This window comes from Pinus tabuliformis, chromosome Q (assembly GCF_031772625.1).
Source record: "Pinus tabuliformis cultivar Carrire ecotype Pingquan chromosome Q, CPIR1, whole genome shotgun sequence".
NCBI classification, from domain to species: Eukaryota; Viridiplantae; Streptophyta; class Pinopsida; order Pinales; family Pinaceae; genus Pinus; species Pinus tabuliformis.
The window spans coordinates 115,365,835-115,437,923 of NC_142296.1; the positions used below are offsets into that span (position 1 = coordinate 115,365,835).

Below are 72,089 nucleotides of genomic sequence, written 5' to 3' on the forward strand. Positions count from 1 at the left end.
TCGTACAATCCTTCAATTGTGTAGCTCCCTAACCTGGGTAGTGTAGTTCATAATCTCGTGCCTCCTTTCAGTTGCCTGGAGCACTAAGACTGTGCTACCTTCATTTAGTCACATAGTCGAACTGCCGATGTATGGCTTCAATCCACTGCCATTCACCTTTCCTGGGAAGGGATCTCCATTCAATTTGACTAGTTGTAATCTCCTTAATGACATAGGGCCCTAACTAGTGCATTCTGAATTTTCCTGGAAATTTATCAAACTTGCTGTCGTATAACAACACTAGGTCATTTACCTTAAATGTGTGTAGCTTAATGTGTTGATCATGCCTTTCTTTTTCGCGTTTCTTTTGGACTTGTTGGTGATAATTCATTCTCTTCTGGTGATATACCTGAAATTCCTCCGTCATCATGCTGATCATCTCATTCAGAAAGTGCGTACCATGATCACTCATCAAAATATTTGGACAACCAAATCACGTCAGTACATACTCAAAGAGAAACTTCACAGCAGTCACACATGTGCAATCCTTCACAGACTATGCCTCCGCCCATCGAGTCAAATACTTCGTCGCGGTGATAATGTACCTCACTCCCATCTTTCCTTGGGGTTGGATGGCTCCCACAAAATCTATCGTCCATTTCTCAAAGGGTTGTAATGTCATCTATGGATTTAGAGGCATCTCATCCCTCTGCGATGGCTTGCTAGTCCATTGACACACATCACATGCTTTGCAGTAAGATTTTGAATGGAGGGTTGGCCACCATAACACTACGTAGAATCTTCTGCGCGGTCGCTCTCCCTGCATAATGTCCTCCCGTGGTGCCCCCATCAGCACCCGCGAGGATACTTCTTCTTTCAAACTCTAGTACATATCATCACAATATCTCATCTGACCCCATTTTGTATAGATGCCCAACAATGATAGAATATGCCACGTGCACCACGAACTCCTTCTGCTAGATGGTGTATCCTTCCAGGGCAATTCCTATCATTAGGAAGTGTATGATATCCTCAAAATGACCATCCGAAACACGCACTAGAAATAGTTGCGTGTGAGGCAATCCTTCTTCCAAATTAGTGGGCTCTTCCCCTATCTCAATGCGCAACAGATGGTCTGGTCCCACGTTCAGTCGTCCAGGCTCCACAATAACTTCAAAATCATACTCCTGAAACAATAACCACCTGTAGATTCTCCCCCCAACACAAGCTTATTGACGAGGTATTTCACTGCGGAATGATTTGTATACATCTTAAAATGGCCACCCAGCAAATAGTGTCTAAACTTCTAGAGCACGTCTACCATGGCTAACCCTTCTTGCTCAGTGGTGGAATAGTGCTTCTTTGCCTTGGATAACCTTCTGCTTGTGAATGCTATACGATGGTCTAAGTCTCCTCCACCAGCCTATGTCAATACTCCTCCCAGCGCTATACATGACACGTCAACATGTACATGAAACTCCTTCTTCCAATCTGGGAAGACTAAAATCGATGCAATGACCATCTTTTCTTTCAATATGTCCAAGCTCTTCTTAGAGTCCTCGTTCCAGCAGAATGTGACATCCTTCTTCAACAACTTCTCCATAGGTGCGGTGATCTAGGCATAACCTCTGATAAACTTTCTCTAATATCCTATATGTCCTAGGGTAGCGCGCAGCTGTTTCACACTCCTCAGTACTTCCAAGTTTAGTATCACGATGATCTTCATGGGATCTACCATCAGTGCCTTTCTGTAAACTACATGACCCAGCCGGGTCCCAAAAGGAACACAAAATAGACACTTCTTCATATCGACCATGATCTGGTATCTACGACAAGTATCTAGCATTAGGCGTAAACTGGTGACATGATGTTTCACCAGCCCAAAGACAGTCCAGTCATCAAAGTATACTTTCAGGAACTTATGATTAAATTCCTTGAACACCGCAACGACTACGCACGAGAAAATCACAAGCGCATTCTTCAATCCAAAAGGCATTACAGTGTACTAAAAATACCCCTTTCAGTCACAAAGGTTGTCTTGCTCCTATCCTCCGGCACGATTTTGATTTGATGGTACCCAAAGAACCCATCAATGAAGGAATAAGCTTCTTGGCCACCTACATTGTCCAACACTTCATCAGTGAACGGATTCGGGAAAGGATCGTGTACACAAGCATCATTCAACTTTCTGAGATCTACACATATTCTTATTTCGTCCTTCTGCTTCTTTTCCTGTACCACCATTGGGCTTACCTAGTCAGATTCTTCCACAGGCTCAATGATGCCACTGCAAGCATCTTGTCTAGCTCTAAGCAGACCTTCTCCTTATACTTCGGATTGAGACGGTAAGGTCCTTGCTTAACCAGCTTCGAATCAGGCTTCAATGTGATCTTCATAACACCTAGGTCTCCTACTATCCCTTTTAGATCTGTAAATTTGGTAGGGAACAAATCTTGATATTCGCAAAGAAATTCAATGACCTTATCCACCGTTGCATCATCCTAGTAATCTCCAATCTTCACGAATTTAGGCTCTGCCTCTGTACCAATGTTTACCTACTTCATTTTCATTGGCACGGTTATATAAGGATTCTCAATCTGTGGTCCTTCAACCTCGTGGTGACCTTCTATTTCAGGGATGTTAACACGGATCCTCATCCTCTTCTTCAGTGGTTATGTTATAACATTCCAGTGCTTGACTCAGCTGAGTAGCCCAATCAAGCTGAATCACATCCAAAGGATCCCGCGATATCCTAAATATTTCTGCTTTCACCTCTTGTAGCACCTCGTTAATACATTCAAACCCATCTTCAAAGGTGAATGTCATTATGAATCCTTCACACAGAATATCCCATTCACCTATACCATGGCGAAGCTCTGTTTCTAAGTACCAGTTTATCGGAATGTCATTCAGGCTGTGACAGAACAAGTGCAACCATTTAGGTTGGGGCTTATCTCCATAAGCCTGAGCCAATTTGGCCAAGTGCACACGCAGATCATCCTACCCATCGTATTTATCTATTATTCGTACCTTCGGCTTCCCTAACCATGTTCTCATCATCCTCCTACATTCACTCCAATCATCAAAGCTACTCTTGTGTGTACCCCACCATCTTGCGGGCATAGCGCGTAGTGCCTAGTCCAACACCTAGAAGCTCTACTTCTCTAGTACCTCCCTCTCAAATGAATCGAAAAATATATCGACCTTATTCAAGCCATCATAAGTGGGAATATATCTTACCTCCAACGACGCACAGTGTAGCGACCAAGTCATCATGGTACAACTCAGTGTGGTTACTTCATGTAACCAATTCTTCCAGCGCTCTAATTATTCATCAGAGTCCGAGGTGCAGGAACTCTCGCGATCCCATGTAATTCATCCATCCACTGTTGGATTCACCCAATCTTGGTCTTGCACTAGTATTTTATAGATACAGTCCAGATCGTCATCACTCTCATAATCGCGGACTAGTTCAGTACAACACAATCCTTCAGTAGGATCTAGGGGTACTATTACGCAGAGTGATTTCTTCTCAAATATCTTCTTGCGCTTCTTTAGGTTGATTACCCCATTCATATCAGTAGCCAAATCAATTCCAAGGAGCGCAGGATAGGGGTTCCTATCATCCACAATTTCTATTACTTCCAAGTCAGCCAGCGCGCTCGCACCTTCAATATCTATAGTCACCTCCTACAGCCGCCCCATGGGGATGATATTCTGTTGATTCACCATCCTTAGCTAAATCGAAGACCATTGCAACGCGGGTCTTCCCATCCATTCCCAAGTCTGCTTTAGTAGGACATTCGCATTTGACCCCAGGTCCAAAATAACATGATCCATTTCATACTCTCTTATCTGCGTGGTCAGACTCATCTCTCGTCCCGTCCTTGTTTTATGCTTACCAATATTTCGTACTATGGGCGGCTCACCCGGAGTGTTTCCGATGCATCTATTTATGAGCTCCTATAACCCTTTCATAGCCTTGCTATCACGCAGTAACTTCGTGTAGGTCTCCAGGAAGGTTGTAAGCATAGAGGGGTCCATCACTTGATCAGGCTTATCCTTGCTCCCTGAGGTGGAGGCCTCAGCGAAGCTCTCTTTGCTTCCATGAATGTTTCATGTGCGTGCTACAAATCAAACTCAGCCTCCTTCGTTGGTGCTTTGCGAACCCATGCGTTATCTTCAGGCTATTTCCCCTTGTCATCTCATGTTGTGATTCCACTTTGGAGCACTATATTCATGTTCGGATCCTCTTCATGCAGCTCAGACCTCATCATTTTAAGGTTCTGAGTCGACTGAGGTGGTAGTGCCCCTTTTTCATGTATCCTTTCTATCAACATAGGATAGCCCTCCATTTCATGATCAAACAGAGTGCAATATTTGCACAACGGACATGTTGGGTTAGTGCAATCACGGGCTTAGTGTCCTGGTCCTCCGTAATTGTAATAGATGAGCTGTCCTCGACCTCTGCTAGGTCCTCCTCAGCCTTGGCCTTGTCCACGCCCCTAAAATCCTATCCATGCCATCCCCGCGCTTTGGTCAGGGGGGCATGTTTCTGCCTGTACCCTATAGGTGGGTTTTCTATCCATCATCAATTCATAGCTTCTGTAGTTGCACTCATCATGCCCTACTTGTAGAATATGTGTTGTAGTGTTTGTACAAACTTCTATAGCGAATGACAATTATCTATGGCATATTTTCTTGCTACCTGACATATAGCGCACCACAATGCAGGCCCCGCACTTTGTCCTACTTGAGCTTCCGACCTCAAAGGCATCGGTCCTTCTCCTACCATGTAGTTCACAAAGACCGGGAAATGGTCTTTGTCATGCCCCGTACCCTTTCATTTCAAGCACCATACCTCTTTGTGCACCTTTGGTCGAACTATTCTGTCCTCTGCTTCAAACTTTGCATCTCTAGGTAAATATTTTTTAACTGTGCATGGATCTGCTAAACCCCCATATTTGGATCTTGCATTAGTGTTTCATGCAGTCACATTGCAATATCCAAGGCCTCTGTCTAAGTCGTTATCTTCTGTTGTAATAGCCCAACCCTTAGGTGTGGCAGGAGCAAAGCCACGAACCATTTGTGGTGCTGTCCATCTGTTAAGTTCATATTAGCTTCACATATTTTACACTTCAACCTCTGATCTAGTTCCCAAGGGGTCTCGCCTGGTTGCATTGTGATTTCCTTAAACCCCACAACTGAGTGTGCCTAAAATTTATGCCTACTGAACTCTTTGTTCAACGCAGTTTGGATGTCTGCCACTCCAAGATTTGGGTTATCATTAAAGTACTTGATGTACTAGGTTAGCACGCAATCCTACAGAGCACTAACCAGTATTGCCTTCTTCATGTGATCATCTGTAACATCCTGAGCTTCCCACACAGCTTTCATGATGAACCAGAACTGGTCTGGGTCCTCATTTCCCAAGCCTTTGAACAAAGGCAACTTCACTAAAATTTCCATATTGGACTATGGTGGAGGTGGAGCTGGTATGGGTGAAGTCACAGGCAATGGTGGTGAAGTTGGAGGTGGTGTAGGTGGAGGTGGCAGTCGTAGGAATCCTTGTCTTATTAACTGAATAGCACTTCGTAGAGAAGTCTACACTATTCCCTCTTCGTCACTTTGTAGAGGTGAAATCAATGGACTATATTCATGACCCTTTCTTCTTTCGTTCCTGTAATGTTTTCCGCTTCGCGTAGGTCTAAACATCAAGGTAGCTGCATAACTTGTTTTTCACACAATAACATTTTAATCCAAGTATTCAAAGATTTCAAGTACTTACCTCGCAGACCTTTGAAAAAGCACTGCTACGCCTCGTTGTAGTTGACTGAGGTGTCGACCGCGAATTTCGTTACAAATCCTCCTATGACGCGATCGAACCAATGATCGTCAGCGCGGGCGATATTATCCTCACATGCTTCCAATCTCTATTTTAGATCCGGGGTCCAAACAATAGGACCCTCAAGTCTCCACCTTCCTTGGCTATCTGCTAGTTTCACGATCCACTTGTATAGCTCAACCGGAAAGGAACAAAAAAAGATCTCATGGATCTCTGTATACAAGTACCTGTCCAGCCACTGTTCCTTTATCAGTTGCAGGTTTCTGTTCTCCTACGCTGTGAATTCGTGGATCTTCCTATCCAACCAGTCTCCAATCTCTTTCTTAGTTGGATTCCAATGATACGGCATCACACATCTCTTACGCAGATTCTGGTCCTGACAATGGAACCATTTGTTGGCTTGGAGGGGCCTGACACAGGTTCAATGTTAGTTAGCCAAATAAATCCCTACACTACTGTCCCTTTCGGCATCAACCCGTGGAGCGTGGACCGAAGTCTCACCCGAAGTAGTATGGGGGGATGCTGGAACCAAGTTTCTGCACCCTGAGATGTTTGTGATGTCAGTTTATTCCTTCTATTCCTGCTTTCACGCAGGTCACATAGTTCTAGGGCTAGCTAGACTAGCCCTTTATTATACCCTTCAATACCTCTATGAAAATGTACGATTGAACTTCGTGTAGCCCTAACCTGTGGCTTAGGTATTTTCACGCTGCTAAGGTAGTGTACCGTGCAGATTCCCAAATTAGTTTAAGTGTCTTACTTATCTTATTAAACAATCATAGTTAGCACAACGTAAATATATGTTCTTACCTGCGTTCACTTAACCAACGTAATTACACACATTCGCGCATCATATAAGCATTATAATTGAAATTCATACATGGCATGTCAAGATGCATTTACAAGAAACAAAGACACAGATCTTGTATAATTATTCTCTTTATTGATATCTTCAAATGATTACAAACTCTATCCGCTTTGCGCACACAGCGGCAGGGGTCTGCGCACTCAACTGGGAACTTCCACCCTAGGCCTCTACGCACTCAGTTCCAGAGCCTCTACCTATGCTATGACCTGAAACTTAAACTTCTTACTTCAAAGCTATGACTATTTAACTCCAAAAAACTACTTAGAGCTTACTTACTTAGCTCTTTTTATACAATCCCATCATCCACAGACCATGGGTAAATCTTTTACACCTGACTTTACTTTACAAAAATAAGAGTGGATAACCCTTTATGACTCATGACACCTTCGTGCTCCGCGACTAAAAAATGTGGAGACTTTACAACTTTACTACAAAATTCGACCCAAAACATGGGCTTTTAGCCCCAAAACTGTCATTGGGGTATCCCGTTCCCAACAATGACACATGATGGGGAGAGAAATTTTTATAAGTTCGAAAAATATGGCATCAAGCACACTCTTGTACCATTGAAAGGGGAAGGTACATTTGAAACAAGCAACCCAAAAGCATTGCTTCTTAATGGAACGAAATTTCTACAATAGTTGGAAGAAGAAGAGGTAAGCTATGCAGTGATTTACAAGCCAAAGGTAGTACATCTGCACGCTGAAATTGTAGATTTACCTATTTAGGTTTAGGAGTTGTTGCATGAGTTTCATGATATTGTAGTTGATGAATTTTCAAGTTAGTTTCCACCCAAAAGAAGCATCAGTCATGACATAGACTTGATACTGGGAGAAAGTCTTCCGAACAAGGCTACATATCGGATGACACCCAAAGAGAATGAGGAAGTGAAAAATAAAGTCCATGAAATGTTGGAAAAAGGATTAATAAGAGAAAGTCTGATTCTGTGTGTCGTACCTACAATACTAAGTCCAAAGAAGGGTGGAGAATGGAGAATGTGCATTGACTCTAGAGAAATCAAAATGTGCATTGACTCTAGAGAAATCAACAAGATCACCATTCATTACATGTTTCCATTTCCATGGATGGATAATATGATGGATTGCTTGGGTGGAGCAACTTACTTCTCAAAGAATGACCTGAAAAGTGGTTATCATCAAATTTTGATCAAAGAAGGAGACGAGTGGAAGACAACTTTCAAAACCAGTGAAGGCTTGTACGAGTGGATGTTCATTCCATTTCGTTTTTCAAATGCACCCAGTACCTTTATGTGGCTGATGAATGAAGTCTTGAAGGAGTTCATTGGTAAGTTGGTCATTGTTTACTTGGATGACATTTTAATTTTCAGTCAAACTAAAGAAGAGCACTTAAGACCTTTGAAGTATGTTTTAAAGAGATTGCAGCAAGAAAAGTTACTGATTAACATGAAGAAGTGTTCTTTTATGAAGTGTGAGCTTGTATATTTGGGTTTTGTCATTTCTAAGGATGGCTTGAAAATGGATCCAGAAAAGATAGACATTAGAGAAAATTTCATCGTAAAAGTGGCCTCATAAGGAAAAATAATAAAATAATATCTAAAATAATAAAATAAAAGTTATGAATTTTGGAAGAAAAAGAAGAAAACTAATTTTTAAATTGTATTTTTGGCTTATCTCCTTATAGGTTTGCTCAAATTTCAAGTGTAGGCACTCATTGGATGCAAAATAAATTCCAAATCCAACGAGTACCCATTATGCATACTTTTGAGAAGACCCACACTGATAAAAATTGAATATATATTAAAAATGTGTGTCAAACACATTTTTTTAATATATCTTCAATTTTTTTCAATGTAGGTCTTCTCAAAAGTATGCATAATGGGTACTCATTTGATGTGGAATTTAATGCCATATCCAATGAGTGTCTACACTCAAAATTTGAGTAAACCTATAAGGAGGTAAGCGAAAAGTACAATTTAAAAAAGTAGTTTTGCTTCTTTTCCCTCCAAAATATTTACATCTACCTCTTTTTAAGTTTAAAGGATTTTTATTGGTTTACATATTATGACATGGAAATTATATGAAAATTTCTTGGGCACTTTTCAGCTGAAATTTATTATAATGGACAATTGTAAATTGGCCCTCACCTAAGAATATTTTTGAAGTGAGAAGTTTTCATGGCTTAGCCAACTTCTACTAAAAATTTATTAGGAATTATAGTGGCATTTGTGCACCTATCATTGACACCATCAAGAAGAATAGGCAGTCATTTTATTGGAAAACAACAGCGAAAAAAAAAAAAAAAAAAAACTATTGAAGAAGATCACTGAGAAGCGGTGTTGAAGTTGCCAGACTTCAATCAACCCTTTCAAGTGAGATGTGATGCTAGTGGGACAACCATTGGAGCTGTACTGAGCCAAGAAGATAAGCATGTTGCATATTTCAGCGAGAAGTTAAATGAGTCAAAACATAAATACTCTTCCTACGACAAAGAATTTTATGCGGTGGTTCAAGCTTTGAAGCATTGGAGGCATTACTTGATGCCTAACGAGTTTGTTCTATACATGGATAATTTTGCCTTACAATACATTATGCAACAACATAAGTTAAATCATAAACATGCAAAGTGGGTGGAGTTCCTTCAAAATTTCACTTTTCTTTTGAAGCACATTAGTGGGAAGGAAAATAAGGTTGTTAACGCCTTGATTTGGAGATGCTTAATCATGCAAGAATGTCAAATACAAATTTTAGGCTTTGATTATTTGAAGGACTTATAGGACATTGATGTTGATTTTAAAGAAGCGTTAGCAACATGTAAAAATCTAGTCCATAGGGACAGCAGTCCATGTAAAGGGTTTGTGTTGCGGGATGGGATATTGTTCAATAACAATCAGCTATGTATTCCCGATTGCTCAATGAGAGAAAACTTGGTCCAAGAAAAGCATAATGGCGGGTTGAATGGACACTTTGGTGTGAAGAAAACACTTGGGAAGCTGAAGAAAACACTTGGGAAGCTGAGTCACTTCTATTTTTGGCCTAAGGAAAATGCAAAAAGGTGCGTGAGTAAGTGTAGGGTATGTCAACATGTGAAAGGGAGAAGTCAGAATGCTAGACTATATATTCCATTACCCATTCCTAAAAGACCTTGGGATTCGGTGGGTATGGAATTTGTTCTGGGTTTACCGAGAACTCAACGAGGTAATGATTCAATCCGTGTAGTTGTGGATAGATTTACTAAGATGGCTCATCTCATTTCGTGTTTCAAAACTAGTGATGTTACCCATGTGGCTAATTTATTTTTTGATGAGATTGTTCAGTTGCATGGTTTTCCAAAAAATATAATCTTTGATAGAGATACAAGATTCACCAGACATTTCTGGAGGACCTTGTGGAAGAAACTTTTCACTAAGCTAAATTTTAGCTCAGTCTATCACCCACAGTCTAATGGACAAACAAAGGTTGTAAACATGAGTTTGGGTAATTTGTTGAGGAGTTTAGTAGGTGACCAACCAAAGTAGTGGGATCATGTGCTAACCCAAGCAAATTTTTCATATAATGATTCACCAAATAGGAGCACAGGAAAAATTCCATTTCATATCTTGTACGACATGCATCCAAGGGGAATTTGTGAGTTAAGAGACTTGGGAAATCTTGAGCATAGAAGTGTTGATGGAGAGGATCTTGCAACAGCCATGAGTGAGTTACACGAGCAAGTAAAGAAAAAATTACAAGATACAAGAAACAACTACAAGCAACGAGCAAATGTACACAGGAAAGAGGTGAACTTTGAAGTGGGAGATGTGGTCCTAGCTCACCTAAGAAAGGATAGGTTTCCAAGGGGAGAATATAATAAATTGAAAATGAAGAAGATAGGACCTTGTAAAATCCTTCGCAAGTTTTCAGCAAATGCTTATGAGCTGGAGTTACCTCTAGGAATTGCCATTTCACCCATTTTTAATGTAGCGGATTTGTATTCCTACATAGTTGGTGATGCGGATCAAGCTTCTGGGAATCTTGACCACGATGAAGGAAAGCAACAACAGTGGCTGAAGAAAATCGCTGTGGAAAAGAGTTTAGTGACCGAACAAATTTTGGATACACGTGTTGCCAAGAATACTAGAAGGAAAGAATACTTGAAATATCTTGTGAAGTGGAAAGATCCCCTGATGGAGGATTATACTTGGATGGATGAAGCAAGAATACAGAAATCAAGTCATTCTATAGAAGATCTTATGAGCAGGAGCTCATATAATTTTCTTTCTTGGGGAGTCTGATGCAGGTGCATTAGGTCGAACACATAAAAATAATAAGTTATTAAAGTCATACCAAGAGCCTAGTCATGTGATGGATTGATCACATGTAAAGGCTAGAACATTTAAAGTTTATTTGTGAAATTTTTTTGATATTTAGTTAAGATTAGTAGGTAGTTAAGGCTAAGGGAAATTGGTTCACATCCATGAACTCATTTCTTGGACAGTTGTTTTTAGTTTTTAGGGAGAGAGGAGGAACATTTTTTGGGTGTTAGAAGTTTTGGGTGTTAGAAGTTTTGTTTTTGTATCAACAAATCGAATCTATAAGTGTGTGTGAGACAATTATTTTCGTATGTGTTTGTGAGGTTTGTGAACCATAATATTAATGTCTGGAGATTGAAATTGATTTGGTCTTTAAATTGTTGTGTTGAATGAGGAATTCGTCCACTGTATTTTCTCTATTATTTACATTTAAATGAGAACCCGGAGAATCATATTTCAGTTAATCTTCTAATCCAGTACCTTTTCATCCAAGATTTTGTATTGGAAAGAGTCATTTTAAATTACAGATTCGAGAATACAGAGCATTTTGTATCAAGGCAACAAAAGAAATAAAATTCGTAAAGGAAAATCGTCATCAAATTTGTAGGTTAATTTCTGATCAAAGGAAGACGAAATTTGAAATTCTGGTATCTGGGTTTTGTGCATAGAGGGGTGTGTTTGGTAACCCGTGAGTGATTTTCAAAAAATATCCTTGGTTGGGGAGTTACAAAGGGATCTTTAAATTGTGTTTTTACAGACTACATGGCTAGAAAAAAATGATTTATTGTTACTCCTGTAACAACATTGTAGTTTGCTGTGAAAGGAATGATTTGTTGTTCCTCCTGTAACAACAATGTAGTTTGTTGTGAGAGAAATGATTTGTTGCTCCTCTTGTAACATCACTGTAGTTTGCTGTGAGAGCAATATTTTTTTGTTCCTCCTGTAACAACATTGTAGTTTGTTGAGAGAGAAATGATTGTTGCTCCTTTAACAAAAATGTAAGCTGCTGAGATAGCAACCATCAATTTGTGGGCCATAAAGAAGCATACAGTGCCTTATCACAAGCATAAAGGGATTTGTTGAGGGACAACAGGAAGAAGGATGCAAAATCCCTCTTCTACATTTTTCAAGCAGTTCATGAAAGTATTTTCCCAAGGGTTGTAGCAACAACGAAGTCCAAGCAAACATGGGACAGCCTCTAGACAAACTACCAAGAAATGGAAAAATTCAAGACAACAAAGCTACAAACGCTAGGAAAGATTTTGAAACACTTTGCATGAAAGATTCTGAGAATGTAGACTCAGTTTTTACACATGTAATTCGATTGGTTACTCAAATCAGGTCTCATGGTGAGACACTTGAGGAAAGGAGAATAATTGAGAAAGTTCTAAGAATTCTACGAGCAAGGTTTGATGTCATTTGTGTGGACATAGAAGAGATAAAGGATCTCTCACAGTTCTCAGTGGATGAGCTTCATGGATCATTGATTTCTCATGAACATAGATTGAATAGAACAACAAGCTCCTCTTTGGAGCATGTCTTCAAGACACAAGTTTCATTTGGTCAAGGTAGAGGCAGAGGAAGATCATATGCTAGAGGAAGAGAAAGAAGCCTGCATAGAGGTGGAAGAAGAAACCCTTCAAGATCAAGTGGAAGGGGCAACAATCAAAATCCAAGTCAAGGCCCAAGCTAAAATCAAGCACAGGGTCAGAGGTATGATAAATCTCAAGTTCAATGTCATTACTATAAGAAGTATGGTCATTATGCAAATGAATGTAGGAAGCAATATGACATTAGTAACAAACCAAGTGTAAATTTCACAAAACAAAATCACAACCATGATAGCATGTGTTTTATCTTGTAATGTAGCACAAGAAAAACAAAGTGATATTTGGTATCTATAGTCAAGTTGTAGCAACCACATGTTATGGAACATAGAAATGTTTTCCAATCTAGATGAAAGTGTGAAATCTGAAGTGATCTTAGGGACTGATAGCAAAGTCTTTTTCATGGAAAAACGAAGAGTTAATATCTTAACAAAGAAGGGGGAGAAAAAGTACATCTTAGATGTTTACTTTGTCCCCGGTTTGAAGCATAACCTCATAAGCATTGGTCAATTCATGCAAAATGGCTACACTGTCCTTTTCAAAAATGATGAGTGCACAATTTTGGATAGGCCTCCAAGCAGACAGTTGATTGCAAAGGTTTAGATGACAAGAAATATAATGTTTCCCCTAAAGATAAGATCATATTTGAATAAATAAGGTGCACAAGCACAACTATCAATGAACTCACAAGAGGATGGAAGAAAATATGCAGTTGTCACACAAATAATCTATCAAGCAGAGGTCAATGATGAAAATTGGTTATGGCATTTGAGATTTGGTCATCTCAACTTTGGAGGTTTGAATTTGTTTCATAGGAAAGGCATGGTGAAGTTATTTCCACTCATAGAAAAATTGGACAGCCTATGTGAAGGATGTATCTTGGGCAAGCAACATAGAGAGACATTTCCAACAGGAAAGTCAATAAGGGAAAAATTACCTTTCGAGATTGTCCATTCAGATTTATGTGGACCAATGCAAACACCATCAATTGATGGAAGCCATTATTTATTGACCTTCATATATGACTACACAAGGAATACATGGGTCTATCTCCTAAAACAAAAAAGTGAAGTGTTTGAGAGCTTTCACCAATACAAATCTCTTGTTGAGAAGAAAAGTGGACACTACATCAAAGCCCTTAGGACTGACAGAGGTGGCAAATACATCTCAAATGACTTCCTTTGATTTTGTAGGGAGCATGGAATTCACAAGAAATTTACAACAAGGTATACACCTCAGTAAAATGGTGTGGCAGAAAGGAAGAATAGGACCATTATGGGGATGGAAAGGAGTATGTTGAAGGCAAAGCATTTGCCAAATGATTATTGGGCTCATGCTGTCGCTTGTGCAGCATATATCATGAATAGATGTCCAACCAAAAGCATCCAGAATGTAGTTCTTGAAGAGGCATGGAGTGGAAGAAAGCATAGTGTCACTCACATGAGAGTCTTTGGATGTGTTGCATATGCACATGTCCTAGATGAGTTGAGGAAGAAGTTGGAAAATAAGGGGGAGAAATGCAAATTTGTTGGATATAGTGATGAATGAAAGGCATACAAGCTCTACAATCCATCAACCAAGAAGGTCATAATCAACATAGATGTGCAGTTCATAGAATAGAAAGCATGGGATGGAAGTTTAGAGAAGATAGTCAATGTGAAAGCATGTATACCACATGAGGACAAAGAGGAATTGACAACAACAAACAATTCCTCAACAGTGACTCCCTCTACTCCTATTCAAGTGCAACAAACCAGGAAACAAGCAACGCCATTAACAAATAATAGAACAACATCGCATAGTCAAGCAAGTGCTTCTCCAAGCACACCGCAAAGAGGAACACCAAGTGACATGTCAAGCCCATCTTTAGTGGGCACAAGAAGACCAAAATTCAGAAATTTAAATGAGATTTATGAGCAAGATGAAGTTGATAGCAGCGCTGGTCTAAATTCCTTATTTGCATTGTTTTGTCATGTAGATGACCCAATCCATTTTGAGGATGCATTCAAAGAAGAAAAATGGGTTGCAACAATGGAGGAAGAAATAGAAGCAATAGAAAATAATGACACATGGGAGTTAGTGAACCTTCCGCAAGGAAAAGAAGTCATGGGAGTGAAGTGGGTCTATAAGACCAAGAGAAATGTCGATGGGAATATTGAAAGGTATAAAGCGAGGCTATTTGTAAAAGGATACAAGCAGCGGCATGGAAGAGATTATGTGGAGACACGTGCGCTAGTCGCGAGGATGGAGACATTGTGTACAGTTGTGGCGATTTTTGTGCAACATAAATGGAAAGTGTATCAAATGGACGTAAAATCAATGTTCTTGAATGGAGTGCTGAAAGAGAAAGTGTATGTTGCACAACCACCTAGTTATGATGTAGAAGGCCAAGAAGACAAAGTGTGTCGGTTGAGGAAAGATCTTTATGGGCTGAAGCAAGAACCGCGTGCATGGTATAGCAAGATAGATGCTTACTTATTGGACAATGGTTTCGACAAATGTGATAGTGAGCCTACTCTCTACATTAAAGAGAGTGATGGTAAGATTCTCATTTTTGTCTTATATGTAGATGATTTGATTTTTACAGGAAGTGATGATTTCCTCATCGTTGATATCAAAGATTTCATGAACAATGAATTTGAAATGACTGACTTGGAGTTGTTAAGATATTTTTTGGGCATAGAAGTGAAGCAAATGAAATATGGCATTTTTATTTCTCAAGCAAAGTATGTAGTGTTGGTTGATAAAAGGTGCTTTTTAAAACTCCTAATTATCCTCACATTAATTATCAATCCGGGAAAGTCTTGTTATATCAAGAGTGTACACAGTATGTGGCTGCTATTTAACTTAGAGAGTAATGTTTCCTAAATTGCAGTATAGATCTTTTAAATACAAGAGTAAACAGATGCATCTAGTAAATTCCAATTGCAATTAAAGAAAACTCAATCCTTTAACGAAATCAAATCTTACATTCATCAAAGTAACAACAACATCAGTTGAGAGTACAGTAGTGATAACTCATCCCTCTTTAACTGATTTAATCTAAATCAAACCCAGTCTTCAATAAATAATCTAAACAACAAATGATATCAATTTGAGAGTTTCAACAACGATAGTTAATACTCTTTACAATTGATTATATCAAGCGGAATATTTATCTAAGTAACTTGATCCGAAATGAAAGTAAACTGAATCAACGACAATACTGCAAATTATATAAAGCAAAGAGATTTTGTCAACACTGGAAAATAATAAACAACAAAGCAATAAAATCACAGAAAACAAGAATACTATCAAACCATCACACTTGCGAGAATGGGAAATTCATGACACAAGAAAAGCATTTGAATCCACCAGAAGCCGGGCCCTTAGCCACCAACGAACACTGCTAAGTTACTTCAGATAACGTGAGGGAAGAACAACTTCACTTATATATTAATCATCAAACTGAAAGAGCATTACAATATATTTGTGTTCTTCTTGACAGCAAGAGTCTGTAATTAAAATTACAATTTCAATAATAACAAAGATTCTCCTCCCTTTCCTCCTTACAAACATCTCTTTTTATAATAGGAAATGGTAAAAGATAAATGATAAACGTGATCCCTCAGAATCTCTCGATCCTGGGGGATTCACAACAGATTTCCAACTTCAGACATCCTTTCCTTTCTCGTGTTGTTCTGATTTGCTTTGGCCTTATCTGCAACTGCCACGTTCCTTCCTTAGCTTGCCAATTTTTGTTGTTCCTTCATAGGGAACAACATTGGTCCCTTTTGTTTTTTTCCTACATAAAGAAGGGTAATATTTAGTTAAGTTGTAACTGCGGATAATTCCTTCATTTCTTATCGTAATTCCTTAATAGATTAGCGCATTAAGATATAGAAAAGATAAGAATAAACGAAAATGATGATGAGGTTAATAGTAAATGCATACCTTTTCCATGACTCAACATACTCCCCTGCTTACCATTTTTCATGTCCTCATGAAAAGCATGTAGTTAGTATGCAGAGCAGTCAAAGAATAAGCTGGAGAAGGAATGTCGTAAAGTGGTCTAAAACCATGATTCTTGGCCAAGAGCTCAAAGATGTGCCTTGTCTGTCCTTCAGGAAGTTCATCTATAGCCCAATAACCTTCAGCATGATACCAAATGATAGGGCTACGGAACTAACAACCTAGCCAATAAGGACCTTCTCTTAAAATGAGATTGTTATAAGTGACAAAGCATTCTGCAGCTAATTTAAAATTTTTATAATTAAATGGATCTCTATTCTGTATATTATTAGTGGAGATTTTCCACTTGAGCTTGGCTGCAGCCAAGGAGCTTTCCTTAATGGAGAGGAATTATTCTACTCCCTTCTGTACACTCTCTTTCTGAATAGGCCCCAAAATTTTTATTACTCCTTCACTTTTCATGAGACTCTTGTGATTGGCTAGCATTTGTAAAGGCTGTTTGGGTTCACCTCTGACCCAAAGGTCTAGTCCATGCTCTTGCCTCTGGAATGTGTTATGAACCTTGAACCATTTCAGTTGATTGGAATCAAATGAAACAAAATCTTGGAATTGCACATCCCCCACAAAAGGATTGGGGTTCCTTTCGACTTCTTCCTCTAATACAAAATTATGTAGGTAAAATTCACACAACAATCTTTGAACTTTTACCCCATGCTGTTTGCAATAGTTTATGAAATCCTCAATTTTTTTTAATTCTATCGGTTTTCCAGCCCTGACGGCTTTGATTTTCAGTTGCAAGTATCTTTCTAGCAAAAATAAGGCATAATTATTGGCAGGAGATCTGCATGCCAAGACATCAGTGTACAATGAGCAGATAGTGTCCGTTTGACTCATGACCTTCTCTAATCTGAGCTTCATTTTCTCAATTTTCTCTTCTGCCTTTCAATATTTGTCGAAGGTCTCACTTTCTGATGTATTCATGTCTCGAAGCTGCCTCTGTAATTCTTGTTATTTTTGCTAAGAGACACTTTCTAGCTCAAGCCGTTCTACGGCAAATCGAGCCTGTGCTAAATCTTCTTGAAGAGTTAATATATTGGGGTTGTTTCTCGTCATGATATCTTTGGCTTGAATGGTTGTCTGCATACTCCTACTATGAGAAGGAATGCCTGTTGTCTGTGTTCCTTTATTATGGGAGGTCCATGCCTTCATCTAGGTAGTCGTGCTGTAGGAGGGTACCACCTCCGTCTGAATAGCTAATTCATGAGAGGGTATAACCTCTGTCTGGGTAGCTGCTTCTGCAAGAATTGCATGTTGTTCCTTGACAAGTTGAGTGAGTGTGGGCTTAGTTTGAGTCCCTATAGATTTTGTTTCATATAATTTAGTTTGAACCGCTGCATTTATTGTTTCTGGGGTTTTTTCTGGAACCTTCCCCACTGATAATTTCCTTATCTTTCATCTAAACCTTTTTACTATTTTCCACAGCCTTTGTTGTTCCTTCCTAAGATTTTTAATTTTATCTCTATGCTTTTTAGGAGGAGCAATTGTTCTGTTAATCATCTCTGCTCCTAACGAACCTGGTTGCTCATCTTGGCTTTGCTCTAAAAGAACTGTGTCCTTAGATTGGTAGTCATCTTCCTGGTTTATTTCTATTTCTTCTGTTTTGCCTATATTCTCTGTATTTAGGTGTACCTGGCTGGGTTCTTCAGGAGGCATATCATCAGGTTGGTTCACCTCTTCTTGAGTGGCCTCTGCCCTTGTTTCTGCTTCGCAACTTACATTTTCTGATATAATTCTATCGTGGCCAAAGTTCTCTAAAGATTGGGTTTCTCCAATGTTAAAATTGAGCGGGATTTTGGGCTGTGTGAAATCATACATATTGGCCAGAATTTGGGCTAAATCACCTGGGGGACTTGTATTTGATGTTTAGGGGAGTTCTGATTCATTTCTTTCTTTGTCTCCAGAATGCCCTGATTCTTCCTCATGGTCCAACTCAAGGTTATCCTGGCCTTATATCTGCAAGTGTTGTTCACTTCCTGGGCTAGACAATTCTATGGGCTGGCTCATACTGCCCTAGGGGTTTTCAACCGCTCCTAAGTTTGTCCTCAGCCTAGCAGAATGTCTGTGCTTTTGGGGAATGTTTGCTGTAAGGGTAATCCTCTTCCTTTTTGGAACAGGGTTAGGTGTAGGCAAAGCTAAGCCCCCTTCAATGGCAAATATTAATTCCTCCCAACTTTATTGATGTTGGGCAAGGTTGTAACTCACTATTAGCCTAATCAAACAATGGTGGCTCACAACGGTTTCTATGTGTTGGGACGTTTTTATCCATTGAGCAGTGTCAGGTAATAGGAAATTCAAATATGTAGGCAAATTCACAGAACACTTTTGTGTCAGGACTGCTAAGAGTTTAAGTTTACGCGACCTTACCACGTCTTTTCGCCCGTCACATGTGATGTAATTCTGGATGACTCTAGCTAGTTCTCCCCACGGTTCTCCAAGGGATGATGGTCGAACTCCTTTGCCTTTGATGATCAGGTCCTGTCCTTCATCCTTAAAGACTGCAATAGCATCCTGCAACTTCAATCTTTTATTAGTCCATACGGGTCCTTCTTCTGGTAATCCTGACACTTTAGCTATCACAACATCTGACACTGTGATTTGCCTAGCTCTTATCATGGATTGTCCGTTCTATAAATTTTGTAGGAATTCATCGGAAATTTCTTTATTGGGTTGCTAAAATCGCGTGAAGTATGTTATCAATCCATTTCGGGCTAGAATTTCTTTGGCTGCATCAGAAACAGCTAGTATCAGCGGCACCCTGCGCATTGTTCTTCCTCCCATACTGCCTGAATTCTACAAACAGTTAGTGTAGTAGAGATATAACAACAATAGATAGAGCCGAGTGATGGAACAACAAGTTGTTATAATGGTTATCAGGTGATACTTTATAGGCATAAATACTGTTATCTAGGACTTTCTATTGTACCACAAACTCCGTAATCATGGAATGTTGTATTTGCCTGCAAAATCAAACAAAGAACTGACATGCATGCATATGTACACTAGAGGTTTCTCCTCTCGCCCCTTTGAAATGATAGGTCGCCTTCAACCGAATGAGTGAAGGAATAACGTGCTAGAAGAAAAGTACAGGGGTGATGAAAGTGGAAAGGTACGCATATTAATAAAAGGATTCCAAAAGATATTGGAGTGCTAAAATCAATGCATATAACTAGAATTATCAATAAGTGAGGAGATGCCGTGAGGTGATTCGAAAAGGAAAAAGTACAACTGACGCAAGAAAGGTACTTTTCTGTCATCATTCCACTTAAAGTTACTATGATTGATTTTTAAAAGATATCACATGCATAAAGGTTCAAAGATAGATTAGGAACATAATCTCTCTGTAGTAAAGGTAAAAATAAGAAAAGGGAATTATAATAACTATTGATGTTGAAAATACAACTTCAATACCATCAGCAGAGCTTCTATTGCCCACAGGCGTTTATAGCCTCGACAGAGTTGCTTTTTCACCCTTTGGAACCATGATCCTCTATGTATAATTGGGGAAGTGCATTATGATATCAGAGTAGAGACCAATGTGCTGGCTTGGTAACCAGATGAACACATTTCCATTCACTAGGAAGGAGCGAAAGGTGGGCAGGCCGGCTCATAATGAGACCTCCTGTTCCAAGGAATTTTTTCTTGATGCATCCATTGGATCATATCCCTGGTGTGGTGGCCATAGTGGGAATGCCACTTCGCTACTTCCTTATGATCATGGTAGGTTGGCTCATGATGAGACCCCCTATCCTCCATCTGTAAAAATCATAGAATTGTTAGTAAACATATGTTTTTTTTTTAACAACACTTCCTATTTATATATAGAGGGTGGCTCAACACTCCTTAGGAGTAGGGATGGTGAAAGAATTCTGAACATATCAATAGAAAAAAAAGTATGCTCTTAACCTTATTTGATGATAATGAACAAAGATAATTATAGGGGTTAGGGGAGAACCAGCATCGTACAAATAATCAATCAATTCGATTTATAGTGAAAATGAGTACAATGAAGTGATATAGATAGTTGTGTCCTTTCCTTTTCGATCAATACAAAGCAATGTTATTGAAGATGATAATATTCAATTTTCTTGTTCCAGTAAACTTCAGATTTGCATCCTTACATATATATTTGTACACTTGTGCCCTATAGAGGATCATAAAGAGTGAGCAAAGGAAAGAAATGATATTCACCAAGTGGTATTTCCTAAAGGAAACATCAAAAGAAAGCCTCACACAAAAATTGTTGTTCTTTATAGGGGACAACAAGGAAAAACACACAAAAAGGGTGCTATTCCTTAGAGGGAACAACAAAGAAAATACATACGAAAATTGTTGTTCCTTAGAGGGAAAAACAGTTGTTCCCTGTGGGGAACAACAAGGGAAATACATGCCAAAAGTTTGTTGTTCCCTGTGGGGAACAGAGAAGAAAATACACACAAAAATTGTTGTTCCTTACAGGGAGCAGCGGTTATTCCTTAGAGGGAACAACAATAAAAAGCAAAAAGCTCGACGCGAAATTGTTGTTCTTTAGAGAGAAATTCTAGGATACAACAGTTGTTGCTTAAAGGGAACAACAGGAAAATGAATACACACGAAATTGTTGTTCCTTAGAGAGAACAACAACTGTTCCTTAGAGGGAACAACAAAACAAAAAATAATTAATTGCACACGAAATTGTTGTTCCTTAGAGGGAACAACAACTGTTCCTTAAAGGGAACAACACGAAAATAAAAAAATGGAAAATTATTCGCAAAATTGTTGTTCTTTAAAGGGAACAACGGTTGTTCCTTAGATAGAACAATAGTTGTTCCTTAGAGGGAACAACAAAAAGCAAAAATTGCACACGAAATTGTTGTTCCTTTATAGGGAATAGCGGTTGTTCCTTAGAGGGAACAACAAGAAAATCTACACACAAAATTGTTGTTCCTCAAAGGGAACAATGATTGTTCCTTAGAGGGAACAACAATTGTTCCTTAAATGGAACAACAAGAATAAAATCCATACGAACATTGATGTTCTTTAGAGGGAACAACATTGTTCCTTAGAGGGAACAGTGGTTGTTCCTTAGAGGGAACAAGAAGGAAAAATAAAAAAAGAACTTATATACAATTTATACAAGCAAATTCAATCAAATCGAAAGGGAAATTTATGTACAAATTTCAAAAACAAATACATTATTCACTGGGCCAATGCTATGGGCGGCTTTCCCTCCTCAGCAAGAATTTGTATAGTGGAATCTTCCTGTAACTGTTGGCAAAAGGACTCCTTGGTAAGCAGTTTGTGATAGAGTCGTACTCGATGTCCATTCGCTTTAAAAGAGTAGCCAGACCCATCAATGGTGGCTAATGTGAGGGTGCCATTATCATGCACCTCTTGTATCTCATAGGGGTATAACCATCTGGTCTGGAGTTTTCACGGGAAATCGTGTAACCTAGAATCATACAGAAGTGCCCAATGACCTTCGTGGAAGATCTTCTTCTTGATAAGGGCATCATGCCACTTCGCTCTTTGTTGTTGGATCAGTGCAGTATGCCGAAGAGCTGATAGCTGGATTTCATCCAATTCATTCATTTGATGTAGCCTATTAATCTGTGCTTCATTTAAGTCCAAGCCTACCTCCTGAGCTATTCTCAATGTCTGAATTTCAAATTCGACTGGGAAGATAGGTTCTTTGCCAAACACTAGTTGATATGGGGAATATCTCGTGGTATTTCTCCATGTCATGCGGTATGCCCACAGGGCTTTTGGCAATCGATTAGCCCAGTCATGTCTATGTGATGCAACTGTCTTTATGAGTATTGCCTCGATTACTTTATTGGTACTTTCTACCTGGCCATTTGCTTGCAGGTGGTATAGAGTTGTGATTTTGTGCATGATATGATGATTTTTTAATGTTGTAGCAATATTATGGCCTATAAATTGTGGCCCTCCATCCATGATTATTTCTCTAGGCAAGCCATATCACATGAATAGTTGGAAAAGAAAGTGGATTACTGAGTCCTCTGTTGCCCTTGGTAATGCTTTTGCATCCACCCATTTAGTCACATATTCTATTGCAACTAGTATGTATGTCTTTTGATTAAATGATGGGTTTATTGGGCCAATGAAATCTAATGCCCATCACTCAAAAGGTTCAATGAATAACTGTAGATGCAGGGGAATCTCATTAGACTCCCAGAGCGTCCCATTCTTTGGCAACTATCACATGCCTGGACAAAATTCTTGGCGTCTTTAAAAATGGTGGGCCAATAATAGCCCGTCTACAAGACTTTGTGACCAGTCCCGTGATCTGCAAAATGACCACAACAAGGCCCATCATGGCAAGCTTTCAGGATGTCGAAGACTTCGTCTTCCCTGACACATCTTCGAATATGCATATCGGCCCCTGTATGGAATAAATATCCTCCGATCCAGGAGAACCGAGTGTTACGTTGTACTATTTGTTTTCTTTCATTGGGCGTCAGGTGCTTGGGTAATTTTCCCACTACTAGGTAGTTCGCGACATCCATGTACCACGGTGTTTTCACGGTTACAGCAAATAAATTTTCATCGGGGAACTGGTCTTCTACTATTGCTGAGTCGTCTGTCTTTGGCATACATGAAAGGAAGTCTGCTACTGGATTTTCTTTTTCTAGTCGATCTTTGATTGTTATGTCGAATTCCTATAAAAGGATCAACCATCTTGTCACTCTTCCATTTGTAACGGGTTTATTAGCTAGATATTTAATAGCAGAGTGATCAATATACAAAACCACAGGGTATCCTGTTATATAATGTCTAAATTTATTGATAGCATAGATTACAGCCAAAAATTCTTTTTCAGTCATAGTATAATTTAATTCAGCAAGAGATAGATTTTTGTTGATGTAATATATTGCATATGGCTTCTTATCTTCCTCCTGGCCGAGAACTGCTCCAATGGCTATATCTAAAGCGTCAGATGAAATCTGGAATGGAAAATCCCAGTTTGGGCCCCGTAATACTGGGGCTGTTGATACAAGCCGTTTTAAATCTTCAAAAGCAATGTCACATTTGTCAGTCCAAATGAAATCAATATTTCCTGTTAATGCATATAATGGTGCAGCAATTTGAGAGAAATTCTTTATAAATCTCCTATAATATCTAGAAAATCCCAAGAAACTACATACCTCAGTTTGTGTGGAGGGGGTAGGTATTAAAAGAATTATCTAAATTTTTGCTGGATCTACCTGAATTCTAGCTGCTGAGATATAGTGACCCAGGATGAGGCCCTCGGTCATCATCATGTGGCATTTTTCATGGCTTAAACAGAGCCTGGTAGCAATGCATCTTTGCAGAACTTTCTCTAATGTTTGTAATGCCGACTCGAAGTCATCTCCATAAGGTGTAAAGTCATCCATGTACACCTCGAGTCCTTCGTTTATCAGATCTGAAAAATTGCTGTGTATAGCTCTCTGAAATGTGGCAAGTGCATTACATAGCCCAAAAGGTAAGACCATGTAAGAAAATATCCCCCAAGGGTAGGTAAATTAGTCTTATCCTAGTCTTCAGGGGAAATTTGAATTTGATTGTAGTCGCTGAAGCTGTCTAGGAAAGAAAATAATTTTTTCCCTACCAATGTGTCCAAGACCTGGTCAATGAATGGAAGGGGAAAATGGTCTTTTTGGGTTGCTTTATTAAGCTCTCTATAGTCAACACATATATGCCATTTTCCATTCTTTTTAGGCACCACTACTAATGAAGAGACCCATTTGCTATCAGATATGGGATAGATGAAACTCAGATCTAACAGTTTTCATACTTTAGCTTTAACAATATCTTTAAGGTGAGGGTTTAACCTCTGTTGAGGTTGTCAAATGGGCTTGGCATCTTTCTCTGTATATATCTGGTGCATGCATAATTGGGGATCAATCTCTTTCATGTCTAGGTAATCCCATGCGAAATCCTCTTTGTATTTTCTTAGAAGTTGAACAAGCCTCTACTCCTGGTCAGTAGTCAGGTTTTTGTTGATATTTAAGGTTTTCCTTGGATCAATTTCTATGGTTTTACTATTATAAACAGAAGTTGTTGGTATTGACTGGTCATTAATATCTTTTAAGGGATCTTCTTCTATTTCATTATCCAGGGCTACTTCAATCATGTGACATTTTGGATGGGATACAGTATCTGGTTGGTTAATGTAAGTGTTAATGATGTCATCTTCTGTTTGATCCTTGAATTCGAGAGCATCTTCTATAGTTAGTGGTGATCTAATGTTTTCAGTTAGATATGATACAGGTTGTTTTCTAGTTTTTATTATTGTTAAACTTGGCTGAGCTAGAGGATATAAGGCTAAATTCTTCACATTACTTCCTCTTGCTATAATCATGTTGCCTGTTTGACAGCTTATGTAAGCATCCGCGGTTGCTAGCCAAGGTCTACCTAGAATTAGGGGATGTCCATCGAGCCGATTTCTAGGATTGATGATCAAAAAACCTGCTGGGTATTCCCAAGAGTCTACAGACACCATTACATCCTATAATGTGCCTTCTGGTTTGACTTTCGATCGGTCAGCAAGCTCCAACAAGGTCGTGGTTGGGTCCAAGGATTTAATGCCAAGATTTTGACAAGTTGTTGTTGTGAGAGTATTGATTGTTGCTCCTAGGTCGACTAATGCATTGGGGAAGGAGCATCCATTTATTTGCACCATGACTATAGGGTTTCCTAGGTCCTCATATTTTACGGGTGTTTCTCTGTCTGATAATAAATCAGATAAAGTACCAACTACATGGACAGTTGGGGTTGTTTTTATTTTCCTCTTCGGATTTTTCGTACACAATTCCTTAATAGTCTTTACATAAATTGGAATCTCCTTAATAGCCTGGAGGAGAGGTATTTTTACACACAATTTTCTCAATTCTCCCAAAAGATCAAATTCGGGATATTCGATTGAACGAGGTATAATTAATCTCTCTAGGAATGGTGGAGAAGAGGTAATAGTTTGATCGTGAGTTTTTTGTTTAACCAGATTCTCCACTTGTGGTACTTGTTCTATAGGTAACGAGTCTTCAATTTGTACATTTTTATCCCCCTCTGATTCTATTATATGTCTAGACCTTAATTAAAGCTCATTACACTCCCTCAACTCGATTTCTGGCTCTATTCCTTCAATAATTTGCATAGATTGGACCAGTCTATTGTTGGGGTTTGGGTTGGGTTAGGCTAGGAGTTGTGGTCGTAGGTTGGTCTGAGGGTTCTGTTGCAATGTGTAGGGTGCTGGAAGTGTAGGTTGAGGTAGGGGGATTGTTCTTGCTGGCTGGTTTGTAGGTCTTTGCCAGCTTGACTACCAGTTCTGGTTCTGTGAAGTGGAGGATGACCATTGAGATTGATATGCATTATCTTGCCAGAATGGTGGGAAGTAAGAGGAATTTGGCCAATTGTTATTTTGATTTGATTGGTTGGGCCAAGGTGGCATAGAGAATGGTTGTTGTGACCAATTGGAAAAAGGTGGCTGGTTCTGCCACATAGCCCCTGGGTATTGTTGTGAATTATATTGCGAGGGCTGAAAGAAAGAAGATGGGTCAGTAGGTGTACCTATTTGTTGTGGTTGCCATTGGCGACGCTAATTTAGCAGGTAGACTGGTTCTGTTTCTTCCTCCACCTCCTTATAGACTGCTTTTAACCCTGGGAGTGATGGGAAGCTTTTTATGGCATGATCTTTAGTACATATGGCACAAGTTTGTACCATATCCATCGGGCACTCTTTGTGACTATGCTTCTTCCTGCATCTAGGACAAAACATCACCAAGTTTTTTTCTGCTTCTGCTCGGCTTTCATGATGTCTAATTGTGTCGTAAATGTTCCCAAGATATCTGTTTTGAAATCCTCTAGTAGGTTTCCAATTTCTGCACGAGTTATACTCCCGCCAGAGATTTTGCTGTCCTTGGTGGTCATGTTGTGTTCTGCTGGTTTCAATCTCGTACTGCCTCTTGAGCACCTGATACACAATTTAATAATATCAACATAGTCTTCTTGATATATATCACCTTTACCCATAATATTTAATGTCTCTATCCATTGTTCTTTCATCCCTTTAATCAGTGTAGTTTTTAGCACATTATCAGGCAAAGGCAGAGTTGCACAGGGAGACCGCTGGAGGTTATATTGAAAACGTTCCACATATTCTTCTAACGTTTCACTGGGTTTTGCTACCATTTGGAATATTTCGTCTTTTAATTCCCTAGATATGCAATAGTCCTAATATATTTTAAGGAAAGTGGTTTTCATTTGATCCCAATCATTTATTGTGCCCCCACCTAATCCCATAAACCAACGCAAGGCTACTCCTTTTAATATAGAGGGAAACAGCTTTAGTTTTTGGGGGTTGGTGGTATAATCATAACCCCGACATAATATATCAAATTCAAATAGAAATGCATCTGGATCCTCTAATGTCAGTCCATGAAAGGTGGGAATATTTTGGAGAGGGATAGATTTCACGAGTGCGTTGATAGCTATGTCAATGATGGGACACTGCAATGTAGAGGTCTCGGGTGCTTGTGGGTTGTTGGCCATTTAATCAAATATATGCCAGTACCCTTCCAAGATCTCTAGAGAGTTATTACTAGGATGATTAGAAGCCGTGGGAATTATCTTAACAACACTCCCTTGGTCTGGGATACTGGGTGTTCCTTGTTGAATTACTACCTGAGGGGATCCTGGCTCGTCTGTTTCCCCTGTTTCTCGTCCTCCTTCATGAATGTTACAAGAATTCCCTTCTTGTGAGGAAATTGGGCACAAATTTTCAATTTCTTGAAAGCTTTGCTCAATCCCTACTGTTTCGCTATGGACCTCAGCATAGGCTATAGATGGTGAGCTTGTGGCCCGAAGGGAGACAATAGGTTGTCTAGAGGAAATGTTTCGAGGACCTACTGATGGCTGAGATTAAGCTTTCTTTAAGATGTCACCTATGAAATTTAATCGTCCAAGGGTCACTGGTCCCTTAGGTCTGTCGTGTTTGGGTAGTGGAATTGGATTGTTTTCAAGTTTTTTCTTCTTAGTAATTCATGAAAACAATTTAAATGTTTCTCTCCACCCTAAGTTTATAACAATTCTGCTAGAAAGCAGGCGGGGGAGCAGGCATTTTACGTGCTCCGTACGTAAGTTCTTACCTTTCATTTTTAATACCCAGTTCTCTCTCAACAGACAAGCATCAAATACCTACTTTAGTTTTCTGTAATTGTGCTAAAAAGTGGGCGGAGGAGCAAGCACTTTACTTGCTCATTACGTAGATTGTCACCTTCCATTTTCAATACCCAATTCTTCTTCAACAGCAATTATCAGATGTACATTACTCTTTAAAAATGGCTACACTCTCCCTGGCAACGGCGCCAAAGTGTTGGTCGATAAAAGGTGCCTTTTAAAACTCCTAATTATCCTCACATTAATTATCAATCTGGGCAAGTCTTCTTATTTCAAGAGTGTATACAGTATGTGGTTGTTATTTAACTCAGAGAGTAATGTTTCCTAAATTGTAGTATAGATCTTTTAAATACAAGAGTAAACAGATGCATCTAGTAAATTCCAATTGCAATTAAAGAAAACTCAATCCTTTAACGAAATCAAATCTTACATTCATCAAAGTAATAGCAACATCAATTGAGAGTACAACAGTGATAACTCATCCCTCTTTAACTGGTTTAATCTAAATCAAACCCAGTCTTCAATAAATAATCTAAATAGCAAATGATATCAATCTCAGAGTTTCAACAGTGATAGTTAATACTCTTTACAGTTGATTATATCAAGCGGAATATTTATCTAAGTAACTTGATCTGAAATGAAAGTAAACTGAATCAACAACAATACTACAAATTATATAAAGCAACGAGATTCTGTCAACACTAGAAAATAATAAACAACGAAGCGATAAAATCACAGAATACTATCAAACCATCACACTTGCGAGAATGGGAAATGTATGACACAAGAAAATCAGTTGAATCCACCAGAGGCCGGGCCCTTAGCCGCCAGCGAACACTGCTAAGTTACTTCAGATAACGTGAGGGAATAGCAACTTCACTTATATATTAATCATCAAACTGAAAGAGCATTACAATATATTCGTGTTCTTCTCAACAGCGAGAATTTGTAATTAAAATTACAATTTCAATAATAACAAAGATTCTCCTCCTTTCCTCCTTACAAACATCTTCTTTTATAATCGGAAAGGGTAAAAGATAAATGATAAAGGTGATCCCTCAGGATCTCTCGATCCTGGGGGATTCACAACAGATTTCCAACTTCACACATCCTTTCCTTTCTCATGTTGATTCTTCTTATTTGCTTTAGCCTTATATGCAACCGCCGTGTTCCTTCCTTAGCTTGTTGATTTTAGTTGTTCCTTCATAGGGAACAACATTGGTCCCTTTTGTTGTTTTCCTGCATAAAGAAGGGTAATATTTAGCTAAGTCATAACTGCAGATAATTCCTTCATTTCTTACCGTAATTACTTAATAGATTAGCGCATTAAGATATAGGAAAGATAAGAATAAAGGAAAAGGATGATGAGGTTAATAGTAAATGCATACCTTTTCCATGACTCAACATGTAGCAGACGTTTTACAGAGGTTTAATATGCAGAACAAGAAGCCTGCACCAACTCCAACTGTCATGGGGTTGAAGTTGAGCAAAGAAGATTGCAGCACGAATGTCAATATGACATTATACAAAAGTATGATAGGTAGCTTGATGCATTTGATCTTCACCAGGCCAGATATAATGTATGCAATGAGTTTAGTGTTGAGGCTCATGGAGACACCCAAAGAAACACATTGGCAAGCAGCAAAAAGGATTCTAAGGTATGTCAATGGGACAAAATAGTATGGTATTTTGTATGCCGCAACAAATGATTTCAGACTAGTTGGTTACACTGACAATGATTGGGTAGGAAGTGTTGATGACAGAAAAATCACGTCAGGATATGTTTTTTCATTTGGGTTCTAGAGCCATTTCATGGACCTCCAATAAGCAACCAATAGTTCCACTATTAACAACAAAAGCTAAATATGTCACTGCAACAGTAGCAACGTGTCAAACAGTTTGGATGAGAAGGATGTTGAGGGATCTTCACCACAACCAAGTGGGAATGACAATTATTTTCTGCGACAACACTTTCACAATTGCATTATCAAATAATTCTCTTTCACAAGAGGACCAAGCATATTGATGCTAAATATCATTTTATTAGAGAGTTGATTAACAATGATGAAATTGTGTTGCAGCAGTGCATGTCACAGGAACAATTTGCTGGAATTTTCACAAAGCCATTGGCACACAAAAGTTTTTTTTATCTCAGAGACTATTTGGGAATTGTCAATGGCAGCAGTTGTGATTAAGGGGGGGTTTTGGAAATATTAATCCCAACCACCGTATTAAACACTCTGACAGTAGCCACACTTGTATGAAGTACTTTTGCAGGTTGTGATTTTGTTTGCAGATGGAAGAACTAAAGTTTGAGAAGAAGTACAACGCAGACCATTCCGCAACACATCATAAAGTTAAAGCACTTAATGAGGGTTTTCAAATACGTATGGGTGAAGAATTTATTGCGCAACTCTTACTTTTAGTCTGCAAGCTCAGGAAATCCCTCATTTTGTATAATTACCCATCCAGTGTCTTAAATATTTGCTCTTGACATAAATTAATGAGTCAAAGTTGTATGATTTGATAAAGATGCATGTAAAAGTCATTTTCAAGGTTGAGCAAGAGATAGGGTGAAAGTTTGAGAGGTAAAGAGAAAATTGTGGAGCAAATTTTGGTGCGCGCGTGAAAACAACAGTTATTGTGTTTTAGTGTGTGTTACTCCGCAGCGCTTGTGAAGCATAAATCGTAGTAAGATATTTCTTGTTTTACTTGGAGCACTAGCCTGCAATTTATCATGTGAATGTATTTTCCTATGTTTTGAAATATAATCAAAAGTATGTTATGTTGCAATGTGGTCTTAAACTTTCACAAGTAGATTTACCACAACCATTTTGCTTTTACTCTGTTTTTCTGCCATGAGTTCTTTGTTTTAATTAAGCCTCTGTGTAGTTGCGATTTCCTTTCCAAAACATAAGATTTGCCTTGCCGCAACTCCTCTGCCACTTACTTTAATATTTCTTTCAAGGGTTTCTTGGTTTCTTGAAAATGGAGGTCCAGTTGAATTTGTGGTCAATCATGGATTTCGTGATATTCATATGGAACATGGCCAAGGAATACCTTCCCCCAAAATTTTATGATTTGTTTTTAAAGTGGATGCACAGGCTCATAGGGATAATGCCTCCTTACATCTCAATTATGATAGAGGAGAATGATGGGATTAAAGTGAGCGAAGTTTACAAGGTAGTGCAGACTTACCTGAGCGTAAGGTCGACTTTGGCCGCAAAGAGATTAAAGCTGAAGAAGCCGAAGAATAACAAAGAATTTATGTTTAGCATGGACATAAACGAGCAAACCATAGATGAATATGAGGGTATCAATGTATGGTGGGTATTCCACACTAGAGAGTCCAAGCAGACGGTCTTATTCTCTTGGGACTCCAACACCGAGGAGAAACGCTATTACGAGTTAACATTCAACAAGAAACACAAGAAAAGGATATTCGATGAGTATCTTCCTCACGTCATGGAAGAAGTGAAAACACTGGAGATTAGAAGTCGCCACTGGAAGATTCACACCAATAAATCTGATTCCAAGGACTATGAATTTCGAAACAGGGTGTGGACACCCGTTTTGTTCGATCATCCTTCGACTTTCGAAACTTTGGCTCTTGAACCAGAACTGAAACAAGAGATCATGGAAGACCTAAAGAGATTCTCGAGGGGAGAGAAGTATTACAAACAAGTTGGGCAAGCATGGAAGCGGGGTTATTTTCTCTATGGGCCCCCTGGAACGGGCAAGTCCAGTTTGATTTCCGCCATGGCTAACATTCTCGAGTATGACATCTACGACCTAGAGCTGACCCAAGTGAAGAACAACATAGAACTCAAAAAGCTTCTCATCTCCACCAAAAATAAATCCATCATCGTAATAGAAGATATCGATTGTTCTCTTGATCTCTCGGACCGAAAGAAGAAGAAGAAGTAGCAACAACAAAAAGATGAGTCGTCTAAGTCTGAGAAGCCTAAGGAGAGCAAAGCGAACGAGGACAAGAAAGTTCTAAACTTCACAGGCAGGTTGTGGTCGTGTTGTGGAAGTTAGAGATTGTTCGTCTTCACCACCAACCAGATCGACAAGCTCGACTTGGAACTTGTTCAGTCCAGTCGGATGGACAAACATATTCTCCTCTCATTTTTCACTTTTGGCGTGTTCAAGATTCTTTCCAAGAATTATCTCGCCATTGAAGACCATGCTCTTTTTCCTGAGATCCAAGATTTGATGGAGGTCACTCAGATGACACCTGCAGATGTAGTTGAACATCTAATGAAGATGGCTGACCATCCCACCAATTCCCTCAAAAACCTAATTCAGGTTCTTCACGAGGCCAAAGAAAGAGCAACTAGCGCTGCTTTGAAGGGTATGTTTGAAGAAAATGCTTCTGTGACAGAAAGACAATTGTAATGTCAAAAAAATATTTGTAGAAACCGATCTTTGCTTTATGTACAACAAAACATAATTATTTAGAAGAAATTATATCAAAGTGCTTACACAGAAGTAAGTGAGCAAGGTAATAATGGTGAGATGGAGTAGTGCAGAATAATAAGATTAAGTAATCTATTATTAATAATAATGATGTCACATGCTATATCATAAATGTGACGGATGCAGTATGAGCTATATTTTAAGAGTTCGGAGGTTCAGCCACTCATTCCCATAGAAGAATATGTTTATGTGCTGTGTGAGATTGTATACGTTGAACGTCATTTCTATAATATGGATATTTTATTGTTCCTTACTAGCCATATTTATGTAGCACTAAATGGCTTAATTCCTTTACAACTCCGTACGTTCTTACCTTTAGAAAGATGTGCATACAAAAGGGATAGTTTAAATTGGCAAATTGAAGACGGTAAATTTATATTGTCAAATTTTGTACATATTTATACAAAATAAATTAATAAAATTTAAAAAACATATGAAATTTTATTAGAGTATAAGTAATATATATATATATATATATATATATATATATATATTTATTGCTGCCCTTGTTTTAGAACCAAGCTCACAAAGTATATAGTACTGGCTAATGGTTCTTATGTTAACGTAGGTTCATGTTAGAATATTTTAAAATATTTCAAGATAAAAAGTACTAATTCAACTTTTTTATAATTATATAATTATATTGTGTTATAATTATATATTTTATATATTTATATTAATAAGTTATTTTGCTTTTACAACTTTTAAATTTTTATAGTAAGGTATATTATAAAAAAGCTGAAAATAAAAATGTAAATTTTGATAATTATATATAATATTTAAAAATTGATTTTGGAAATTTTTATTTAAGAAGTTAATAAAATGTTTAGATAAACATATTTAACTTTTTTTTTTGTCTAATTAAAGGAATAGAACACTGAATAGGTCTTATACTTGCAATACATAAGATCAATCCTCACTATTACTACTATAATTTCCTTGCAAGACATAAAATCAATTTTCACTGCTACTACTATAATTTCGAGTTGAGGGCTTAGTAGATAGAACAACTACTAGGTTTTGATTTAGGGACAGTTACATAAGGAGTGTCTTAAGAGTGCACTCATTCACCAACTGTTCCATGTACATATCTAACTTTTATCATCAATCAACCTCATCGTTCACAATACAATCCAAGCCACTATTTTGTTGACCTAAACTAGATTTCTTGATCACAATTACATTTAATGGTCGAGAAAACAATTGGCTAAAATACACCAAAAAGAGGGAAAAACAGACCAAAAACTACCCAAATTCTTTTCTTAGTGGCTATCCCTCAAACCCCCAAATAGTGTTCAAAATAATCTCTCCTCTTAAGAAAATAGCCTTACTTTATTAAAAAAGGTAAGACATTCTATTTGATTTTAAAAAATATAAAGAAGAGTGTTATTTCAACATATTAAATTGTCTTTTGGGATTTCCACATATTTTAATGGCTTATACGATTAATTTGTTGCATACACAAGGACAAGTACTTATTGGCAAGAACTATGAATTTTGTCTTTGGGTAGAAGAAAGTGTATCAACAAACCATAGTTATATAGAAATAGAGAATATTAAGTCTTATTGAAAGCTTCTTGTGCAACAATGATATTTCTGATTAATAAGGATTATGAACATTGTTGAAGAGTAAGGATGATGAATCAATGACTCTATCTTTTCTATAGCACTATCTTTAGCACTTCCCTTGACTTCAATATAACTTATCTTGAATTATGTAGCATTTTTCTTCACTTTATTTTCAAATCCAATTCTTCATTTGTCTTGTATTCTATCCAATTGTAACATTTTGAAAACCTTGGTGTTTCTAGTCAACAACTTGAATTCTTTCATACCAAGCTCTTACGAATTTGAAATTCACACATGGTTCATTGAGGGGCTCAACATTATATGATATTTTGTTCACATATCTAGTTCATGTGCCATTTTCATAGAAAGGGCCATCAAAATGTACTCCTTCATGGATTGACCTTCTTGATCATTTTGGGACCTATAAAATAATATAACTTTTTGCCAATAAATGATGAGATCATGGAAGAAGAGAGATGTATGGAGTTTTTTCCTCTAGTACATATCAAACAAATTTTACAATATGTTTATAAAATAGATCTTAAAATAATAAATTTAACAATTTCCATTTTTCTATTGACATGTTGAGGAGTGGTGGCCATCCTAAACTAATTCACAGAGTTTTAATGATAACATTTTCATTTCTTATTTGATTGAAGTTCTTCCAAAAATATATTAATATAGATTCATATGAATATCTTTATATACATCATTTTCATATATTTTGAACTAATATGTCAAATTGATTAATGAACATATTACATAGAAGAGTTATTTTTATTTCCACCTTGGAATATACGTACCTTTTTTTTTTCCATGGATAAAAATCCATCATTTTTATTAAAACAAGGAATATATATCGTATAATCAAGTCTTTAAAATTCCTTTATTGAGTCTCTCAAAACACAATTGTCCTAACTATGTTTTTATTAAATTCATCAATTTAACTTGATACATGAATTTAAGAAAAAATATATTTCTCCTCAAGTTTAGTCTAGGTGTGTGATATTTTAATGTGGGTCTGTATTTCCTAATGTAATACTTTTCTCTACTAAAAAGATAAAATACCTAATTCCTATATTTTGTGAAATGATCTGCATAAAATCTATAGAAAATACAAATCCAAAACAACATTTATAGGTGATTTCTAGCAACTTGTAGCATGTCTAATAAGAGAAATATATCTATTACAGTATAATTTGGGTATTTTAGATTTTTTGTCGATGTTTTTATCCAATGCAATATTATATTGTGCCGAAAATATCAATGACCCAAATCACTAATTATAAGATATTAATAAATCATTGTAAGTTATTTTTTATGTACATCCCCAAACTTAGGAATTGTCATTTGTAAAGCTTAAGGAAATATTCCCATTTTCATGATTCATCAACACATAACACACCTTCTTGAAATTGAATAAAATTAGTTCATTTTGGATCATATTTAGGTGGAATCTTCATTCACCTACACTTTAATTATTTTACCAATTTTCCTGAAAGGAGGTTAGTACTATGAATGGCTCTTACTACACCATGGAAATCTTATGTATTTCTAAATTAACTCATGCATCTATATAAATGAATACCACTAAGTATGAGATCCCATAGAGAGGGTAATCAACATCTCCTCTTTGTTCATTTCCATGCCACATCTTATCTAAATCCTAGTGCAAAAAGTACTTATTTGTATTTTGGAAAACACCAAATGATGGTATGTTTAATTAGCTCACTATTTCACAATAATAATAACCAAATGGATTATCCATTAAATTTTCAACCCTGAATCCAAACGCTTGCAAAATGTTATACATTGTATATGCATGCTCTAGGTTCCTCGTATATTATTAATTTATTAGAATTCTCTTAATGAATTGGAAATTCACACTTGTAGAACCAAACTTGCTTAAATTGAAACACACTTGCATAAATCACATTCTTATAAAAACTAATAATTATTGGTAGTAAAAAAAGTTGAATAATTTTTAGAATTCAAAAGAACATCGATAAAAGTATAATTGGGAAAATAGTATAAATCACTCATCACTATGTTCCTTGCAGTGAATTCCACCTCCCAGAATAAGGCACTAATTCTAAACTACAATAGCATAAACCAAATCAAACCGTACACTATACAAAAAATTGTTAAATTATTATTTACATTAGAATAACATCCCATCAAATTGTGTGCCATGTGATAACAATTTTGATTGTTTTCTGTAAGCATCCTCTTTATAGAATATACATGTTACTCACTTTTATACATGAACTTTTATGAAATAGAAATTAAAAACACCTGTATATAAATTTAGGTGATGTTGAAATATTCTCAAGTGGTTACAATAACACATAAATAGTTTCAAGATTCTACATCTAAAATGGTTGTCAATAATGCTCTTAGATCCACAACATAATTAATTGTTAGAATATAAAATAAATATAAATTTAGGTTATTAATTAATGTGGATTTCCATCTATAGCATGCAGATATATAGCCCATAGATTAGTTGCAAGTGGATTTCTAGACAATAGCCCATATATCTATAGTAAATAGTTCTATATAAAATAAATCTTTAGCAATATGTAAGCTAATCCTTTATTCAAATATAAATACAAATCCACATTTTTAATAATATTTAATCAAAAAATGAAATGAGATACTAAAGAATGCAATGGAGGAAAAAACCTTGAGCTTAGATCCAATTTTTGAACATTAAAAAGGAATAATACAAAGTTATTGGCAAGAACTACATGTCTATAAATAAGGGAAAGATGGTGGAAAAATATAATAAAATTGCGATGCATCAATTGCTATAAATATTTTGTGATAAATCTATTAATCAATTGGTGTAGTTTTATGAGCTACCTATGTATGATTTAAATCATTAAATACAACATAATACCAATTCCATATGTATATATATATATATATATATATATATATATATATATATATATATATATATAGATATAGTTAATTGGCCTTTAATGAAAGGCGATATTATGCTTCCACTTGGAGAATTGTATGATTACAAGGCATGAAAACATATGCATTACATGAAATTGAAACACTTTAAACCACTTCAAATGCTTCTCAAACACAAGCCATAAAATCATAGCAAATAATAAAAATGAGCATACAAATATCAACACTCATCATTTCGTGCAAGATGCAAGAATATACAATTAAAGTGAGATTGAAATTGATTCATGAAAAATTATTAGATCATAATTGTGATTTAAATACAGGAAAAAATTTCATTGAAATGAAACAAAATAACTCACTTTTTTTTTTTTATATAAAGTACTAGACAAACTACATTCAATAGAATAAGTTAAAAACTAATTTATTGTACAGGTGGTGCATTCATTCAAAGGAAGGCCTATGAGGATTGCACAATTCATATTTAGGATTTTTGCTAATTAATAGGGGGCTAATTCCCAAGGAAACAATGCAAGGAAATAGGGACTTGGGCAAGCCAAATTTTGGTTAAGTATTGGCCTAGGCTTGTCTAAGAAGCTGTGAGATAGATAGAGATAGTGTAGAGCTTGCTCAGGCTTGAGCAAAGCATTGTAATCTTCAAATATTTTCTAACTAATGCAATATACAGATAGCATGGGTTTTTAGTTGTGGTTTTCCAAGGAAATCACTATATAATGTGTTGATTGAATTATTTCACTTGTACGCTTTGTGATCATTTAATTGTTTCCACTGATGAGTAGAGTAGATTCAAGTATTTTGTTTTAGTAAATTACAATTAGCAATTTGAATCTAAACGTAATTTCTACAACATCCATTATTAAAAACTAGATGGGGACGGAGTTGCCACTCTTTCTCTAGGGTAATAACAACTATATAAACAATAGTGAGAGTTTCAATTACAACCAACAAAGACTACCAAGAGTGATAACAATTTACCCTCTCTGGAAGACCATGGCGCAACCACTAGTGTGGAGAGGAGAGGACCTGTGAATAAAAGAACAACAACTAGGAAAGGAGACAACCACCCTGAAAGATGACAACAACAACCACATAATCTCCTAGGTCCCAAACAAATCCCTGAGAGCATAACCATGCATGGAGGTCGACACATGTGTTTATCCCCTCACCACATTGGCCTTTCGTCTTCCATCGCAAGTCAGAATAGAAAACATGACCTTCACCACCCTCCACGACATCTCTTCTCATCGCCCAATACACCAGACCGTTCACATACCATATCTAGAGCATGATAATTATACATGCCTTCTCTAGATGCATCCTTCATCGGGCCATGAGCCCAACACCTATCTTCTTAATCACACACATGGGAAACAGGTGGATGGGGTGGGGATGCCAAGGCCCCCTCATGTGAGAGTAGATCGCTCCCATTGGAACTAAAAATTGTAATTAAAAAATTCATGCTAAAACATAATCATTAATTAAACTATGATCAGTTAAAATCAACTATTAAAACTAGATTAATAATTCTAATCTTATGTATATGAAATTTGAATATAATTATATTTATCTATATTTTTCTCATTAATAAGCTAACTAATGCTTTTAGGTAAACTCTTAGTGCATATTTTGTTTTGGGATGTTGACATAAAAATGGAAGAAATATGAGACTAAAAGTGATGTATATAAAAAATAAAATAAGAAATATGTGAAATTTAAATTATTTATAAAATTGAAAAAATATTTTTAAATATTATAATTTTATTATATATTAATAAGGATATAGTGTGATTTTATTATAAATATACAAAATGGGAAGAAAAAGTATTTTTATTATATATTTTATTATATTATTGTTTATTTTTAAATAAATTACTTTATTCCTTTTTCATTTCTTATCTTAATATAAAACTTATTAAAATTAATTTTCTTAGACATAATTATATCCATTTCTAACCATACCAACATTTCATATATTTATAAAAAATATCATTATTTAGAGTTAATGCTTTGTTCTTTAATTAAACAAATTTATTAATTTGAATGTGGATTTTATATGATATTTCCAATTTTTTTTTTGGTGAAGTTTGAGTGATTGGTTTAAAAGTTTGGATGTAATTTGGATTTAAAAGTGTTTTATTTATATATAGTTACTAATTTTTAGGATCAAATAAAGATATTTTAACTCAACATAATCATATTATTTGTGTTTACAATTAATCAATAAAAAGATTTAATTAATAAAAATTAATTTGAATTATTGATTTATTAGAATGCATTTTTTTCCTAATTTTATTTTTTTACATATAGCTCTTATAATTAATAACTATTAGATATCTTCACTGAACACAACCATATTAACATTAATTAACAAAAATTAATAAGAGCTAGTTTACAAAAATCCGTTTGAATTATTGATTTGTTTTATTTTGAATACAAGATGATAACTATGATATCCATGTGATCAAATTTTATGGATAACATGAGACACATGTCAAAAAAGTTTGAAATAAGAAACCCAAACTTTTAAGCCAATCACATGGTAACAAATTATATATTTTTAATTAAAAAAAATACTTTAATTATTTCTAAAGTTAAACATTAAAAATAATCATGTTCCATGTTAAACTATTGCTGGTCAATAGGAAAATCGATTCCTATAATCCTGCCGTAGGGGGACTAATATAAAACAAAAAGTATCACAAATGATAACATTCACTATAGATATTTAGATGCTAAATCAATTAATCGATTGGTATAGTTCCGTGAGCTGGCCAACATAATACTAATACTATATGCTTCTACGCATAGTTTTGTGAGCTGGCCAACATAATACCAATGCGATGTGATTCTATGCATAATATATATTTCATCCTTCATGTCATATTGACGTTACTCGTTTATCATGAATGATCGACCTATCTCAGTTTTTAATCAGTCACTTGGTGTTTCTATTTTGTTGAACGATCTATGACTTAAAGGTGACAACATGCTTCCATCTTTCCTATAATATAATTACAAGATATGGAAGCCTATCCATTACATGCCATTGAAACAATTTAAACCACTTAAAACGTTTCCGAAATACAAGCCATAAAATCATATCCTATAACAAAACTAAGCATGCAAATGTCAACCATCATCATTTTAAGCAAGGTGAAAGAATATTTAATTAAAGTGAAATTGCAATTAATTCATGCAAAATTGTTAGATCATAATTGTCATTTAATTACAAGAAAAATTTCATTGAAATGAAATCAAATAACTCACATTACTTAGTACACTACGTTCAAAAGCGCAAGTGAAAATCCAATCTATTAATATCCCCATTCAAGTCTCTATGTAAAACATAAGAGCTAAAATTAAAGAATTTAAAACAAGGGAAGGTAAGAGGTGAACAAGTTATTAAGAAAGCTTATTAAAAAATAAATTTGGGGTCACCAATTGTCCGTGGGTTTAGTTTATGGTAAAGTAAGTTTTTTTGTTATTAAAACAAGAGGTGAAATTTTAATTTGATCTATTATTATATTTGGGTAAGTACTTGCTTTTCAATGTTGATGTATTTAAGTATTGTTATCTACTATTGTTTGATGAAGAGCCAAGGTTTAAATGCTAATTGATTTAGGTCTGGAAAATTTAGCACTATTGCAATTTGATGAAATCATTAATCAATGACTCAAATGTACTCGCAAAGAAAATTTTAGCACCATTGCAATTTGATAAAATTATTAAACAATGAATCAAATGTACTCGCCAACATTTTTTGTTTTTTGTATCAAGTTCGAGCTAAATAATAACACGTTAAACTAATTGGCACACCCTAAATTAAAAAGTTTAGATTCCGTTATTGTTCCCTAAAGCAAGGGGGGGCATTGCATTTTAAAAGGGAATGAATGAATAATTCCACACCTCACATCTAAAAAAAACAACCTACATCCATCTCATGTGTAATACCTGCAACTCTTCCAATAATCTTTCCAAATACAATGATCCTTTTCTAAGTTGCAATGTGATATATTATCTTGAGTTCCAAATGACAAAACACGACTTTTTCAAATATAACTGCTCTAACTTGTGGATGATGTTTCGATTATGGGCATGATAAATATGATCACTTGGATGGCTGTATCTCATATTTTTGTTAGATTCGAGAATGCTACGGGGCTCCTAATGAACCTACAGAAGTCTATCATTTTATATGGTAGTTGCGTGGTGGAGGATATTTCTTACATCAAGAACTTATTTTGTATTGGTGCTGAGATATTGACGGGGGGCATGAGATACTTGGGATATCATATAAAACCCAATAAATGTAGGCTTAATGAATGGATGTGGTTAGTGGATCGATATTATAAAAATATTTCAAGGTGGGAGAATAGATGTCTTTCACTGGGGGGTGTATTATTCTCTCACAATCTTTGATTACATAGTTGGGTGTGTATTGGGTTCATTTATATTGTATCCCGAGTTCCATCATCAAGAAACTTAATAGCATCATGGAACAATATATCTAGTCGGGTCGTATCTCCAAGCATAAATATCATTTCGCTAAAGTAGCCACTATCACTACTGCAAAAAGAATGGGAGGGTGGGGTATACTGGATTTGAGGCTATTTGGATGAGCGATGTTACAAAAAGCACTGTGGAAGGCTATCTTTGGAGGTGGCATATGGGGCGGGATTATTAGACACAAATATTTAAAAGACATGGATTTTGTTGTTTGGATGCATCAGGACCTCATAGGGACTACCTCGGGGTCTGCCATATGGCGCAGTTTCAATAAGATTAGACACAATTTCCTGCATAATTTATGTTGGGCTTTTGGTTCTAGACATCGGATTCTGATTGGCCAGGACAAAATTTTGGGTATTAGAAGCAACTTTACTCTCACGGATGAGCTCATACATAGTAGGGGTATTTTCTATTGGAACCAGACCGTCTCTACATGGAATGGACACCATCCTATCTAGAAAAGGTCGGATGAGATGGGTCTGAAATATCCACTTGAAGGGGAATGGGAGCGGATTAGAACCGAATTGAAATGGATTTGCATCGGATGGGAGGCTGCTGGAGATCAGATCACTTGGAGGGGAAAGATGAAGGCTAGTAGTGTGGTCGTGGTGGACATATATAATACCTTTTGTTTTCAAGGGGCAGACAATAATGAGGTATGTGACTTTTATAAATTCTGGAAAGAAAAAATCCATATTAAGATCATATTATTTGTATGGCTTGTTTGGAAAAACAAGAACTTGACATGGGAAAATCTACAAAAGAGGAACTGGAAAGGGCCAGGAGTATGTGTCTTGTGTAGGGAAGTGGTGGAAAATAATGAACACATATGGCTCACATGCCCAATCTCTATGAATATCTGGTGCTATATTGCACATGATATTGATTTCCCACTCAAAAATTTCTCAAACATCCCAGAATGCTTAAGCTAGTGGAGCAAACAAAATACATTATGGCGGACTATTCCATTAACTTTCCTTTGGTAAATATGGTGATGACACAAGAGGATTATCTTTGAAAATTTCAGGGAACATGCAACTCAGGTTACAGATCGCATCATTGGTTGGTATCGTTTTTCAATGGACAACAGCAAGGGCCCCATGCATACTATTTCTAAGAAACCTGGACTTGGGGATATATATCCAGCGGCATTTTTCGATGGAGCGGCATGAAGGGAAATTTCTAGATGTGGTTTTTGGATCAGAATATCGAAGGAACAGGAATTCTGGGTACACTGGGGTGTTGGCCAGGGTACAAATATGAAAGCTGAAATTATTGCATTATGGGGTCTCCTCTTTTTCACTTCATATTTGGACATCCCTTCTATCCATATATTTGGGGGCTCAATGGCTGTCATTGATCATATTGAGGGTAATATCAGTATTAATCAACTGCATCTACATCGATGGCTCAATCAGATTGGGAATATATGGGGCTCCCTTAGTAACTACACGATCCAGCACATTCGGAGAGAATACAACCAAAATGTAGACAAGTTGTATAAGATGGGATTACTAGATGCAATGGATGGGATGCATATAGAGATAAAACTGGGCGACAATTTTTTGGATGCGGGAATTTTACCACTCCTGGAATAACATCTCTATGATACGCCTCTTTTATTTTACTTGATGGCATATTGGCATGATCTTTTGTTTTTTGACATGGATGAATTACTATATGAGAGCACTAGCAACTATTATGCTGTGAAGTATAAGACTTTTTTATAAGATGCAATTTACTTTTTTCCATTAACGTATACATGTTTCATATTGTACAATGATATCAATTATAATGACTATAATTTTCCTAAAAAAATATAGTGGTTTATACTTTATATATATATTAAAAAACCTGCTCTAACTTATGCTAATCAATGTAACCCTAGTGAACGTGAACTATGATTCTAATGAAATTTAGTTTATTGAATAAAGTAACATAAAATTAAATCTATTCAATTCCTAATTTTATCACTAATTATTTAAGTTCTATGAATAAAAAACACATAAAAAGGGGAGGTGCTACACGTGTGCAGAGCTTTTATCGTTCACGAGGATTATCAATGTAATTCAATTGCAATCAATAAGTAAAGAGGTAGTTTATCTATTTGTGTTGATCCATTTTCATTGGAAATTATTAGCCATTCAACGATCTTTAGGGTGTTCCCTTCCTCGAAGGTCATATAAAACGACCACTCTCTATATCTATAGAGTGCATGTAGGATGTGGTATTTTCTCTTCTAATTTATTTACTTGTGTTTATCCAATTTTTCATTAAAAAGATCAGCCATTGAACCGTTTTTATTCAGTTTCCTTTCTAGGAAGTCATATAAAACTACCACCATTTCTTGGAAGTCTTTGAATTTATTTTTTAAATACAAGTAAAATATAGAGCATATTTTGACGGATAAGTGTCACGATTTATTCCCAATGAATACATGATCGGTGTAATAAAACGTAAAGGAAGGAAAATTACAAGTGACTCGTTGTGAAAAAGATATTAATCGCATGAATTTATTTGGGGTCGATCATGGCTTCCCTGATATTCATATGGACCATGGCCAGGGAATATGTTCCCCCAGAATTTTATGATTTGTTTTCAAAGTGGACGCACAGGGTCATTGGGATAATGTCTCCTTACATCTCAGTTATGAGAGAGGAGAACGATGGGATGAAAGTAAGCGAAGTTTACGAGGGAGTGCAGACTTACCCGAGCGTGTTCGGTATTTTTTGATGGGGAAAATACCAAAAACCAAACATTCAAACACACACAGAGACAATGCTCTGTTTTACTTTACTCCAGGATCCTTTTGTGCACAGAAGACTTAAAAAAAAATTCACTGAGAGACAGAGTATTTCACCACCATAAAACATTCTATTCATTAAAACCTGATACAAAGATTTACCACTGTAAAATCCTTTTTATATTCACTGGTGTGAAAAACAACTTACTGCTGTAATAAAAAGATTTACATAGGTTTACTGCTGTGAAAAACAAAATTACACAGGCTTACAAAATTCACTGCAACATTTTCTTTATGCACTTCTGTGCAAAAAAAAACCACACATGGTTTTTCGTTACTCCAAAAATTACATCACCTGGTTCTTGTCTTTTTACACACTGCTGTGTGTTTTTCCTTTTACCGCCCCATCATTCTTTTTCACTGCTGTGAAGAATTAATTTTTTTTCTCCCGTGTGCAACACTTACCAAAAAAAAAAAAAGTCAACACTCAAAACATAAAAGACTTATTACATACGTTTTTTTTACATTCAATACATGCCGTATGTAAATATAAAAAAATATTAAAACGTGCCCATATCCCATACGAAACTTAATTAATGAGCATATGCGCCCATACCTCCATAAAAAAGATTTACGTGCAATATATGAAAACTTCAATATACTACCTACCACTATGACATTTCATTAATTAAACGTATGGTCAACAAAACTTTGATTTACTCCACGCTATGAATTTAATGTTTGTCGTATGCAGGTTTGGAGCAGCTTCGGGCAATCAACGGTTGAAGAAGGTGGAGCACATCCGACGGTGGAGGGCAATATCGGAAGACCAACAAGTGCTGAACATTAACCCCCGAGAAAATGACGTTGCGTTACGTCAGGGCTGAACCACGTGTTGGCTCCACATTTTCTCGGGCCCTTGTGTAGGAAAACCATTCTCTGCAGGTAGGCGGTCCGAGAAATCTTTAAACCGGGTTTGTGGTTTTTGCTGGCAGTTTTGGGGAGCGTACGGCTACATTGAAATTAGATTTCAACACTCCCCTTTAATTTCAACAGCTGGGCATTCGGTCATACCTAGACACTTCCTTAAAAATTCAAAGCTTCTCTGATCCAGCGGCTTTGTCAAGATGTCCGCAACCTGTTCTTGAGTCCTGCAATGTTCCAAGACAATTTCTCCATTGTTCACCAATTCTCTGATGTAGTGAAACCTTGTATCAATGTGTTTCGTTCTCTTATGAAACACTGAATTCTTTGACAAAGCAATAGCTGAGCTATTGTCACAAAAAATCACTGTCGCTTTTGCCTGCTCTTGGCCTAAGCTTCTCAACATTCTTCTCATCCACACTGCTTGACATGCTGCTGCTGTAGCTGCCACATATTCAGCCTCTGCTGTAGACAATGCTACAATGGACTGCTTCTTAGAAGCCCATGAAATGGCTCCTGAACCCATATTAAAAACATAACCGGAAGTGCTCTTCCGATCATCTACACTTCCAGCCCAATCGCTGTCTGTGTATCCAACCAAATCTGAATGTTCTGAGGCATGATATAAAATTCCAAACATTTTGGTGCCTTTAACATACCTCAAAATTCTCTTTGCTGCCTGCCAATGTGCCTCCTTCGGCCTCTCCATGAACCTGGAAATTAAACTAACAGCATACATTAAATCAGGCCTAGTAGCTGTTAAATACATAAGGCTGCCTACAATACTTTTATACAAGCTAGGATCAAAATCCTTGCTGCTGTCCTCTCTGCTGAGCTTTAATCCCATTACTGTGGGAGTGATGGCTGCCTTGCACTCTTGCATGTTAAATCTGCCCAAAACTTGATTTACATATCTTGCTTGAGATATAAAAATTCCTTTTTCATTTTGATCTACTTCTATGCCTAAGAAGTATCTCAAGAAACCCATGTCAGTCATTTCAAATTCATCCTTCATGACTGATTTAAAATTCTCAATGAGCTGATCATCATTACCTGTGAAAATCACATCATCAACATATAAGACAACAATTAAAATCTTACCATCCTTTTCCTTGATGTAGACTGTGGGTTCTCCTTCACACTTGTCGAATTCATTATCCAATAGATATGAATCTATCCTGCTGTACCATGCTCTTGGCGCTTGCTTCAGCCCATAAAGAGCTTTTTTCAATTTGCACACTTTGTGCTCTTCACCTTTCTTCTCATAGCCGAGAGGCTGTTCAACATAAACCTCTTCTTTTAACACTCCATTTAGGAATGCTGATTTCACGTCCATTTGGTAGACTTTCCATTTGTTTTGTGCTGCTATGGACAGCACTGCTCTCACGGTTTCCATCCTTGCAACCGGTGCGAAAGTCTCCTCATAATCTCTCCCATACTGCTGCTTGTACCCTTTGACAACCAGCCTTGCTTTATGCCTTTCAATTTTGCCTTCAGCATTGCTCTTGGTCTTATAGACCCATTTCACACCAATGACTTCTTTGCCTTTTGGTAACTCAACCAAATCCCATGTTTTGTTTCTCTCTATGGCATTCATCTCCTCATCCATAGCTTCTATCCATTTCCTATCTTTGATTGCATCTTCGAAATGAATAGGATCATCAACATGACAAAACAAGGCAAATAAGGAATTCATTCCTTCTTCATAAATTTCACTTAGATTTCTAAACTTCTTACCTCTTTCACTTGGTGTGCAAGTGCTTGAAGATGCACTTGAATTTCCTCCTTGTGGTGTGCTTGGAGAAGCACTCTCATTGATCCTCAATGGTGTCCCTTGCTGTCCTTGTGTTGGCGCTGCTGTTTGGGGATGCATTTCAGCCACTTCCTCTTCATCTTCATCATGAGACAAACAGTTCTTGACATTCACTGTTTTCTCTATGCTTCCATCCCAAGCTTCCTCTTCAATGAATTGAACATCTCTGCTGACAAAAAACTTCTTTGTAGATGGGATATACAGCCTGTAGGCTTTGGATTCATCACTGTATCCAATGAAGATGCATTTCTCTCCTTTGCTGTCCAACTTCCTCCTTAGCTGATCTGGAATGTGTGCATAGGCCACACATCCAAAAACTCTCAAGTGGGTGACACCTTGCTTTCTCCCACTCCATGCTTCTTCTGGCACTTTGTTCATGACTGCTTTTGTAGGACACCTGTTCAATATATAAACTGCACAATGTACAGCTTCAGCCCAATACTCATTTGGCAAATGCTTTGCCTTCAACATGCTCCTTGCCATCTCCATGATGGTTCTGTTCTTCCTTTCAGCAACTCCATTTTGCTGTGGAGTGTACCTTGCTGTAAACTGTTTATGTATTCCATTTTCTCTACAAAATCTTAGGAATTCCTTGGAGATATATTCACCTCCTCTATCAGTTCTCAAAACTTTAATGTGCAGCCCGCTTTGGTTTTCAACAAATGCTTTGAAGTTTTGGAATTTCTCAAAGACTTCACTTTTGTTCTTGAGGAAATATATCCAAGTCTTTCTTGTAAAATCATCAATGAATGTCAAGAAATATAGGCTGCCTGCTAATGATGGAGCTTGCATTGGTCCACACAAATCTGAGTGGATAATCTCTAAGGGTGTCTTTGCCCTTATACTCTTCCCTGATGGAAAACTTTCTCTATGTTGTTTTCCCAAAATGCAACCTTCACATAGGCTGTCCGGTTTCTCTATCAATGGTAATCCTCTTACCATTCCTTTTCTGCTCAATAAGTTTAGACCTCCAAAATTTAGATGCCCAAATCTCAAGTGCCATAACCAGTTCTCATCCTTTGGCACGCTTTGGAAGGCCTCTTGGGTGACTGCTGCCATTTCCCTTTTGTTCTTCATGTCTGCCCTGATCCGGAGAGGGAACATCCTGTTCCTTGTCATCTTCACTTCAGCAATGCATCTTTTGCTGGGTGGTATATCCATGATGGTGCACACATCATTTTTAAAGAAAACATTGTAGCCCTTATGGACAAGCTGTCCAATACTCAAGAGATTACATCTCATTCCGGGGACATAGTATACATCTGCTATGGTTTTCCTTTCTCCTTGCTTTGAAAGTATTTTTATTTCTCCTCTTCCCATAACAGACACTTTACTATCAGTTCCTAGTGTGACTTCTGATTTCACATTTTTATCTAGGGCAGAAAAGAAGGCTATGTTTCCGGTCATATGGTTGCTACAACCTGAGTCTAAAAACCATATGTCCTCACTATGTGTTTCAGCCATGTTACAAGCTAACAGGACATTTTCTTGACTGCTGTTTTCTCTTGTAACATTTGCATTTTGTCTGCTGTTCATATCATGCTGTTTCTTTCTACAATCACTAGCATAATGTCCATACTTTTTGCAATAATAGCATTGAACATTAGATTTATCATACCTTTGTCCTTGAGCATGATGTTGTCCTCCTTGTTGGCTGCTGCCTTGGCCTTGGTTCTGATTTGGATTGTTGCCTCTTCCTTGTGCATTTGATGAGTTGTTCCTTCCACCTCTATTCTGGCTTCTGCCTCTTCCTCTTTTGTTTCCTCTGCCTTGACCTCTGCCTCTTCCAAAGGACATCTGGGTCTTGAAGGCTTGCTCAAGAGATGAGTTTTCATTCCTACTCAACCTCTGCTCATGTGTTATCAGTGATGCATGCAGCTCATCAACTGAATAGCTTGAGAGATCCTTTGTCTCTTCAATGGTGGTGACTATGGCATCAAACCTTGAGGGTAAGACCCTCAATATTTTCTCCACAATTCTTCTGTCTTCAATGATTTCTCCATGAGTTCTCATTTGTGTGATTACACCAATCACATGAGTGAAGAATGAGTCAATGTTATCTGACTCCTTCATGTTCAAGTTCTCAAAATCCTTTCTCAGCAATTGTAGCTTTGCTGTCTTCACTCTCTCCATGCCTTGATAGGCTGTCTTGAGGGTTTGCCATGCTTCATTGGCTGTCTTAGCTGCTGCTAACCTTGGAAACATACTCTGGTCTACTGCTAGATACAACAACACACGGGCTTTTGAATCTTTCTTCCTATTGTTCTTCAGCAGATCCTTCTCTCCTTGAGTTAATGCATTGAACTCAGTTTCATCTGCTGGTTCTTCAAAGCCTTCTTCAACTATTTCCCATAAATCTTGGGAAGCAAGCAGAGCTGTCATAGTTATTGACCAGTAGTCATAGTTCTTCCCATTAAACTGTGGGAGCTGGGTGTTAAACAAACCCATACCAGTGCTTGTGCTGGCCATTCCTTGACTGTGTATTTAAAACACTGACTGTCTCTTCAATAACAAACAAGATAGCTATGAAGAATACCTGAATCCTTTGTTGTCTGAGTCTTCTATCTGCCTGAGAAGTTTTGCTGCAGCAACAACCTTCTCCCTTCAGCTTCTTTAATTTTTTTAAAGAGCCTAAGCCTGCTCTGATACCACTGTTGGGTATTTTTTTGATGGGGAAAATACCAAAAACCAAACATTCAAACACACACAGAGACAATGCTCTGTTTTACTTTACTCCAGGATCCTTTTGTGCACAGAAGACTTAAAAAAAAATTCACTGAGAGACAGAGTATTTCACCACCATAAAACATTCTATTCATTAAAACCTGATACAAAGATTTACCACTGTAAAATCCTTTTTATATTCACTGGTGTGAAAAACAACTTACTGCTGTAATAAAAAGATTTACATAGGTTTACTGCTGTGAAAAACAAAATTACACAGGCTTACAAAATTCAGTGCAACATTTTCTTTATGCACTTCTGTGCAAAAAAAAACCACACATGGTTTTTCGTTACTCCAAAAATTACATCACCTGGTTCTTGTCTTTTTACACACTGCTGTGTGTTTTTCCTTTTACCGCCCCATCATTCTTTTTCACTGCTGTGAAGAATTAATTTTTTTTCTCCCGTGTGCAACACTTACCAAAAAAAAAAAAAGTCAACACTCAAAACATAAAAGACTTATTACATACGTTTTTTTTACATTCAATACATGCCGTATGTAAATATAAAAAAATATTAAAACGTGCCCATATCCCATACGAAACTTAATTAATGAGCATATGCGCCCATACCTCCATAAAAAGGATTTACGTGCAATATATGAAAACTTCAATATACTACCTACCACTATGACATTTCATTAATTAAACGTATGGTCAACAAAACTTTGATTTACTCCACGCTATGAATTTAATGTTTGTCGTATGCAGGTTTGGAGCAGCTTCGGGCAATCAACGGTTGAAGAAGGTGGAGCACATCCGACGGTGGAGGGCAATATCGGAAGACCAACAAGTGCTGAACATTAACCCCCGAGAAAATGACGTTGCGTTACGTCAGGGCTGAACCACGTGTTGGCTCCACATTTTCTCGGGCCCTTGTGTACGAAAACCATTCTCTGCAGGTAGGCGGTCCGAGAAATCTTTAAACCGGGTTTGTGGTTTTTGCTGGCGGTTTTGGGGAGCGTACGGCTACATTGAAATTAGATTTCAACAGAGCGTAAAGTCGTCTTCGACCGCAAAGAGATTAAAGCTGAAGAAGCCGAAGAATAACAGAGAATTTACGTTCAGCATGGACAGAAACGAGCGGATCGCAGATGCATATGAGGGTATCAATGTGTGGTGGGTGTTCCACAGTAGAGAGTCGAAACAGACGGTCTTATTCTCGTGGGACACAAACACCGAGGAGAAACGCTATTACGAGTTAACATTCAACAAGAAACACAAGAAAAAGATATTCGATGAGTATCTTCCTTACGTCATGGAAGAAGCGAAAACACTGGAGATTAGAAGCCGGTACCGAAAGATTCACACCAATAAATCTGATTCCAAGGACTATGAATTCCGGAACAGGGTGTGGACTCCCGTTGTGTTCGATCATCCTTCGACTTTCAAAACTTTGGCTCTGGAACCAGAGGTGAAGGAGGAGATTGTGGAAGACCTCAAGAGATTCATGAGGGGAGAGAAGTATTACAGACAAGCTGGGCGGGCGTGGAAGCGGGGTTATTTGCTCTACGGCCCCCCTGGAACGGGCAAGTCCAGTTTGATTGCCGCCATGGCTAACTTTCTCGAGTACGACATCTACGACCTGGAGCTGACCCAAGTGAAGAACAACACAGAACTCAGAAAGCTTCTCTTCTCCACCACAAATAAATCCATCATCGTAATAGAAGATAGCGACTGTTCTCTCGATCTCTCAGACCGCAAGAAGAAGAAGAAGCAACAACAGAAAGAGAAGTCGTCTGATCCCGGGAAGCCCAAGGAGAGCGAAGAGGACGACGACAGCAAAGTGACCCTTTCCGGAGTTTTGAACTTCACCGACGGATTGTGGTCGTGTTGCGGAAGCGAGAGATTGTTCGTCTTCACCACAAACCACATCGACAGGCTCGACCCGGCGCTTCTCCGGTCTGGTCGAATGGACAAACACATTCTGCTCTCATTCTGCACTTTTGGAGCATTCAAGATTCTTGCCCGCAATTATCTTGCCATTGAAGACCATCCTCTGTTTCCTGAGATCCAGGATGTGATGGAGGCCGCTCAGATGACACCTGCAGATGTAGCTGAACATCTAATGAAGATGGCTGACCATCCCACCACTGCGCTCGAAAACCTAATTGAAGCTCTTCGCGAGGCCAAAGAAAGAGCAGCTAGTGCCGCTTTGAAGGATATGTCAGAATAAAATGCTTCTGGGACGGAAGGCCAAGTATGATGTCAGCAAACATTTAGTTAGGTTATCTTATTGTACATATATTATATCAGAATAGTGGTGAGAAATAGCAACGTAGAAGAATAAGATTAAGTAATTGACTATTAATAATGATGTCACATGCTGTATCATACCTATGACGGGTGCAATGTGATGTTATTGTTAAATTTGTAATTCCAACTGCACGGCAGTTTTCGGAAAACCACCGTGGTCTCCCCGCACCACCATTCGGCGAAGGCGGTTTCCGTAGCGGAGGCTCCGAACACCTTCACACTCCGCCACGCGTCCCATGTACGAGCGCCGAAACCGCTGTTCCCCGGACGCTAAAGGTCGTGCTGGTTGCGGAAGAGTGGTGTGCGAATTGCATTGGATCGGGTCTGCAGGCTCAGATCTCCGCGAAGCTGTGCGGACTTTAATGACCGGGCCCGACGAATGAGGTGGCGACACGTGGCACCAAAGTGACGTCAGCCGACCCCGCCCGCGTCAAATCAAAATAGCGTGGAGTGAAAGATTTCTTGTTGACCGCCGTGGAAGGAAAAGTTAATGTTTTTTTTTTATGGGTTTTACGTGGAATTAGGTGGGGGCCCGTTTAATGTGGTTATGGGCACATACGTTTTATATATTTTTATATATGTATGTACGTAGTTTAGGTGTGGGCCATTTAATATAGTATGGGCCATTTTTTATATGTTTTTTATATATGTTTCATATAGGTTGTAAAAGAAACATATACGTGCAGCAGTTTTATGTAATGTGTCTACTCACGGTGGTGGCCGCGTGTGATTTTTTTTAATGTAGAACAGGGCGTGCTGTAGTTTTTTTTTTGGTGTGCCTGCGTGCAAAAATGAAGTAGTTCATGGAAGTGTAGATTGAACGCCAGGCAAATGAATGCACAGAAGAAAGCACAGCAGTGCTGGAAACATAACAGAGGCAAACTGTTATGTATTGTTGACCATAAAGAAAACACAGGAACAGCTTGAAGCTGTTTTGTAAATACCCACAGCAGTGGAAGACCAGAAGTGAGAGAGAGACAGAGTTTCTCCAGTGAATCCCTCTCTGCGCAGAGGATGAAGCATGTATCAGTATTTTTGTTTTAAATCAATAGAAGGTTTTTTTTACTGTGTAATGGACTGTGTTCTGAGTTAATTTTTTTTAAAGAGGTTCTCTGCAAATGATCCTGGAACAGAGGAAACAGAGCATTGGCTCTGTGGTATTTATTTGTTTGGTTTTGGTATTTCTCCATTGAAAAATATCCAACAGTGGTATCAAAGCTAGTCCAGGCTCTTTGAAGACTCAAAGAAGCTGAAGGAAGGTGTTGTTGCAGCAGAGAAAGCTTCTCCAGCAGTGTGAAGTTTCAGCCAAAGGGATTCAGGTATTTCTCAAGTTTTTGAGTTATTATTGAAGACAGTCAGTTGATTTAAAAGAAAACACAGTCAAGTATTTAAAGCCTAGGTAAGAATGGCAAGGTCAAAGAAGAAAGCCTCCAGGGCTGTTAAAAATGTGTCTCCCCCCTCTACTAAACTAGAAGGCAATCCATTAGAATACATTCTATTTGAAACCCCAAAGTTTGATGGAAACTTTGATGTATGGGAAATAAAAATGAGGGCTTTTCTAATGTATGAGGGGATTGAAGTCTGGGAGTCAGTGATTGATGACAGCCAGATGGATAAAGAATCCATGGAGTATGATGCACAAGCAGCAAAACTAATCTTGGATGGACTCCCTGATTCAGTGAAGAAGAATCTTGGAAAATACACATCAGCAAAGGATATTTGGGACAGACTGCATGACCTTCATGCAAAGGGAGCACTGACCATGACAATGGGTCAAGATGAACCCATAATAGAAGCTGAGAATGAGAAGCTTGACCTCATCAAGCTTCAAGTAAAAGAAAGGGATGAAGAGCTTGCCAAGCTTAAGAAGGAACTTGAAGAAAGCAAGAGGAAACATTATGAAGAAGTCATATCCATGACAAATCAGCTGAATGAAGCAAGGAAGCAGGCAGATGCCTTGTCAAGTCAACTTGAACAAAGGCACATGAGGGTGAACAAACTTGTGGAAGAGATTGGACAGTATAAGGTAGAGGTCTCCTCCCTTAAGTCCGAACTACAAGAAGCCAGGAAGCAGGTACAAGGAGCTGAAAAGAAAATGAAGAGCAGTCAAGCAAAAGATGAAGAAATCTCCAAAATGAAGACTGATATTATCTCCTTCAAAGTAGTAGCAGCTGAAGCTACTCGTAGCAAGGAAGAAACTGAGGGACAACTAGCAAAGAAAAGTAATGAATGTGAAAAGTTAGAAGAAGAGATTGTCCTCCTCAGGAAGAAGGTTGAAGGGATGAACAAGATCATGAAGAGCTCTCAAGCTTTGGATGACATGCTCAGCTATCACAGATCTCCATTTGATAAATCAGGACTAGGGTATGTAGGTGAACCCTCAAACAAGGATGAGGATGCTTTAAGCAAGGGAGATGTGAAGAAGCCAGAAAGAGATGGTGATGCTCCTAGTTCCAGCAAAGGCAAGGAGAAAAATGAAGGCAGCAATAGAAGAGATCCGGCTCCAAGTAGAAAATCAGCTCCAAGAAGAAATGTAGCTGATGTCAAAGAGGCAAGAGGCAATGGTGATCATCAAAGGATCTCAAGGCAGCAAAGTTTTAGAAGTATATCAAGAAAACCTCCATCTCCCAGGTATCAAAGTTCATTTTATGGTTATTGTTATGCTTGCTCAAACTTTGGTCATATGGCAAAAGACTGTAGAGCATTTCATGGAGATAGATGTTGTGGTCCCCGACAATCTCCAAGAAATAATTTCACAAGAAGAAATCATGAATTCTTATTCATGAATGAAGTTGAATGCTTCAAGTGTCATAACATTGGGCATATGGCACGTGACTGTAACTTGACATGGGCTCTTACACAAGCTAGACCCATGCAAAAGAAGAAAGTTACACAAGAATGGAGAAGAAAAGAAATACAGTGTGAAAGTCCCTTAAGCAACGCAGCTGATCTAAGTTTGTTTTGAGAAGAGTCTGCCAAAAGAAGACAAGCATACATTAAAGGGGAGCTTGTAATTTTTTTTGTTTGCTGAACTGTATTAACAGTCATTTGTTGATGGAGGATGTATTGCAACGCAGCAGTTGCAAATGAAATCTTTGTTAATCCCTCTGAAAGGTAACATGCAGCGGTGATGAAATGAGCAATGTTTTTGCTTTGTGTTTATGCAATATGCACAAAAATGCATAAAGAAGAAAAGATGGCAGCGCTGAAATGTAAAGAGCAGCAGCGGGATAAGAGAAAAAAAAATGCAAAGCATGGAGACCCTCACAGCAGTGGGAAGACAAAATACAAAACAGCAGTTTGGAATTTTTTTTGTTATGGTGCACACGCATTGAAATGCATAGTAATGGAATGTAGTTTTCCTTCTATGTAAAGTGAGAAAATATACTCACAGGGACAGCAGATTTTTAATGCACATGGGATGAATGAGAATGTGTATGGCAGCAGAAAATTGAAAGGGATTGCACAGCAGTGCATTGTGTAAAAAAAATGAATGAAGCTGAAGATTGTGTGAAGCAAGGGTGCATAAGAAAAGGGAGCAGCCCGTGTTAATTTTTTCTCGTGGAGAATGAAGTGCCAAGTGTATGTGCACACAGTAGTGCAAATTGCAGCAGCAACACAACAGCAAGTGTATGGACAGCAGCAGCTTGAAGAAAAGTTTTCCCATCGTGAAGAAGAAGAAGTATACAGCAAGGCAAATAAGAAAATGCAGCAGCATGAAGCTTTGTTGAAGAAATGTGTTTTTACACAGCAATGCAAATGTGAAAAATGCAGCAGCAAGAAGTTATGGACAGCAGCACAGGTAAAAGAATTTTTTTTTACAGCAGTAAATGTAAGTGCAGTGAGTGTGTTGTTTGCATCTGAAATGCAAGTAAGACACAGCAGAAGTATGATTGTAATTAATGAAGGGGAGCACGCAGCAGCGCGAAGAAAAGCTTTCCCATGGTGAAGAAGGGAAGCACGCATTAGTGCACAAGTAAAGAATTCTCACACAACAGTGTGAATGTGAGAAAGGAAAGGCATAGCAACGCACATGTGATTTTTTTTATTGACGCACAGCAATGCAGAGTTTGTAAAGAAATGTAAGAGCAGTGCAGGTGTAGACGCAGTAGCGTGGAGCAGACACAACAGTGTGGGGTAGATGCAGCAAAGAAGATGGCACAACAGTGTAGCAGAGAATATGCAGCAGCATAAAAGAACATTGTAATGAACTTGCACACACAGCAGTGCAATGATTGTTTGTTTTGGAACTGCATTTGAAGCAGTCATTTGGTGAATCCCTCTGTTGAGAGGAAGATGCTCTTTAGCATTGTTTGGTAAATCCCTCTGTTAAGAGGAAGATGTTTTTTTATAACAGGTGAATCCCTCTGTCATGAGGAAGGTGCTCTTCAGCACATTGTAATGGTGAATCCCTCTGTCATGAGGAAGGTGCTCTTAAGCACAGTGACATGGTGAATCCCTCTGTCATGAGGAAGGTGCTCTTTAGCACATTGTAATGGTGAATCCCTCTGTCATGAGGAAGGTGCTCTTAAGCACAGTTTCAGGTTAATCCCTCTATTAAGAGGAAGACAACTTTGATTGTTTATGGAACTGCATCAGAAGCAGTTGGTGAATCCCTCTATGTGAGGATGATATTTTTGTAACAGCAGTGTTGAGGAATCCCTCTATGAGAGGAAGTGCTTGGGTATGTCTGAACGCCCAGCAGTTGAAATTAAAGGGGAGTGTTAAATTTGTAATTCCAACTGCACGGCAGTTTTCGGAAAACCACCGTGGTCTCCCCGCACCACCATTCGGCGAAGGCGGTTTCCGTAGCGGAGGCTCCGAACACCTTCACACTCCGCCACGCGTCCCATGTACGAGCGCCGAAACCGCTGTTCCCCGGACGCTAAAGGTCGTGCTGGTTGCGGAAGAGTGGTGTGCGAATTGCGTTGGATCGGGTCTGCAGGCTCAGATCTCCGCGAAGCTGTGCGGACTTTAATGACCGGGCCCGACGAATGAGGTGGCGACACGTGGCACCGAAGTGACGTCAGCCGACCCCGCCCGCGTCAAATCAAAATAGCGTGGAGTGAAAGATTTCTTGTTGACCGCCGTGGAAGGAAAAGTTAATGTTTTTTTTATGGGTTTTACGTGGAATTAGGTGGGGGCCCGTTTAATGTGGTTATGGGCACATACGTTTTATATATTTTTATATATGTATGTACGTAGTTTAGGTGTGGGCCATTTAATATAGTATGGGCCATTTTTATATGTTTTTTATATATGTTTCATATAGGTTGTAAAAAAAACATATACGTGCAGCAGTTTTATGTAATGTGTCTACTCACGGTGGTGGCCGCGTGTGATGTTTTTTTTTAATGTAGAACAGGACGTGCTGTAGTTGTTATTTAGTTGTGCCTGCGTGCAAAAATGAAGTAGTTCATGGAAGTGTAGATTGAACGCCAGGCAAATGAATGCACAGAAGAAAGCACAGCAGTGCTAGAAACATAACAGAGGCAAACTGTTATGTATTGTTGACCATAAAGAAAACAAAGGAACAGCTTGAAGCTGTTTTGTAAATACCCACAACAGTGGAAGACCAGAAGTGAGAGAGAGACAGAGTTTCTCCAGTGAATCCCTCTCTGCGCAGAGGATGAAGCATGTATCAGTATTTTTGTTTTAAATCAATAGAAGGTTTTTTTTACTGTGTAATGGACTGTGTTCTGAGTTAATTTTTTTTAAAGAGGTTCTCTGCAAATGATCCTGGAACAGTGGAAACAGAGCATTGGCTCTGTGGTATTTATTTGTTTGGTTTTGGTATTTCTCCATTGAAAAATATCCAACAAGAAAGAGCAGCTAGTGCCGCTTTGAAGGATATGTCAGAATAAAATGCTTCTGGGACGGAAGGCCAAGTATGATGTCAGCAAACATTTAGTTAGGTTATCTTATTGTACATATATTATATCAGAATAGTGGTGAGAAATAGCAACGTAGAAGAATAAGATTAAGTAATTGACTATTAATAATGATGTCACATGCTGTATCATACCTATGACGGGTGCAATGTGATGTTATATTTTATGAGTTGGGAGGTTCAATATGTTTATGTGCTGTGTGAGATTGTATACGTTGAACTGTGTGAGATTGTGATGTTATAATAGAGATATTTTATCGTTCCATGCTTATCATATTTATGTAGCAATAAATGCAATAGAGAGATGTATGGAGTTTCTTCTTCTAAGACCTATCAAACAAATTTTAGATAGTTCTTATAAATTGAAGTTCTTCCAAACATATATTAATGTAGATTCATAGGTATATATTTAATATATACATAATTTTAAAATATTTTAAACTAATATGTCAAATTGACTAAGGAAAACTTTAAGAGAAGAGCTATTTTGTATTTCCATCTTGGAGTCACCAATAGTAATTCATTTTGGCACATTTTTTCAAGTGATATCTTATTAACATGATTATGAATTTTGGAAAATTGATTCATATACATATCCCCATTAAAAATAGTCTTTAAAAACATAAAAATGATTTGTCAAATAGGCTAATAAATAGTCTGGTAGGTAGAGTGTTAATACTGCAAATTTTAGGATAGAAATTCACTAGTTTGGACACAAGTTTTTCATATGATAATAAGATGGTGATTCAAGATGGACAAAAACTAGATTAAAAGCAATATATGCTTTTTTCTTTTTCTCTTTCTTGAGAAAAAATTGAAATTTTTATTAAAACAAGGAATATATGCCTTATAATCCGTCTTTAAAATTCATTTATTTAGTCTCTCAAAATACAATTGTCCTAGCTATGTTTTTATTAAATTCATCAATTTAACTTGATACTTGAATTTGAGAAAAAATATACTACTCCTAAAATTTGGTCTAGGTATGTGATATTTTATTGTGGGTCTACAATTCCTAGTGTAACTCTTTGCTAGATTAAAAATATAAAATACCTAATTCCTAGATTTTGTAAAATGACCTACATAAAATCTCTAGGAAATACAACTTCAAAACAAAATTTATAGGTGATTTGTAGCAACTAGTTGCATGTCTAATAAGATAAATGTATTTATTAAAGTATAATTTTGTTATTTTAGATTTTTTATGGGTGTTCTTATCAAATGTAGGTAGTATTGTATTGTACCAAAAATATCATTGACCCAAATCACCAGTTGTAAGATATTAATAAATCATTGTAAGTTCATTTTTATGTGCATGCTCAAACTTAGGAATTGTCATTTGTAAAGCTTTAGGAAATCTTCCAATTTTCATGGTTCATCAACACAACACATAACATACCTTCTTGAAATTGAATAAAATGACTTCCTTGTGTGTCCTATTAAAGTGGAATCCTCATTCACCTGTGTTTTCTTTCTTTTACCAATTTTCCCGAAATGAGGTTAGTACTCTGGGTGCCTCTTACTACACCATCAAAATATTATGTATTTCTAAATTAACTCATGCATCTATGTAAATGAATACCACTATGTATGACATCCCATAGAGAGGGTAATCAACATCTCCTCTTTGCTCATCCCCATACCACCTCTTGTCTAAATCCTAGTGTAAGTAGTACTTATTTTTTCCTTTGGCACCAACACCAAATGATGGTATGTTTAATTAGCTCATTATTTAACAATAATAATAACAAAATAGATTACCCACTAAGTTTTCAACCTTGAATCCAAATGCTTGCAAGATGTTATGCACTATATGTGCATACTCTAGGTTCCTCATGTACTATTAATTTTTTATCATGCTCTTAAATGAATTGGAAATTCAACCTGTAGAATCTAACACGCTTGAACTGAAACACACTTTCATAGATCATATAAAGACTAATTATTATTGGTAATGAAATAAAATGATTAAGTCGCGGAATTCAAACAAACATGGATAAAAGCATAATTGAAAAGATAATATGTTCCTTGGAGTAAATTCCATGTCCTAGAATATGGAATTAATTCTAAACTATAATAGCATAAACTGAATCAAACCATACATTATACTTAAAACTGTTAAATTATTATTTACATTAGAAGAAGATCTCATTAAATTTTTTGCCATGTCATGATAATTTGGATTATTTTCCGCCAAGCATTCTCTACATAGAATAGATATTTTACTCTCTTTTGTACATGAACTTGCATGAAATAGAAATAAAAAACACCTCTATAAATTCACTTGATGTTGAAATATTCTCAAGTGGTTACACCAGCACATAAGTAAACTCATAAATAGTTTCAAGATTCTACATCTAACATGGTTGTCGAGGATGGTCGTAAATCCACAACATAATTAATTATTAGAATATAAAATAAATTAAATTCAAATTATTAATTAAATTGGATCTACAACCTATGGATCTATAGCATGTGGATATGTAGCTTATAGATTAATTGCAACCCATAGATTACATGAAAGTAGATTTGTAGAAAATTGTTTGTAGCAATCACATATATCTATAGTAAATAGTTCTATAGAAAATGGATTTGTAACAATATGTAAGCTAATCCTTTATTCAAATATAAATACAAATCGACACATTCATAATATTTTGTCAAAAAATGAATTGAGATACTAAGGAATGCAATAAATAAAACACCTTAATCTTAGATCCAACTTTTGAACCTTAAAAGGAAATAATACAAGGTTATTGGTACGAAAAACATGTTTATAAAGAAGGGAAATATGGTGGAAAAATATGGTAAAATTGTGACGCATCAATCATCATAGATATTCAGGTGCTAAATCTACTAATAAATTAGTGCATTTTTATGAGCTATCTATATATAAATTCACATGGCATTGAAATATTCTCAAGTGGTTACAACAACACATAAGTAAATTCATAAATAATTTCAAGATTCTACATTTAACATGGTTGTCGATGATGGTCATAGATCCACAACATAATTAATTATTAGAATATAAAATAAATATAAAATCATACTATTAATTAAAGTGGATCTATAACCCATGGATCTGTAGCATGCAGATATGTAGCCTGTAGATTGGTTGCAACCCATAGATTGCTTGCAAGTATATTTGTAGAAAATTGTTTGTAGCAATCAAATTTATCTATAGTAAACAGCTCTATAGAAAATGGATTTGTAACAATATGTAAGTTAATCCTTTATTCAAATATAAACACAAATCCACACATTAAAGAGTGCAATATTAAAGAGTGCAATAGAGAAAAGAACTTGATATTAGATCCAACTTTTGAAACTTAAAAAGAAATACTACAAGTTTATTGGTAAGCACAACATGTTTATAAATAAGGGAAAGATGGTGGAAAAAATGGTAAAATTATGACGCATCAATCACCATAGATATTCAGGTATTAAATATATTAATCAATTGGTGCATTTTCATGAGCTACTTATATATATATATATATATATATATATATATATATATATATATATATATATATATATATATATATATACATATATACATATACATATACATATATACATATACATATATATATATACATATATACATATACATATATACATATATATATACATATATACATATATACATATATATATACATATATATATATATACATATATATATATATATACATATATATATATACATATATATATATATATGTATATATATATATATATATATTCACTTGATGTTGAAATATTCTCAAGTGGTTACAACAACACATAATGATGCAGGAGCATCTGGTCGACAGGGCGAAGACCGAGAAGGGACAGAGAAAGTTTCTGAAGAAGATTGGGGTTGATGAATATTTCGTTAATCTGGACAGCAAGCCTGTCAGAGTTATTGTTGTTTTTTTTTATTTATTTTCAGGGTCAATTACAGCACCAAACAATGTTGTTTTAATTCATGTTTAGTTTGTCTTAATTATTGTAATAGGATTTAGTTAAAAATGCTAGATACAGAATAGTGTCAAAAGTATGTAAACAAACGAATAATAAAAGAAACATGTGCCTGAGCAACCGTATAAACTGCAAGAGCATAACTACCAGGCAGTTAACCAACTGTCCAAAACCATTGTACAAAAAGGCAAATGAAACGACCCAGAGGGGTTCAGTTCAGCAGCAGCATATGTAAAAGAGATTATCAGTAATACAGACAATATTCTTCCTTCATCAAATACAGTGCACAATTAAATATTTATTCCTATGAATTACGTCCTTTGAATTCAAATGTATTTGCATATTACTGTGTAGTAAATTCATTCCAGATAAGCCGAATAGCAGAGTTCTTTTTACAAGTCTAAGGAGTCTGTCAACCAGTCAAGACCGAGACCGAGCACCAGACATTAAGGCGCAGAACCAATACAGTGGAACGACAAACAAACTACGGCCAAACCGGTGAGCAACCAAAAAGCCATTTACAACAAGTTTATATATTATAAAGTGTTACATTGTATGCCTGTACAAATTCAATAACATAGAAACCGTGCACGGAGGGTTCGTGGTCCTGAGCTATCCAAAGCTCACAGCAAAACCCAGTCACGGCCACGGGTTGAGAGAACCCAACACACAAAACAGACTCGTTTAAAGATACAAGTTGCAAACAGCAAACAAACAGATTCAACCAAGAACCGTTGAGAGAAAGTAGAAGTGAAGACAGAGCTACCCGAAACAAGAAGGTTTGTAACCCTTGCGCATCCATGGGAGCGGCCACACCTGCAAAACCAGAGTAAGGCGGAGTTAGGGTTTGGAAAACCTTTTATAAAGACTGTACAGGAAATTAAGGCATGAATGTGCAAACAAACCCGCGAAACAGAGTATGAGGGCACAGAGGATTCATACCTGAAGTGAGCCGAGACCCAGGCCTACAGAATCCAAAATTATCCCTGCTCACGAAGGAGCTGAGGAACGTTAGTTCCGGAACAAATAGAGGGCGAAGACATAAAGCATAGAGTGAAACCTTACCTGATATACAGAGCTGAACGCTGGAGGGAAGCCGAACAGGGGAGCATTCGAACTGTGAACTCGACCCACGAGCGAAACCATAACCATTTTCGTTACCAGAAATCACCAATAAGATTAACGGAAAGGCCATACGAACAACTAAACCCAAGCACAGAACAAACAAGCTCATTCCATCATAAAACTCAGTCGAATGTACAGAGAGGAACCGAAACTTACCAGGAAAGCCCGAAGCAAACACGACAGTGCCCATGGTAATGTATTGACGGTGTTGGAAGACATAGTTTCGCCATAAGGTAACAGCAAGAGTTCAACAGGGTTGCCTCACTAGCAGCATAACCAGAAGCGGCCGAGACCAAACAAACCACAGAGCCAGTTTCCAAGGGTAAAATGACCGAGCGGATGCGAAAAGGTGAATGTAAAGCGCGGTAAAGAGATTAGGGTTCGTCAATCACGAGGAGGGCAGGTGTCATAAGGAGGAGCCGGGAAGGTACAATGACATTAATACCAATCAACCACCAAACTTAAATCATTTGCAATCACATAACACAGTAAGGTTCAGTGTGAGTCCACGTAGTTTGAGTCAGCGTGGGACCACGTGGGCTGGCCCCATCAATTGGTATCAGAGCAGTTTTTTTATTATTTAGAGGAAGATGGCAGAAGGACAAGTGCCAAGACGAGGACGTGGAAGAGGTGCACGTAGAGGAGCAGATGAAGGATTGCGGGAACAAATTAGAGTTCTTACAGCTCGCTTGGAAGCGGTAGAAGCGGGTAGACGAAGAGACCCAGAACTGGGAGACACCAGTGAAGAGGAGGTGATGACTGCTGCAGAAGGGTCTGATGAGGAAGCTCCAGAATTGAGGTTGCTGCGACAGGTTTTAATGGCCAGTAGCAAACCAAAAACAGAAATCTCTAATTATGATGGCAGTCTATCTGCGGAAGTCCTGTTGGACTGGATAAGCGAACTGGATAAATATTTTGAAAATGAAGAAGTCAGTGAGGATAAAAGGGTTAAGTTCGCTGCCACTAAGTTGAAGGGACACGCACTACTATGGTGGGACAGTGTCCAAGCAGACAGAAAGAAAATGAACAAGTCGCCGATACGACTATGGTCCAGAATGATAGCGAAGTTGAAAGGCAGATTTCTGCCAAAAGATTACCAGGTGGAATTATATCGGCGAGTGCAGGGTTTTAGGCAAAAAGGAATGACAGTTAGGGAGTATACAGAAGAATTCTACAGAGTAAATTTACGTGCTGGTTATACTGATGATAACCCAGAAAAGACAGCAAGGTACGTAAATGGATTGAGGATGGAGATCTTGGATGAAATCAGTATTCTTTCTCCCCGAAATATTGAAGAAGCCTTTCAGAGCGCTGTAAAGGCTGAGGAAAAGATCAATAGAAAACAGAACAGCAGAAGAGGGAGAGGAAGTAGCAGAGGACGGGGACAGTCCTACGGAAGAGGCAAGAGTGCTGCAAACAGCGAAGAAGGCAGCAGTTCAAAAACTTCAGGGACAGTCGAAAAAGGGGATAGCACCAGAGGAGGTCGGTCATACCAGAGAGGACGAGGGAATGGCCGCGGAAGAGGGGCGAATGTCCAGTGCTACAGGTGCCACAAATGGGGGCACAGAGCCTTTGAGTGTCCAAAAGTTGAACAGGCTGGTTAGAGGGGGACGCTGATGGCACAGCCTGAAGAAGCTGAAGCACAACCCCGGGAAGTGGAAGACATGGCGGAGACGGGGGAAGCTTTAATTTTGAATAAAGTATTGATAAAGCCAACCAAGGAAGTGGCCGAAACAACCCAGCGGAAAGCACTGTTCCGGACAGTCTGTAAATCGCATGGAAAGTGCTGTAAGGTCATCATAGACAGCGGGAGTACAGATAACTTGGTTGCCACAGAGATGGTGGAAAAGCTGGGATTGAAGCGGCTGAAGCACCCCACACCTTACAAGGTGTCGTGGCTGCAGAAAGGCCACCAGTTGTTGGTCGATGAACAATGCGAGGTGGAGTTCCGCATTGGCAAGTACCATGATACAGTGGTCTGTGATATCATGCCAATGGACGTGTGCCACATACTGCTCGGAAGACCATGGCAGTATGACAGGAAGGTGACACACGATGGAAAAACAAATTGTTATAAATTTACGAAGGATGGGGTCAAACATACACTTGTACCCATCAAGGAGGAAGATACAGCAGAATCAAGCGGGAAAAAAGCGCTATTACTCGGAGGAAAACAATACATAAAACAGATTGAAGAAAATGAGATTAATTTTGCAGTGGTGAGGAGGATGAAGCCAGTGTTACTGAGTTTAGAGAGATCAGAATTGCCCAAGGAGATCCAAGAGCTGTTAGAAGAATTTCAAGATATTGCGGCTGAGGAATTACCTGATAAGTTGCCTCCCAAGAGGAGCATCAGCCACCATATTGACTTTATACCAGGATCAAGTTTACCGAACAAGGCAGCGTACAGGATGAGTCCTAAGGACAATGAGGAAGTACGCAAACAAGTGCAGGAATTGTTAGATAAGGGACTGATCAGAGAGAGTTTAAGCCCCTGTGCGGTACCTACAGTCCTTGCACCCAAGAAAGGTGGAGAATGGCGAATGTGCATAGATTCGCGGGCTATAAACAAGATCACCATTCGATACAGGTTTCCCTTGCCTAGAATGGATGACATGATGGACTGTCTTAGTGGGGCAGCATATTTTACAAAGATAGATCTGAAAAGCGGGTACCATCAGATCAGGATTAGAGAGGGAGATGAGTGGAAGACAGCCTTCAAGACTAACGAAGGACTGTACGAATGGCTGGTCATGCCATTTGGGTTGAGTAATGCTCCAAGCACTTTTATGAGATTGATGAACGAGATGTTAAAGGAGTTTATTGGAAAGTTTGTAATAGTCTATCTGGATGACATTTTGATTTTCAGCAGGACGAAAAGAGAACACCTTCAGCATATCCGAAGGGTATTCGAAAAGCTGCAGCAGAACAAGCTGCTGATAAATTTAAAAAAATGCACTTTCTTGCAGAAGGAGTTGATTTATCTGGGATTTGTAGTGGCAGAGAATGAGCTGAAGATGGACCCAGAAAAGATTGAAGCGATCATGAGTTGGCCGTCACCTAAGAGTTTATTCGAGGTACGTAGTTTTCACGGTTTAGCAAGTTTTTATCGGAAGTTTATCAGGAATTTTAGTGAAATCTGCGCACCCATGTTGGAAACCATCAAGAAGGCCAGCCAACCTTTTTGCTGGACTAAGGCGGCAGAAAACAGTTTCCAACTCCTGAAGCGTAAAATAACAGAAAGGCCAATCTTGAGACTGCCCGATTTCAGCAAACCTTTTCAGGTTCGATGTGATGCCAGCGGGACAGCTATTGGTGCTGTACTCAGTCAAGAGGACAGACCAGTGGCATTCTTTAGTGAGAAGCTGAATGAAAGTCGGCAGAAGTATTCGTCATATGATAAGGAATTTTATGCAGTGGTTCAAGCCTTGAAACATTGGAGGCACTACTTACTGGGAAATGAGTTCGTTTTGTTCTCTGATAATTCTGCATTGCAGTACATAACTCAGCAGCACAAACTGAACCATAAACATGCCAAGTGGGTGGAGTACCTGCAAAGTTTCACTTTTGTGTTGAAACACATAAGTGGGCAAGCCAACAAAGTGGCGGACGCTTTAAGTAGAAGAGCCCTGCTCTTACAGGAAAGTGGCATACAGGTGATGGGATTTGAGTATTTGAAAGACTTATACCAGATGGACGCGGATTTCAAAGAAGCTTTTGAAGCATGCCAGAATCCCGTATTGAGGAATACAAGCCCATGGCTAGATTACAATCTACAGGAAGGATTGTTGTTTCGAGGGGGACAGCTGTGTGTTCCAGATTGTTCGATGAGGGAAAATCTGGTGAGAGAGAAACACAGTGGTGGACTAGCGGGACATTTTGGCATTAATAAGACAGTGGAGCAGCTCGGGCATTTTTATTACTGGCCAAGGATGAATCAGGACGTACAGAGATATATAACCAGGTGTAAAATATGCCAATTGGCGAAAGGACACAGCCAGAACACGGGGCTGTACACACCCCTACCTGTTCCAAGCAGGCCGTGGGACTCAGTCAGCATTGATTTTGTCCTAGGATTGCCTAGAACGCAACGGGGGTATGATTCAGTGATGGTGGTGGTGGATAGGTTTTCAAAGATGGCTCATTTCATTCCTTGCCGGAAGACAAGCGACGCCACGAACGTGGCACATCTTTTTTTTACGGAAGTAGTTCGACTACATGGCTTACCAAAAACTATTGTATCAGACAGGGATGTGAAATTTACAGGACATTTTTGGCGCACCCTGTGGAAAAAGCTGGGCACACAATTAAATTTCAGCTCTGCGTATCATCCGCAGACTGACGGACAGACAGAAGTGGTAAACAGGAGTTTGGGCAACTTGTTACGCAGCTTGACGGGAGAGAACTCGCGATTGTGGGACCGAGCTCTTACCCAGGCAGAATTCGCTTATAACGATTCACCAAATAGGAGCACCGGTCTTAGCCCATTTCAAATCTTGTATGGTATGCATCCGCGAGGAGTACATGAATTACGAGATTTGGGACAGCTAGAAAGGAGAAGTGCAGACGGAGAAGATTTTGCAGAAGCGATGAGTGAGCTGCATGAAAAGGTCAAGTCAAGATTACAGGACAGCACGCAGAAATATAAGCAACATGCAGACACAAGGCGGCGAGAGGTAAACTTTGAAGTTGGGGACGAAGTCCTTGCACATTTGCGCCGGGAACGGTTTCCTAAGGGTACGTATAACAAACTGAAGTTCAAAAAAATCGGCCCATGCAAAATTCTGCGAAAATTCTCAGCAAATGCGTATGAAATTCAGCTGCCACCTGATATAGGCATATCACCCATATTCAACGTGGCAGACCTGTTTCCATATCATGCCCAGGCAGAGGATGAACGAGTGGTACAGCCACAACGGGACACCCAGTTCGAGGACAGTCTTTGGAAGAAACAGTTACCATCGGTCAAGACCCATGAGATAGAAGGAATCATTAGCACACAGGTGGCCAAGAAGACACGCAGAAAGGAGTATCTGCGTTATCTCGTTAAGTGGAAGGACCGTCCAATGGAGGACAGTTCCTGGCTTGACGAGATGCAGATCCGAAAGGCAGGCTACTCGGTGGAAGAACTCATGGAACGGAGCCATGAGAACTCTCTTTTACCCCGGCAGCCTGATGCAGGAGCATCTGGTCGACAGGGCGAAGACCGAGAAGGGACAGAGAAAGTTTCTGAAGAAGATTGGGGTTGATGAATATTTCGTTAATCTGGACAGCAAGCCTGTCAGAGTTATTGTTGTTTTTTTTTATTTATTTTCAGGGTCAATTACAGCACCAAACAATGTTGTTTTAATTCATGTTTAGTTTGTCTTAATTATTGTAATAGGATTTAGTTAAAAATGCTAGATACAGAATAGTGTCAAAAGTATGTAAACAAACGAATAATAAAAGAAACATGTGCCTGAGCAACCGTATAAACTGCAAGAGCATAACTACCAGGCAGTTAACCAACTGTCCAAAACCATTGTACAAAAAGGCAAATGAAACGACCCAGAGGGGTTCAGTTCAGCAGCAGCATATGTAAAAGAGATTATCAGTAATACAGACAATATTCTTCCTTCATCAAATACAGTGCACAATTAAATATTTATTCCTATGAATTACGTCCTTTGAATTCAAATGTATTTTCATATTACTGTGTAGTAAATTCATTCCAGATAAGCCGAATAGCAGAGTTCTTTTTACAAGTCTAAGGAGTCTGTCAACCAGTCAAGACCGAGACCGAGCACCAGACATTAAGGCGCAGAACCAATACAGTGGAACGACAAACAAACTACGGCCAAACCGGTAAGCAACCAAAAAGCCATTTACAACAAGTTTATATATTATAAAGTGTTACATTGTATGCCTGTACAAATTCAATAACATAGAAACCGTGCACGGAGGGTTCGTGGTCCTGAGCTATCCAAAGCTCACAGCAAAACCCAGTCACGGCCACGGGTTGAGAGAACCCAACACACAAAACAGACTCGTTTAAAGATACAAGTTGCAAACAGCAAACAAACAGATTCAACCAAGAACCGTTGAGAGAAAGTAGAAGTGAAGACAGAGCTACCCGAAACAAGAAGGTTTGTAACCCTTGCGCATCCACGGGAGCGGCCACACCTGCAAAACCAGAGTAAGGCGGAGTTAGGGTTTGGAAAACCTTTTATAAAGACTGTACAGGAAATTAAGGCATGAATGTGCAAACAAACCCGCGAAACAGAGTATGAGGGCACACGGGATTCATACCTGAAGTGAGCCGAGACCCAGGCCTACAGAATCCAAAATTATCCCTGCTCACGAAGGAGCTGAGGAACGTTAGTTCCGGAACAAATAGAGGGCGAAGACATAAAGCATAGAGTGAAACCTTACCTGATATACAGAGCTGAACGCCGGAGGGAAGCCGAACAGGGGAGCATTCGAACTGTGAACTCGACCCACGAGCGAAACCATAACCATTTTCGTTACCAGAAATCACCAATAAGATTAACGGAAAGGCCATACGAACAACTAAACCCAAGCACAGAACAAACAAGCTCATTCCATCATAAAACTCAGTCGAATGTACAGAGAGGAACCGAAACTTACCAGGAAAGCCCGAAGCAAACACGACAGTGCCCATGGTAATGTATTGACGGTGTTGGAAGACATAGTTTCGCCATAAGGTAACAGCAAGATTTCAACAAGGTTGCCTCACTAGCAGCATAACCAGAAGCGGCCGAGACCAAACAAACCACAGAGCCAGTTTCCAAGGGTAAAATGACCGAGCGGATGCGAAAAGGTGAATGTAAAGCGCGGTAAAGAGATTAGGGTTCGTCAATCACGAGGAGGGCAGGTGTCATAAGGAGGAGCCGGGAAGGTACAATGACATTAATACCAATCAACCACCAAACTTAAATCATTTGTAATCACATAACACAGTAAGGTTCAGTGTGAGTCCACGTAGTTTGAGTCAGCGTGGGACCACGTGGGCTGGCCCCATCACATAAGTAAACTTATAAATAGTTTCAAGATTCTACATATAACATGGTTGTCAATGATGGTCCTACATCCACGACATAACTAATTATTATAATATAAAATAAAAATAAATTCAGAATATTAATTAAAGTGGATCTACAACCCATAGATCTATAACATGCAGATATGTAGCCCATAGATTGATTGCAACCCATAGATTGCGTACAAGTACATTTGTATAAAATCATTTCTAGAAATCAAATATATATATATATATAGTAAATAGTTATATAGAAATGGATTTGTAACAATATGTAAGCTAATATTTTATTCAAATATAAATGCAAATATGCACTTTCATAATATTTAATTAAAAAATGAACTGAGATACTAAAGAATGCAATAGAGAAAACACCTTGATCTTAGATCCAACTTTTGAACCTTAAAAAGAAATGATACAAGGTTATTTGATGGAGGAGAATCTAGCTAACGGGTCATCATGACAAAAGGTTGTTTGGTCTGTGAGAGGACTAAAAAGGAAATTGCTAAGTGAACACTGTAGTTGTTTTTGTTTATGTTTTTTTAATTTAGTACAGAACAATATGTAGGAAGGTAGAGGATTAATTAGGTAAACTGTTGCAAGTAACTAATTTTATTTTCATGTAGAATCTAACACGCTTGAACTGAAACACACTTTCATAGATCATATAAAGACTAATTATTATTGGTAATGAAATAAAATGATTAAGTTGTGGAATTCAAACAAACATGGATAAAAGCATAATTGAAAAGATAATATGTTCCTTGGAGTAAATTCCATGTCCTAGAATATGGAATTAATTCTAAACTATAATAGCATAAACTGAATCAAACCATACATTATACTTAAAACTGTTAAATTATTATTTACATTAGAAGAAGATCTCATTAAATTTTTTGCCATGTCATGATAATTTGGATTATTTTCCGCCAAGCATTCTCTACATAGAATAGATATTTTACTCTCTTTTGTACATGAACTTGCATGAAATAGAAATAAAAAACACCTTTATAAATTCACTTGATGTTGAAATATTCTCAAGTGGTTACACCAGCACATAAGTAAACTCATAAATAGTTTCAAGATTCTACATCTAACATGGTTGTCGAGGATGGTCCTAAATCCACAACATAATTAATTATTAGAATATAAAATAAATTAAACTCAAATTATTAATTAAATTGGATCTACAACCTATGGATCTATAGCATGTGGATATGTAGCTTATAGATTAATTGCAACCCATAGATTACATGCAAGTAGATTTGTAGAAAATTGTTTGTAGCAATCACATATATCTATAGTAAATAGTTCTATAGAAAATGGATTTGTAACAATATCTAAGCTAATCCTTTATTCAAATATAAATACAAATCGACACATTTATAATATTTTGTCAAAAAATGAATTGAGATACTAAGGAATGCAATAAAGAAAACACCTTGATCTTAGATCCAACTTTTGAACCTTAAAAGGAAATAATACAAGGTTATTGGTACGAAAAACATGTTTATAAATAAGGGAAAGATGGTGGAAAAATATGGTAAAATTGTGACGCATCAATCACCATAGATATTCAGGTGCTAAATCTACTAATAAATTAGTGCATTTTTATGAGCTATCTATATATAAATTCACATGGCATTGAAATATTCTCAAGTGGTTACAACAACACATAAGTAAACTCATAAATAATTTCAAGATTCTACATTTAACATGGTTGTCGATGATGGTCATAGATCCATGACATAATTAATTATTAGAATATAAAATAAATATAAAATCATACTATTAATTAAAGTGGATCTATAACCCATGGATCTGTAGCATGCAGATATGTAGCTTGTAGATTGGTTGCAACCCATAGATTGCTTGCAAGTATATTTGTAGAAAATTGTTTGTAGCAATCAAATTTATCTATAGTAAACAACTCTATAGAAAATGGATTTGTAACAATATGTAAATTAATCCTTTATTCAAATATAAACAAAAATCCACACATTAAAGAGTGCAATAGAGAAAAGAACTTGATATTATATCCAACTTTTGAAACTTAAAAAGAAATACTACAAGTTTATTGGTAAGCACAACATGTTTATAAATAAGGGAAAGATGGTGGAAAAAATGGTAAAATTATGACGCATCAATCACCATAGATATTCAGGTATTAAATATATTAATCAATTGGTGCATTTTCATGAGCTACTTATATATATATATATATATATTCACTTGATGTTGAAATATTCTCAAGTGGTTACAACAACACATAAGTAAACTTATAAATAGTTTCAAGATTCTACATATATCATGGTTGTCAATGATGGTCCTACATCCACGACATAACTAATTATTATAATATAAAAT

General features: G+C 37.5%; 2 pseudogenes; both read left to right on the forward strand.

Annotated features, from left to right (window-relative positions):
• Nucleotides 1-30,725: 30,725 nt before the first annotated feature.
• LOC149218497 (AAA-ATPase At3g28510 pseudogene) lies at nucleotides 30,726-32,138 on the forward strand (annotated as a pseudogene).
• Nucleotides 32,139-43,757: 11,619 nt separating this feature from the next.
• Nucleotides 43,758-51,619, forward strand: LOC149218498 (AAA-ATPase At3g28510 pseudogene; annotated as a pseudogene).
• The last annotated feature ends 20,470 nt before the right edge of the window (nucleotides 51,620-72,089 follow it).